Source organism: Mus musculus, chromosome 7, assembly GCF_000001635.26.
Source record: "Mus musculus strain C57BL/6J chromosome 7, GRCm38.p6 C57BL/6J".
In the NCBI taxonomy this organism is placed as follows: Eukaryota; Metazoa; Chordata; class Mammalia; order Rodentia; family Muridae; genus Mus; species Mus musculus.
Genome location: NC_000073.6, coordinates 16,693,531 through 16,764,622, shown reverse-complemented (window position 1 = coordinate 16,764,622; position 71,092 = coordinate 16,693,531). Strand labels below are relative to the sequence as shown.

At 48.1% G+C, this 71,092-nt stretch overlaps 2 protein-coding genes and 2 pseudogenes across 2 annotated transcripts; 2 read left to right on the top strand and 2 right to left on the bottom strand.

The window, feature by feature from the left end:
* Positions 1 to 15,332: 15,332 nt before the first annotated feature.
* On the bottom strand, positions 15,333 to 26,179 carry Ap2s1 (adaptor-related protein complex 2, sigma 1 subunit). Its single transcript, NM_198613.2, has 5 exons — positions 26,085 to 26,179; positions 21,255 to 21,404; positions 17,249 to 17,362; positions 15,875 to 15,934; positions 15,333 to 15,711 (listed from the first exon to the last, which is right to left on the bottom strand). Exons 1-5 carry the CDS (start codon positions 26,085 to 26,087, stop codon positions 15,610 to 15,612), a joined length of 429 nt encoding a protein of 142 aa, NP_941015.2. The 5' UTR covers positions 26,088 to 26,179; the 3' UTR covers positions 15,333 to 15,609.
* Positions 26,180 to 38,512: 12,333 nt separating this feature from the next.
* On the bottom strand, positions 38,513 to 42,694 carry Ceacam9 (carcinoembryonic antigen-related cell adhesion molecule 9). Its single transcript, NM_011927.4, has 3 exons — positions 42,593 to 42,694; positions 40,639 to 40,998; positions 38,513 to 39,424 (listed from the first exon to the last, which is right to left on the bottom strand). Exons 1-3 carry the CDS (start codon positions 42,651 to 42,653, stop codon positions 39,141 to 39,143), a joined length of 705 nt encoding a protein of 234 aa, NP_036057.1. The 5' UTR covers positions 42,654 to 42,694; the 3' UTR covers positions 38,513 to 39,140.
* On the top strand, positions 44,688 to 45,551 carry Gm5586 (predicted gene 5586; annotated as a pseudogene).
* On the top strand, positions 70,236 to 70,822 carry Gm8209 (annotated as a pseudogene).
* The last annotated feature ends 270 nt before the right edge of the window (positions 70,823 to 71,092 follow it).

Here is a 71,092-nt window from a genome sequence, read left to right as displayed (position 1 = left end):
TAAATTGAAATGTGAAGAGGCTGACGCGGGAGGATTTCGTTGCGATTAAGGCCAGCTATGCTATGTAGCAATACTCTGTCGCACTAGCATTTCTGAGAAGCGTTGGCTTCAGTCCTTATAGTACACACTCATTTACACACACAGACACACACACATACATACATTCACACCTGCACACACTCACATATACAAACATGCAAACATACACAGACACTTAAACACAATACATATATACACACATACATACATGCATACATACTCACATAGACACACATGCATGCACGCACACACACAGAGTTGGATTTGTAGATCAGGTGACCAGAAGAATGGGTTCTTCTTTTTATTTTCTTCTCTCTCTATTTTTTTGGAGACAGGGTCTCATGTAGGCTAGGCTGACTTCCTGCCTCCAGAATGCTGGGGTTACAGATGTGTGCCCCAAGACCTGGCTCAGAGCAGTGTTACTCATAAGACAGGAGTTGGGGTGTAAATCTGAGGTTTGCTTTACAAACTACTTAGAAAAAGCTTAATCAAAGGTGTCATATGAACAAAGGCCACAAGGAAGAGAGCCATGGGGTTATCTGGGGTAAGGATGGGCACATGGCCCATGGTCAGGAGCAAAGGCTCTGGACAGGAAAGGCCAGAAGCAGTGCACTGTGGGTGAAGAATCAGGACACAATCCTAGGGCCACTTGATCATTTGATGGGGGCTGAGAATATAGATGGGTGATAAAAAAATAAAAATAAAAATGCTTGCCTGGCTTGCATAAGACCCTGAGTTTAATCCTGAAAACAAAATAAAAACGGTTGGCGTTTGCTTCTTCATCCTGGAGTTCTGTCTGTTGGTGTCTCGGCTTGTGCTGGGTGGATCCATCCTCAGTTCTCTAGAGTGTATTGCTAAACTTTCAGGAATTTCACAAGCTCGTTGGTTTTTTCCCCCCCTTTGTTGTGTTATGTAGCCCTGGCTGCCGACCAGTCTAACTATGAACTTACGGCCATACTCCTGCCTCTGCCAAGTGAGTGCTGAGATTGTAGGTGTGCACCACCACGCTCTCCTTCTCAAGGCAGTGGATAAACAGGGATCATTGCTGTTGTTCCTGTTGCTTTGAGGCAGGTTCTCAGGGGGCCTCAACCTCCCTCTAGTGACTGAGGTTGGCTTTGATCCTGCGATAATTTGGAGTTCATCTCCAAGTGCCAGGATAAAGGTTTAAAAAGCTATCTTAGAGTTTCCACTGCTGTGAAGAGACACTGTGACCAAGGCAACTCCTTTTTTGTTTTTTGTTTGTTTGTTTGTTTGTTTTTTTGCTTTGCAAGACAGGGTTTGTCTGTACAGCCCTGGCTGTCCTGGAACTCACTTTGTAGACCAGGCTGGCCTCAAACTCAGAAATCCACCTGCCTCTGCCTCCCAAGTGCTGGGATTAAAGGCGTGCGCCACCACCACCCAGTGGCAACTCTTATAAAAACAACATTTAACTGGGGCTGGCTTACAGGTTCAGAGGTTCAGCCCATTATCCTCATGGCAGGAAACATGGCAGCGTCTGAGCAGGCATGGTACTGGAGGAGCTGAGAGTTCTACATCTTGTTCCAAAGGCAAATAGAAGACTACTGACTTCCAGGCAGCTAGGAGGAGGGTCTCAAAACCCATGCCCATAGTGACACACTTCCTCCAACAAGGCCACACCTCCTAATAGTGCCACTCCCTGGGCCAAGCATATTCAAACCACCACAACCACTATCCACTACACCTACTTATTGGACCCAAGGCTGTGTGAAGGTGAGGTTAGCTTTCTGTGAAGACTGAGGTCTAAGGACAACTTGTTCAGACTGGTTCTTTCCTTCCACCATGAGGATCAAACAGGTCATCAGCCTTGGGATCTATTGCCTTTACTCAATAAACCACCTTGCCAGCCCATATTGTGTTTAAATCAGGAACTTATGGCACCAAGATTGGCTTTGAACTCCTGATTCTCCTGCTTCAACCTCCCAACTACTGGTATAGCAGACGTATGTATGCCACCATGTCTGACTCAAATGCACCCTTTTTATTTTATTTATTTTAATTTAATTAAAGTTATTTATTTTAGCCAGGTAGTGCTAAGGCATACCTTTAATCCCAGCTCGGGAGTTAGAGGTATGTGGATCTCAGTGAGTTCAAGGCCAGCTTGGTCTACATAGCTAGTTTCAGAACAGCCAGGGCTATACAGAGAAACCCTGTCTTGAAGAAAAAGAAGAGGAAAAAAAAGAAAAGAGGAGGGGAGAGGAGAAGAGAGGAGAGGAGAGGAGAGGAGAGGAGAGGAGAGGAGAGGAGAGGAGAGGAGAGGAGAGAAGAGAAGAGAAGAGAAGAGAAGAGAAGAGAAGAGAAGAGAAGAGAAGAGAAGAGAAGAGAAGAGAAGAGATGGAAGGAAAAGATCCTTATTTTATTTTGTGTGGTGGGTGTTTTGTTAGATCCCCTAGAACTGGAATTACTGATAGACGGTTGTGAGCTGCTGTGTAGGCGCTGGTCCTCTGTAAGAGCAGCAAGTGTTCTTAACTGCTGAGCCATCTCTCCAACCCAGGAATCCACTCTTAAGTAAGAAAACGGTGAGCTTTAGGGCCTGTGAGTGTCCTAAGTAGAACTTTCTCTGCGTGTGCTTACATAATGTCTACTTTGAGAACAAACACAGGCGCTGGGACCCTGGACTAGGCCTGATCCAGGTATGCAGGCTCTGCCCTTCCCTACCGGTGGCCCTCTGAGCTTCCTGCAGGGAGGCCCAGCCTGCTGGGGGTCTCTGATGTGGGCACTTCAGAGCCTCAACCTCTAGCCCACAGCCTATCCAGCTGGAGCCTGGAGTCCTCCCAAGAGAGCCTTTGAGGATGGGATAAAACAGGCTGGGGTACCTCCTGGGAAGAGCCTCAGGGCACGGAAGAAGGGAAAGAGAGAGAGAGGTGGAATTTCACTACCTCTTCCTGTCCGGTGCAGGCCATGTGCCTTCAATGATCAATTCCCATGTGTTCTATTAAAGTGTTCTATAAAAGTACCAGCCTAAGGGGTCCTGTCAGAGAATAGAAGGGGGGGGGGGAGAGAGAGAGAGAGAGAGAGAGAGAGAGAGAGAGAGAGAGAGAGAGAGAGAGAGAGAGAGAGAGAGAGAGTCCTGAAGAAGGAGGGGGCGGCTGGAGCAAAGAATGACCCCGCCTCGAGGGCAGTGGAGGCTGCCAAGCTTCCTCAACTTGTTCCAGAAGGTCCTGTAATGGAATGTTCTCCAAGCAGCCCATAGAAGGCTCTGGGGAGCAAGGGCTGTCCCTCAGGCTGTGCCTCTGGAAACGGCTGAAGTCTCTCAAAAGGGCATACAGATCCCCCTCCATCCCAGAGTAAAAAGATCCCCTAACATTCCAGCCGCCTCCAAGTGTCCTGTGTGGGTGAAAGCTGTGCGTGCCCCAGGGTGTGCGATGGGGGCCCTGGCCCACAGCACCCCTCAGCTTTCCCAGCATGCCCTTCTCCGTGGCTCCTACCCTTCCAACTTTTCCTCCCTGCTCTGTCTAACCTTTCTTCCTCCCGCCTTCCTCCTTCCCCCACTTTCTTTCGCAAAGCTTTTCTGGGGGTAGGGGTGGAAACAGACATGCAGCTGGATCTCTGTTCAGCCAGGTTTGTGCTGAGTTCCAGGAGAGCCAGAAGTACATAATGAGACTTATTTATCAAAAAATTATTGCCGCCCCCCGCCCCCCAACACACACACACAGGATTTCCTGCACACCAAGCAAGTGCTCTACCAACTAAGCTGCATTCCCAGCTCTTTTTTTTTTTTTTTTTTTTTTTTTTTTTTTTTTGGTTTTTTGAGACAGGGTTTCTCTGCGTAGCCCTGGCTGTCCTGGAACTCACTTTGTAGACCAGGCTGGCCTCGAAATTTGTCTGCCTCTGCCTCTCTAGTGCTGAGATTAAAGGCGTGCACCACCACCATCCCCAGCTCTTTTCAGAGAAAACGTCTTGTGGCATCGAGGTTGGCTTCAGATTTGAAACCATTCTCTCACCCCAGAGTCCCAAGGGCTTAGGGTAACCAACACGCACTACCAAGCCCAGATTTCTTCTGCTTTCCAGTCTGCTCCTTGTCCTTCTGTCAACCAGACCTCCCTCCCCAGCTGGGCGTGGTCCTCATCACCTCCCCTCCCCCCGCCCCCTCCGTCCTGAGCCTCTTAGCAAACACTGTTTCCCCTGCCACACCTCCCTCCCCACCTACTGGCCTACCATGATTGCTTCTGCACATTTCACCTCTGTGGCCTGACTTCCGCTCTCCTCAGGCAACTTACCAAGAGAGAAAGCAGAGCTTGCATCCTACTCATCCTACGGGAAGGCTGGAAACAAAAGGGATGGTTGAGAAGACCATCTGTTGTAGGGGTCACTGCCATGATAGGGAAAGAAGCAGCAGAGGAAGGAGGGTCGGAAGTTCAAAGCCAGTCTCAGATGCATTGAATGCTGGAGAGAAACAGAGAGAGAGAGAGAGAGAGAGAGAGAGAGAGAGACAGAGACAGAGACAGAGACAGAGACAGAGACAGAGACAGACAGAGAGAGAGACACAGAGACACAGAGAGAGAGAGAGACAGTAAGAGACAGAGAGAGCGGGAGAGAGAGAGGTGAAAAGGTGGACTAATAGCAATTGATTGGGACCTGTGAAGGACAGAAGGGATAGCAGGGAGCAGGGGTGGGGTTGGAACGTACAGTGAGGGGCAGCGGATGGGGAAAACGGGGCCTCTGACTGTACCGAGCATGCGCAGCAGGTGCTAGAACGAGGCTGTGGAGCCTCCATTCTAAGAGCTTAGTTCCTCTCTGCAATTTTTTTTTTTTAAAGATTTATTTATTTATTATATGTAAGTACACTGTAGCTGTCTTCAGACACTCCAGAAGAGGGAGTCAGATCTTGTTACGGATGGTTGTGAGCCACCATGTGGTTGCTGGGATTTGAACTCCTGACCTTCGGAAGAGCAGTCGGGTGCTCTTACCCACTGAGCCATCTCACCAGCCCCTCTGCAATTTTTTTTTTTTCCAGACAGGGTTTCTCTGTATAGCCCTGGCTTTCCTGGAACTCACTTTGTAGACCAGGCTGGCCTCGAACTCAGAAATCCGCCTGCCTCTGTCTCCCGAGTGCTGGGATTAAAGGCGTGCGCCACCACACCCGGCTTGCACTTCTATTTTTATCTCACATTGCTTTAATGCTGCCCAGTGGGCTTCTGCCTGGTACCGACCAAACACCATGAGGATGTGAGTCGTCATGGCAACCACATGTTTATCACTTTGGTCTGAATGATGAAGCCTGGCATCTATCTCCATAGAAACGGAGAGAGCCACAGGGTAGAAGGAGAGGTCTCTATGCAGATAAGAACTGTTGTCTTCTTCCTTCCTCCCTCCCTCCCTCCCTCCCCTCCCCTCCCCTCTCCCCTCCCCTCCCCTCCCCTCCCCTCCTTCCTTCCTTCCTTCCTTCCTTCCCTCCTTGCTTCCTTCCTTCCTCCTCCTCCTCCTCCTTCTTCTCCTTCTCCCTCTCCCCTCCCTCGCCCTCTCTCTCTCTTTCACATGTGTATGTGGTGCATGTGAATGTTCATGTGTGTATGTGGATATACCCTTATTCACATGTGTGTCCATGCCTTCATGCTGTGGAGGCCAGAGGTTAGCGTTGAATATCTTCCTTCAGAAACTTATTTTTCAATTAAAATTATTTATCAAAAAATAATAAAAATTTATTATGAGTATGTGTGCACATCATGTGTAGTCACAGGACAATTTTGGTTTGGTTTGGTGGTTTTGGTTTTTTTTGGGGGGGTGTTGGTTTTTTTTTTTTTTTTTTTTGGTTTTTTTGAGACAGGGTTTCTCTGTATAGCCCTGGCTGTCCTGGAACTCACTTTGTAGACCAGGCTGACCTCGAACTCAGAAATCCGCCTGCCTCTGCCTCCCAAGTGCTGGGATCAAAGGTGTGCACCACCACCGCCGGGGCTGGAAGGACAATTTTGTAGAATCTCCCTTTCTACCTTTTAATGAATTCTGAGGACCAAGCTTAGGCTGCCAGGTTTATATAGCAAATGCCTGTGCTGGTTAGTTGTTTGTTTGTTTGTTTTGTTTTTCTTTGTTTGTCAACTTGTCACAAGCTGGAGTCATCTGGGAAGAAGAAATCTCAGTTGAAAAATTTCCTTCAATTCAGACTGTGGGACATTTTCTTGACTGATGTGGGAAAGTCTAGCCCACTGGGGATGGTGCCACCCCTGGACAGGTAGTGCTGGGTGCTTTAAGAAAGTAAGCTAAAAGCCCGGCGTGGTGGCGCTCCCCTTTAATCCCAGCACTCGGGAGGCAGAGGCAGGCAGATTTTTGAGTTCGAGGCCAGCCTGGTCTACAGTGAGTTCCAGGACAGCCAGGGCTATACAGAGAAACCCTGTCTCGAAAAAAACCAAAAAAAAAAAAAAAAAAAAAAAAGAAAAAAAGTAAGCTAAAGCCAGACAGAGGTCGCACACGCCTTTAGTCCCACCACTCAGGAGACAAAGGCAGGCAGATCTCTGAGTTTAAGACCTTTCTGGTCTACAGAGTGAGTTCTAGGATGGTCAGGGCTACACAAAGAAACTCTGTCTTGGAAAACCAAAAGAAAGCAAGCAAGCAGCAAGAGAAAGTAGTGAGGAACACCCCAGTAAGCTATACTCCTCCACAGTCTCTGTTTGCATCAGGGCTCCTGCCTTGCCCTCCCTTGATGGTGGATTGTAAGCTATAAAAATAAATCCTTCCTTCTCACAGTGCTTCTGGTCAACGGCAAGGTGCTGGAGGAGCTCCAAAGGCAAACAGGAGAAGACTGGCTCCTAAGTGGTTCAGAGGAAGGTCTCATTGCTCATCCCCACACAACACTCTTCCTCCCCCAAAGCCACACCTACTCCAACAAGGCCAACCTCCTAATAGCTCCAAGCACATTCAAACCACCACAGGGTCTCTCTCTGCTTCTAGGAATTAGCAATTAGATGGCCAGTGAACTCCAGGACATTCACCTGTCTCTGATGTGATGCTCCAATACCACCGTGACTGGGGTTACAGGCATGTATCACCACGCTCTGCTTTAAAAAACTTTTTTTGGGGCTGGAGAGATGGCTCAGCGGTTAAGAACACTGACTGTTTTTTCCAAAGGTCCTGAGTTCAAATCCCAGCAACCACATGGTGGCTCACAACCATCCCTAATGATATCTGATGCCCTCTTCTGAGTGTCTGAAGACAGCTATAGTGTACTTAGATATAATAATAAAGAAACTTTAAAAAATTTTAAAAAAACAAAAAAAACCACTTTTTTTGTACACTTATATTTAATTTAGTGTGTGTATGTAGTGTAAGTGCCTTGGTGTGAGTACCTTGGTGTGAGTGCTGTGGTGTGAGTACCTTAGAGTAAGTGCCTTGGTGTGAGTGCTGTGGTGTGAGTACCTTGGTGTGAGTGCTGTGGTGTGAGTGACTTGGTGTGAGTCCTGTGATGTGAGTAGCTTGGTGTGAGTGCTGTGATGTGAGTACCTTGGTGTGATTGCTGTGATGTGAGTACGTTGGAGTGAGTGCCTTGGTGTGAGTGCCTTGGTGTGAGTGCTGTGGAGTGAGTGCCTTGGTGTGAGTGTCTTGGTGTGAGTGCTATGAAATGAGTACCTTGGTGTGAGTGGTGTGAGTGCCTTGGTGTGAGTGTTGTGGTGTGAATGACTTGGTGTGAGTGCTGTGGAGTGAGTGTCTTGGTGTGAGTGCTGTGGAGTGAGTGCCTTGGTGTGAGTGTCTTGGTGTGAGTGCTATGATGTGAGTACCTTGGTGTGAGTGCCGTGGCCAGGGGATAATTTGAAGGAATTGGTTTTCTTCCTCCACCCATTTACAGGTTCTGGGGATTAAACTCATGTCATTAGGTTTGGGGACAAATGCCTTTACCCAGTGATATCCACTGTTTCCATGGGTGTGAGAGATCTGAACTCCTGTCTTCATGTATGCACAGCAGGTTACTTTGAGGGCACCTTTTTAAAAAAAAAAAAAAACAACTTATTTTTATTTTATCTGTATTGGTTTTTTGCCTGCACATAAGTTTGTGTAATGATATCAGATATTGGAACTACAGACAGTTGTGAGCAACTGCTGAGCCATCGCTCCAGCCTGAGCGTACCTTTTATATAACTTAACTTGGGAAAGCAGAATAACGACTGTAGGAAAAAAAATCAGTTTACAGGACGAGAGGAAGTGAAGGTGAGAAGTCAAGATGCTTACTGGGAGGTTGTCTGGGATCTTTTTCCTTTGGGGGTAGGGGTGCCATTTCATGACAATAGCCCAGGCTACTCCCTTGACCACCACAGCCTGGAGAGGTCACTTTCCCCACAGGGACCTCGAATCTGGTCAAACTGGAATTCATAGCTTCAGCAGAGAAGTAAAATTCAGAGCAAATAACCATGAAGCAGAGATGGTGTTTATGAGAGAGTCGGGCATGCTGGTACACAACCATAGGATATGCTGAAGGAGAGGAGGCAGGGGGATCATGAGTGTGAGACCATCTTGGGAGAGAGTGTTCAGCAGTTAAGAGCAGCATTGCTCTCACAAAAGACCCGAGTTCGGTTCCCAGCATTCAAGTGGCTCACAGTGTCTGTAATTCTAATCCCAGGGCGGCACTGGGCACCCTTTTCTGGCTTCCTTCTCTCAAGTCTGCCAGACCTGGTGGTGTGCTGGCAGCTGTTGGCAGCTGGCTCGGAAGCTCTACGGAGGTGATTGTTTTAGTCGCGCAGGAGATGATGGTGCTGGAGTAGCTGTCAGGGCTGGCCTGTGTTTCCACGGCGGAATCAACAGGATTTCCTGCAGGATGGGATGTGGAATTCGAGTCAGGAATCCCCTTAGAGACTCCAGGCTAAGGGCCAGAGAGGACGGTGGTTCCTCTGTAGTTCCGGAAATCAGGCTCTGGCCGGCCCTAACTCTGCAGCGGGCACAAGGAGCGCCCCACCGGTGATGTATCAATTCTGGGGGGTGTTGTAGCCAATTTGGGGATTGCATCATGGGTGAGAGGCTGACCCTGGTTAACGTTGACACAGCTCCAGCAGGTGTCTGGCCTGAGGCCACCCTTATCTCCAGTCTCACATTCCCCCTCTGGGCTGGGCGGGGTTCTCTGTTCCCTAGGCCCAAAGAAGAGTAATCTCATCCATCTTCGCTTTGAATTCACCTTATCTATCAGTGGGGAAGCTCTCCCTGACATTTCTGATCGGGCCTGCTCCTTTGTTCTAAGGATGGAGACCAGGCATCTACCTTGTAGACAAGTCTTAGCCTCAGCCCTGTTCAGTAGGGTCTAGACAAACATTCAGTGCTCCTCCCTGGAAGGTGGGGGTGGGATACAGTGGTTACTCACCCTGGCTGCTCTTTCAGAGGAATGTTCGAATTCCCAGTTCCTACTGTTCAGTTCTAGGGGCTCCCCAACGCGCCCTCTTCTGACCTCTGTGGACACCAAGCACAGACATACATGCAAACACAACACCCATACACATAAAATACAATAACTAAAACAATTTAAATTAATAATAAGGAATTTTTTTTTTGTTCGTTCATCTGTTTTGAGACAGGGTCTCTCTGTATAGCCCCGGCTGCCTTGGAAGCCACTCTGTAGACCAGGATGGCCTCGAACTCACAGAGCTCTGCCTGCTTCTGCTTCCTGAATGCTGAGATTAAAGGTGTACGCCAACACTGCCCAGCTAAAATTAATTTTTTAATGATTTATTTTTATTGCATGTGCATTGGTGTTTTGCTTGCACGCGTGTCTGTGTGAGGTGTCTGATCCCCTGTAAATGGGGTTACAGACAGGTGTGAGCAATGAGGGTGCTGGGAACTGAGTTACAGACAGGTGTGAGCTGCAATGAGGGTGCTGGGAACTGAGTTACAGACAGGTGTGAGCTGCAATGAGGGTGCTGGGAACTGAGATACAGACAGGTGTGAGCAATGAGGGTGCTGGGAACTGAGTTACAGACAGGTGTGAGCTGCAATGAGGGTGCTGGGAACTGAGATACAGACAGGTGTGAGCAATGAGGGTGCTGGGAACTGAGTTACAGACAGGTGTGAGCTGCAATGAGGGTGCTGGGAACTGAGTTACAGACAGGTGTGAGCTGCAATGAGGGTGCTGGGAACTGAGTTACAGACAGGTGTGAGCTGCAATGAGGGTGCTGGAAATTGAACCCAGGTCCTCTAGAAGGGCAGCCAGTGGTCGTAACTGCTAAGCCATCTCTCTAGTCTCTAAAATAAAATTAAACACACACACACACACACACACACACACACCATGCAGGTTAGATCTGTTTAAGCCTGATGACCTGAATTTGCTCCACGAAGTGTATTTGATCCATAGTGCAAGGCGAGAACTCTGGAAAGTTTACCTTCCCACCTCCACGTGGACGCTTGGGCACTCCCACGTGCACACACATACATTATGCATTACACACAAATGCATATTCACACACAATAATAATAGATAAAAATTAAAATTAAAAAGAGAATCTGTAGCCAGGCGTGGTGGCGCACGCCTTTAATCCCAGCACTCCGGAGGCAGAGGCAGGCGGATTTCTGAGTTCGAAGCTAGCCTGGTCTACAGAATGAGTTCTAGGACAGCTGGGGCCAAACAGAGAAACCCTGTCTCGAAAAAAACAACAAAAACAGAGAGGCTGCAGCTAAATGTGGTGTCGCACACTTTTTAATCGCAGCACTCTGGAGGCAGGGGGATCTCTGTGAGTTCAGGACCAGCCTGGAGGGTTAGGGGGTGGGGGGCGGCATGGGCTCCAGGACAGTCAGGAATATGTAGAGAGTCCCTGTCTCAAAACAAAATAAATCAGGGTTGGAGAGATGGCTCAGTGGTTAAGAGCACTGACTGCTCTTCCAGAGGTCTTGAGTTTAATTCCCAGCAACCACATGGTGGCTCACAAGCACTTCTTCTGATGCATCTGAAGATAGTGACAGTGCACTCATGTACATTTTTTAAAAAAGTTTCATTTTGAATGTGTGTGTGTGTGTGTGTGTGTGTGTGCGCGCGCGCGTTCATGTTCTAGCCTCCTGCAAGGCCATGCAGACATCACGTTCTCTTGGTCACTAAGGCTAAATCTTAACTTCTTGTTGGGCAATCTTATATTTGGCCTTAAAATGACGGTGTCTTTCCTTGAGGCTTAGTTTTCCCATGAGTCTTTGTTTCCTGGGATTTCTGTAACAGTCCCCAGAAAGACGTGGCTTTGACAATAGGAACTTGCGAGACCCCAAATTAATCCCGTGAGACAGATGGGGTGGGCTAAGCTTGAAATCCCGACCTTGGGAAAGCTGAGGCACAGGAATGTAGAATTTGGCAGGAGCCACCACTGCTCGTCTAAAATCTTTGACCTATTTTTATTTCACATGTGATGGTGTATTGCCTGCATGTGTGTCTGTGCGAGGGTGTCTGATCTAGTGCAACTGGAGTCGCAGGTAGTTGTGAGCTGCCGTGTGGGTCCTGGGAACTGAACATGGGCTACGCAGTGAAACTCCATCTCAAAGCCAGCCAGTAAGCCTGGTAGTGCAGGCCTAAAATCTCTGCACTCGAGGGGCTGAGGCATAAGGTTCACAGGTCAGGGCTACAAAGTGAGTTGAAGGCTAGCCTGGATATTTAGTGAGACGTGGCTCTAAAAATAAAAAGAAGGAAAATTAAAGGCTTGGTATATATAAGAGGGTTGGGCGTATAGCATCTGCCTGAAATACCCCAGTAAGCAGCTTGGGGACTCTCTGAGGCTCACTTATTAGAAGGTATTATCAGTGGTAGAGCCTTTACTTAGCCCACAAAGTCTATTCAATCCCTATTCACACACACACACACAACACACACACACACACACACAAGCACACATGCACACACACAACGCACACACGCACGCGCACACACACACACGCACACGCACACACACTCACACGCACACACGCGCACACATGCACACACACAACGCACACACGCACGCACACACACTCACATGCACACACACAACGCACACACGCATGCACACACACATACACATACACACCCCTGTGCATTGAGAAATTACTCCCTTTCTCTCCACACTAATCAGCTTTCCGTGTTAATGGATTTGTCTTCTCTGGAGCAGGAACTAACATAGTATTTTTATTCATATTCTATTTATTATATGGAAACAGGGTCTCGTGTAGCTGAGGACTATGATCTCCTGATCCTCCTGCTTCCACTCACATCTCCCTCCCCTCCGCTCCCACCAGATGCACTGTCCACGCTGTAGTGTGTGTCAGAGCTCCAGTACATTCTAAGGCCAGATGATTTGCATCTGTGTGGAGTGATGCTTTCCTTCACCGATGGGATGGGCTGGCATCCGGGCTGGCTTCTGAGAACACAGCTGCCACGGACACGTGGACACAGGCGTGTGTGGACAGAACGGACACGTGGACAGACACAGGCGTGTGTGGACAGAAGGAAGCTTTATTTCTTTGGAGTATTGCTAGGGACAGCATTGCTGAGTCACGGGACGTGTGTTTGCCTCGGTTAGGAGCTGCTTGGCTCCTCTCCAGCCTGGCTGTTCAATTTTGCACACCCACCTGCCAGGTGGAGATGCTCAGCCTATGTGAGGTCACTGCTGTTGATGTGTGTGTGATATGCATGCATATGTGTGTATTTGCCCATGTGGTCAGAAGTCAGCTTTTAGAAGTCAGATCTCTCCTTCCACCTTGTTGAGGCAGGGTTTGTTTTGTTTCTGCCTTTAAAAAAAAAAAAAAATATATATATATATATATGTATATATATATATATATATATATATATTTTTTTTTTTATTTATATGAGTACACTGTAGCTGTCTTCAGACACACCAGAAGAGGGCATAGGATCCCATTACAGGTGTTTGTGAGCCACCATGTGGTTGCTGGGAATTGAACTCAGGACCTCTGGAAGAGCAGCCAGTGCTCTTAATCTCTGAGTCATTTCTCCAGCCCATTTTGTTTCTGATTATGTACTCTGGGGTAATTGGCCATGAGTTTCCTGGTAGTTCTCCTGTCTCTGGCTCCCACCTTGCGAAGGCCCACTGCATCAGTTTTTTTTTGTTGTTGTTTTTTTTTGTTTTTTGTTTTTGTTTTTTTTTGTTCTAGGGATCCGGCCTCAAGCTTATTTAGAAAGTTCTTTAACTGGCTGGGCCATCTGACCTGGTTTTCGTTTTGTTTCAGTCGCTGGAATAGGTTTATGGTACTCTCATTAGCACTTCTAAAAATGCTTCTATTTCTAGGCAGGATTTCACATAACCCAGGTTGGTCTTGAATCTGCCAAATAGAGTTTGAATTCTTGATCCTCTTGTCTCTACCTCCTCAGTGCTGGGGTTACAGATGTGGGCCAGATGCCTACTTTATGTGGTGCTGGGAATCGAAGCCAGGGCTGTGTGCACGTTAGGCAAGCAGTCTACCAACAGGAACATATCCCCTGTCCACTTTGTCTTTACAGCTACCTCTGCGGTCTCGGTAATGCACAGACACACTGCAGTCACTTAATGTCTACAGAATGTTTGCTCATAGATTAGTTAATGGAATGCTCACACAAACACAGATGAGGAAAAACAGTTATCACCAGCTGAGCAAGTAATCCCAGCATTGGGAAAGCTGAGGCAGGAGCATGGTAATGAGTTCAAGGCAGCTTGAGTTCTGTAGATGAGACAACCTGAGCGATCTTCCTGAAGGCCATGACTGCTCAGGGCCATGCTGGTTTGCATCTGCCTTTTGCAGTGGTTAAGTCTGAGAGAGGCATCATGGCATACAGAGCTGCTCCATGCCTCCCTGTGGTGCCAGTTAGAGGTGGGGACAGTGCCCATCACACTCTGTTCTCAGAGATGAGAAGCATACAGGGCCCTGTTTCTCCTCTGTGCTTTTAAGTACACCTTTTATTTATTTATTGGGTGGGGACAGGGAAGGGCACATGTGCCACAGCTTATGGAAGTCGGAGGACAACTTGCAGGTGTTGGTTCTTTCTACTGTGTGGGTCTGGGGCTTACACTTGGGCCATCAGGATTGGTGGCATCTCACCTGTTCTCTTTCTCCAGTTTTTCCTTCCTCTTCTTTGTATTGAGAATTGAACTCAAGGCCTCACACATACTTGGCAAGCAATCTACCACTGAGCCACACCCCCCAGCCCCTCACTGGGGGATTCTAGGCAGGGGCTCTACCACTGAGCCACACCTCAGCCCCTCACTGGGGGATTCTAGGCAGGGGCTCTACCACTGAGTCACACCCCCAGCCCCTCACTGGGGGATTCTAGGCAGGGGCTCTACCACTGAGCCACACCCCCCAGCCCCTCACTGGGGGATTCTAGGCAGGGGCTCTATCACTGAGCCACGCCCCCAGCCCCTCACTGGGGGATTCTAGGCAGGGGCTCTACCACTGAGCCACACCCCCCACCCCCTCACTGGGGGATTCTAGGCAGGGCCTCTACCACCGAGCAATGTCCCCACCCATTTTTGCCTTTTGTGATTGGGTCTCACTTAGTTGCTTGGACTGGTCTTGACCTCACTCTAGCACAAGCAAGCCTTGAATTTTTGATCCTCCTGCCTCAGTCTCTTAAGTATCTAGCATAGAGTCATGTGCCCCCTAGGCCTAGTTTCAGGGCCTTTTCTGTTGTCACACTGTCATACTCAGTGGGTAGAAGCTGGGGTCTGCCCAGGCTAAGGTTAGGCAACAGCAGGAACCGTCCCAGCCCCCTTGGCTGTTGGTGAGAAACTACACTACCTTCCCAGTGACATGGGATCTTGTAGGTAGATTTGGAAGCACCCTCCAGGTCTCAAAAGCAGCTCCACATGAACCTAATGCAGACATGAGCTTTGGCTAAGTCTTGCCATCTTTCTGGCTTCAGCCGTCTCCTCATAATCTTGTAAGCACAAAGTAATTCCTCAGAAATTGGATGTGGGAACACACTGCAATCCCTGATCTCGGGGGTGGGAGTCAAGACTCCTCTTTAACAATCTAGGGGCTGAGTTGGAACTTGTGGCTCATCCCCTAGATCTCAGCACTTGGGAGGGGGGCAAAACTGCACAGCCAGGCCATCTCTCAAAACCAAACCAGACCCAAGGCTGGCTGTGTGTGTGTTGGCAGCAGACTCTCCGTACTGTTAGGTGCTGTCACTGGGTAGGATTTTAGAGTAAGTGTTTCATGTCTAGAGCTGTCATCCCTCACAGTGTTGGGGCCCTGTGTAGGCAGAAGTCTGTCTAAAGTATGCTCAGGTCTCTCTGCTTTTCTTAGATCAATGTGATATGTTGTTGACTGACTCACTGATGGACCAAGGGCAAGGCTTCCTAAGGGTCGCTGGTTCCCAGGGCAGACAGATGAGGGCTCAGACAGCCAGGCCAGGCAGGACCACAGGTTTATTGGGGGCTACACACACACACACTCACAGCATCACACGACAATGGCACAGTTACTCGGGACATCACGGTGGCCTCTGCCATCCACGGAGGGCCCAGAGGCAGTGGGTTCTGGCCTCCTCCCCTGTGGCCTAGACCCTGCCGGGTCCTTCCTCTGGGCCAGCTGAGGAAGGGAAGGGGCTGCTAGGGTGGGCCTCAGGCCTGGCAGGCAGGGGACGAGCAGGCAGGTTGGTCCAGCAGGCCGGGCTGGGCAGAGCCCCCCTCACTCCAGGGACTGCAGCATCAGCAGCTGCTTCAGCACCTTCGTCTGGCTGGTCTCTCGGATCTCTCCTGCCAGGAACATCTCATCTACCACCGTGTAAACCTGGGCAAGGAAGGAAGGGCAGGTAAAGCTGGAGTGAGGGAAAGGAGCCGAGGGTAGACCCTCAGCAGAGAAACAGCAAGGGGGCAGGCAGGGGCAGGCAGATCTTTGGTGGCTCTGGGCACATCCCTACTGCCACCTCTTGCCCACTTATCCACAAGCCTACCTTGTAGAAGTTGAACACCAGGTCCAGTTCACAGACATTGTGGAAGTATTCATTTAACACCTGAGAGAAGGAGAGGAAGACCAGTGGTAAGAGACAGGTACAGACAAGGCCATCAGTGCTTGAACCCTGTATCCCATGGTGAAAGGAGAAAAGCAGCCCTAAGCCTGTCCTCTGTGCAAGCTGCGGCACATGTGTGCCCGCATGAACACACATGTCACAGACACTAGACACACATGGTAGTGGTAATAATAATAATACTAATAAATAAAATAGGAAAAGAGACAGGCTGGGAGGCCTGGGATGTAGTTCAGTGTCTGTCAAGCATTTACAAAGCCCTGGGTTCCATCTCCAGCACTGCATAGAACCTGCTTAGTGGACCACATCTCTAAGCCTAGCACACGGGAGGTAGGTAGAGGCAGGAATTTAAGGTCACCCCTGGCTATACAGCAAGTTTGAGGCCAGCTGGGGCTCTATGAGACCTGTCTCAAAAAAGGGGGCCGGGGGGAGGGAGGATATGTGCAACTGGGGAGACGGCTCAGTGGTTAAGAACACAGGCTGTCCTTCTAGAGGACACAAATTTAGTTTCCAGCACCCAGATCAGGTGGCTCACAATGGCCTTCAAGTCCAACACCAGGGAGTCTAATGCCCAATGCCTTCTGGGTCCTCAGGTGCCTGCACACACGTCATACTTGCACACACATGCACCCACGCACAGTGGATCTGCACACGTCATACTTGTATACACACACACACACACACACACACACACACAGAGTGGGTGGAGGAAGAGACAGTAAGGCAGTTGTGTTGGCTGTCACTGAGCATGGGGAAAACTGAGCGGGGGAACCTAGATCATGAGTGCCAGGCCATCCTGAGCTACAAGGGAGGACATTGTCTCACACAAACAAGCCAGTTATCAAGAGGACAGATAGACAGAAATAGTGACTGAACCAGTGAGGACACAACCGTTGGATGACAGACAACTGAAAACCTCAATTGTGACACCAAGAGAGGGGTCAGGAAGAGGCTCAGCTGGTGCAAGTGCCCGCTGCCAAGCCTGCTGCCGGAGTTCAAGCCCTGAAACCACAGGCTGGAAGGGCAACACCTGCTCCATGTTATCTTCTGACCTACACACGCGCACGTGCACACATACACGCCATTGTATAGGCACAGTCACACCATGATTAGTCCAAGGTGGAGCCAGGTGGCAGATGGACAGATAGAAGAGGCACTAGGCCGGAACAGATGAGACAGGTGAGGAGGGAGAGGCAGATTAGAGAGACCCGTGCACACAGAGGAAGGCTGGGGGTGGGGGTGGGAGGACAAATGGCCACCCCAGCATTCCAGGGCCTCCTGGGCCGGCACCTGACTCACTTCTACGAAGTTGTGGATGGCCTCGAGATAGGCCAGATTGTTGTCGTTGACATCCACGCAGATGCAGAAGTAGAGGCCAGCGTAGCGTCGGTAGATGATCTTGAAGTTCCGGAACTGTGGGCAGAAAGGAGCCAGGGCTGAGCTTGGCAGAGGGGGCCAGATGCCAGCTGTTCCATTGTGTGTGTGAGCACGGGCTGTTTCTGCCTCGGGGAGGGGAGGGGAGGGGAGGGCAGGGCAGTATTGACAGCCAGCTTTGACACATGGTCCAGCAGAGGGTCACTTGCCCAGGCAGTGGGATGGAAACCCCCAGGCATGATTGGACTTGGGGGTTCAGGATAGGGCCCTAATCCCTTTTCATCCTGAGGGTCAGGGAGGTTTCCCAAAGGAGGGTACTGAGTTGAGAGTTGGAAGACAGTCAGGGGAGTTCCAGGCACAGGGAACAGATTGTAAAGGAGCCAGGGCAGGAACTGTGACTAGGCCTGGCAGCAGTAGGGGGCTGAGGCAGGAGGATCACATCTTTGAAGAAAGTCCAGGCTATGTAGTAGACCGTAACTCAATACAAAACAAAAATAAGTTTTAGCTTGTTTGTTTGTTTTAGCATAGAATCTACTGTGTAGCCCAGGCTGAACTTGTACTGGCTATGTAGGGGAGAATGGCCTTGAACATCTGATTCTCCTGCCTCCACTTCCCAAGTTCTGGAATTACAGACATGCAGCACTGCACTTGGCTCAAAGTCTCAGGAGAGAAAGGCATTTCAGATCAGCCTAGGCAACACAAACAAACAAACAAAACAAAACAAAACAAAACAAAACATGGAAGTTTCTTATTTTGGGGCATTTTGAAATTTTAGAGTTCCAGGAAGCTCAACGGACACATGTAAACATTAGAATAATGCTCACATGGCCCACAGCGAGGCACACCTGTGCTGGGGTAGACTTAATACTGTGTGCATGGACACTGGATGGGCTGGGACGTGGCTCAGAGGTGGAGCCCCTGCCTAGTATGCATGAGGCTCTGTGTTCTGGTCTCAGCACAGTGAACAAACAAGAGGAGGAGTGTACAGTTAACATATGGATGTGCACACTGGGATATGGCTGGTGTTTAGCCAAACCCAAGTTCTCTCTGGGATGTATGTAGAGCACCACCTGGTGGTAACTGCGGTGAATTACATAGTTTGTGAGTCCTGGAATTTTTTTTTCAGCTCAGTTCATTTTTTAAAAAAATATTATTTTGCTTGTTATTTATTTATTATTTGTACAAACAAGGTTTCTCTGTACAACTCTGGTTTGGAACTTTATATATAGCCCATACTAACTTCAAATTTTTCTTGATCTTTCCACATCCACTTCTCAAGTGTGGGGAAAACCGTTACCTCAGAGATAAAGACAGAAGGATAGTCAGGGCTGGAGGTCTCCCAGGACTAGAGGGAGACTGTCTAAACTGGGAGAAAATGGTGGGTGGTGGCAGCACACACTTTTGGGAAGCAGAGGCAGGAAGATCCGAGTTTGAGGCCAGCCTGGTCTACAGAGTGAGTTCCTGAACAGCCAGGGCTACACAGAGAAACCCTGTCTTGAAAAACTACACCCCCACCCCCACCCCATCGCCATTCCCTAAAAAGAAAGGCTCATCCATAAAGTCTCACTCTGCAGCAAAGAGGCAGACATGCAGCCACAGGCTTTAACCCCAGTGCTGGAGGCCCACTGGCCTGTCAGGCTAGAGCACCAGGCCTCAATGAGAGATCTTATCTCAAAACACAAGGTAGACAGCTCCTGAGGAATGACCCTCAAGGCTGACCTGTGGCCTCTGTACTCTGCCCTGCCACACCCATAAACATGCACAGGAATTCAGTGCCTGTGTCACAGGCATACACCGCGGTGGTAGGGTTCCAGGCATACATGGCAGTAGTAGGGTTCCAGGCATGCACTGTGGTGGTAGGGTTACAGGCATGCACTGCGGTAGTAGGGTTCCAGGCATGCACTGCGGTGGTAGGGTTCCAGGCATGCACTGCGGTGGTAGGGTTCCAGGCATGCACTGGGTGGTAGGGTTCCAGGCATGCACTGGGTGGTAGGGTTCCAGGCATGCACTGGGTGGTAGGGTTCCAGGCATGCACTGGGTGGTAGGGTTCCAGGCATGGACTGCAATGTTAGAGTTGCAAGCATGCACTTTTCCTCAAGACAGTATCTATGTAGCCCATCTTGGACATAAACTCACCATGTAACTGAGGAACCCCCCCTCTGCCTCTGCCTCTCAAGTGTTGGATCAGAGGCAGGCACCACCACCCCATGTGATGTGGCTCTGGCTTCCAGCCCTGCACTTCATGCATTCTGGGTAAGCACTTTACCAACTGAGCCATATCCTCAGCCTTCCATGCAACTTTCCTTTTACAGACAGGGTTTCAATGTGCAGCTCTGGCTGGCTAGAAACTCTATGGAGACCAGGCTAGCCTTGAACTCAGACAGCTGCCTGCTTCTACCTCCCGGATGCTGGGACTAAGGGTGTGAGCCATCAGTCCCAGTACTCACTAAGTTTCTTAAAATTATTAGCAATGTCACTATTCATAGCTCAGGACTTAGCATGTGGCTGACTTCAAGTGGCATCTGCTCAATGTTATCTCGGTTCAAGGCAGCACCAGGGACACCATGAGACAGGCTCAGCTTCTCTAACAGGCTTAAAGTGCGATGGGGGTCCTGAGCTGTCCTTAGATGGTAAGGACCTGGGATGGTATGGCGTGCACTTGGTCTGTGCTTCTTCACTGTTCCAGCGAGTTCCTGAGCCTGGGTACCCAGGACATGCTGAAACCCCATTCCATTCCCTTCCCCAGCCTCTCTGTCCCAACACCTCCCTCGTGCTTCTCACCCCCAACCTGCTCTCTTTGTGTGTGTGTGGGGGGGGGCGTATCTTGGAAGAACGAGCCCCCCTCTGTGCTACACTGCTACCACCTTGGGGGGGTCCCCTGCTCCTGCTCTTGCTCCCAAGTGCGGTGGTACAGCTCTGTGACCCCAGCACCAAGGAGGCTGAGGCTGGAGGATTATGAGTTTGAAGCCAGCCTCGAGATGGAATAGACCTGTGTTCCCATGCACTCAGGTGGCTGAGGCAGGAGGATTGCTTCAAGTTCAGAGCAAGCCTGGACTACACGGTGACTTTCAGGCTAGCTTGGACTGCAGAGTGAGACTCCGTCTCAACAAAGGCAAAACCAAGGTAATCCGAACACTTGGGTGACAGAGGCAGGAGAATCAGGGATTCAAAGCTATGCTTAGCGTCAGACAGGCTGAGGCAGGCTGGAGGCACGCAAGGCCCTGTTTCTAAAAATGAACACAGAGAAACAACGAAAAGTCAACACTAAAACTATGGCCAGCAGATGGAGGCAGTTTGCAAGCCTGGCCCTGATGTCCATCCCTGGAGCCCACACAAAGGTGGAAGGAGAAAATGAGTCCACAAAGTTGTCCTCTGACCTCCACACACTTACACACTATGACATGCATGCTCCCACCCCCACCCCCCAACAGTAAATAAGTATAGCCAGACAGATGGGGGATCCTGGAAGCCTGTGCCAACTCATGTCCCCTGCTCTAAACCATTCTGTGGCTCTGGCCACTAAGTGTGTCCAAAGGCCTTAGGACCTCAGTCAGGCTGATTCTCCTTGCCTGCCCCTCCTGGAACTCTCCACCCTGCTTATGCCTCAGGGCCTTTGCACCTGCTCCTCCCTGGAGGCTTGGAACATTCGCTGCTCGGGAAAACATCTCCTCCTACTCCCTCAGCCCTGCAGATCTTGGTTGAAAGTCACCTGAACGAACAGGGTTGTGGGTGTGTTGAGGATTTGAACTCAACTCCCCATGCTTGTGTGTTCTGTACGCAACGAGCCACATCCACAACCCTTGAAAGAGAAAAAGAGCTAAAAGCACGGGGAGTGGATTAATAGAGGAGAGGAGGTCATGGGCAGAGCTGCTGTTAGAGCGGGGAGAGGAGGAGCCAGGGAAGTAGGGGGCAGAAAGAGGGTGTCAGTCACCTCCACAAAGTTGGTGTGCTTGGCATCCCTGACGGTGACCACGGCGTGCACCTCCTCGATCAGCTTCTGCTTCTCGTCGTCATCGAACTGCATGTACCACTTGGCCAGGCGCGTCTTGCCTGCCCGGTTCTGGATAAGGATGAATCGGATCTAGAGCAAGCAGGGGAGGGAATGAGAGATGCGGGGGGACACAGCTCAGGGTGGGCACCACGAGACATTCTATGGGAGATATGTCAGGGCCCAGGCTCTCCCTGTGGCCAGCTCTCTAAGCCTGTCTCCCTCCCTGGGACCCAGCTGCGTCATTCTAAACATGGGCTGTGACCCCACTTCCACTGAGTGACTGACCAAGCCCCAGGCTTTAGTTCATCTTATATCCATCCATCCCTGAAGCCACTTCCTTACCCTCAAATCAAGTTTCCCAAGAATCTCCATCTTATCAGGGATAGGGGATCGGTCACAGTGCTGGGAAAGCACTGAAGGCCTGTGTGAGCCTGGGGGATTCTGGACAAGTGCTCTCATTGAGCCACACCCCACTGGGGGATAACAGGCACTACCATTGGACAACAAGTTATGGCCCTCACTGTTGGATACAGAAGCGCTCAATCCATGTTTCTATTTAGAATTCTTGTGTCCAAGTTCCTAGCACAGTCTTTTTTTTTTTTTTTTTTTTTTGAGACCCTGTCTCCTGCAGCCCAGCAGACCTTGAACTCCTGCTCCTCTTGCTTCCACTTCCCAAATGCTGGAATTTCAGGCTCAGTTCTGTTTGGTTCCTTGTGCTAGTATGTGTACTTGCATGCAGGTGCCCATAGAGACCAGAAGTATCAAACTTCTTGGAGGTAGCATGCCAGGCGGCTGTGAGCCACCCGATGTGGGTGCTGGGAACAAACCTGGGTCCTCTGCAGGAGCATAGGTGCTCTTAACTGCTGAGCCAGCTCTCCAGCCCTTGCTTTTCTGTTGTTTTTTTTTTTAAAAGACAGGGTCTCCCTATACAGCCTAGGTTTGCCAAGAACTTAGGGAAATCCTCCTGCCTTGGCCTCTCAAAGTTCTGAGACTACAAGTGTGGGCCACTATGACTGGTTTTACTGGTGCTTTGTGGAATCCCAACACCTTGGAGGCAGAGGCAGGAGAATTACTGTAAGTATGAGGCAAGCTTGGTTGATATACTGAGTTCCAGACCACCTGAGGCTACATATCAAACCTGGCCTCAAAACAAAACAAGTCAGGCATCACAGACTTCACCCTGTAGCCTACTCACGGCTGTGCCACAGTCGCTGCTCGTTCTAGTATGCCTCCTTCCTCTCCTTTGCCAAGAATGACCTGGGCAAGCCTGGAACTCAGGATCCTCCTGCCTCAGCCTGAAAGCATGGCAATGACAGGCCTATTCCACCCACTCCCTGACTGCAGGCGAAGGCTACTGTACGTAAGGGTCTGGGTTACCTCATTTATTCATTCTTCGGCTGAGGGACAACGGTACAACTTCCACTTCGGGGCTACAGTGAGAAATGGCATACAGGTCTCTATGTGTAGCCTTGTTTTTTGGCAAGCTAATTAGAGCAGATTGCTGGGCTGTACGGAAACTGTCTATCCTCTCCGGGCAGCGTCTGCACTCTCTCTGGCACTTGTTTGCTTGTGTGGAGGTCAGAGGATTTTGAGGGGGGCCATTTGCCCCTTCCCACCTTGGGTGCCTAGTAGTAAACCCAGGTTACTGAGCCTATGTGACAAGGGCTTTTCCCCTCTGAGCCATTTCAACCCATGACGTTTGTTTGTTGCTACAGTGAATTCTGGGCTAGAACCTGGACCTCACACCTTCCAGGCGGGGCAAGTGAGCCTTGACACTTAAATACCCAAGCTGTTTGGGGTCTCAGTGTACTGTACTGTGAGTAGTTGTAACGTGAGCCGCAAACCACAACAGTAAACCACCCACAGTGGGTCTGACTCAGACCACACACTCTGTGTTAGTCCGACTACCTTCTATCTGGCTCAGAAGAAAAGTCATGAGACCCCCAACCTGTCAGAGAGCAATTCTGAAAGATGAGTAAGTCAGGTAGGCTTGGTGGCACAGGCCTGTCATCCCAGCTTTTTGGGAGGCCGAGGCACGAGGATCACAAGTTCAAGGCCCGCCTAGGCAACTTGGTGAGACCCTGCCTGGAAACAGGACGAATGGCAGTGATAGAGCGCCTGCTTAGTGCCCTCCAGGCCTGGGGCCCAGTACAACAGCAAACAAAACAACTGAGTCAAAGCTACAAGCGCTCAGCACAGTCCCCAGTGCCCAATGAGTCCTCAGTAAAATCAGCAATCGCGTGACCTAGACCAATGGTTTTCAACCTTCCTCATGCTGTTGGGGGTGACCCCCAACCATAACATTTTTGTCGCTACTTCTTAACTGTAGGTTTGCAACTGTTATGAACCATAATATAAATATCTGTGTTTTCTGATGGTCTTAGGTGACTCCTGTGAAGGGGGCATTTGACCCCCAAAGGGGACATGACAGTTGAGAACTGCTACCCTAGACGCATTCAATCAAGCGGCAAAGAGCACACACTCCGACCTAGAAAACATCGGAGTACTCTCAGGCAGTGTGGCTTTATGTTGATGGGCCTCTGTGGGCCTCAGCTTCCCCTTCTGTGTAATGGACACAATGGGATTTCCTCCTTCCTTCATTAGACCAGTGAACAGGGTAACACCTATAAGAGGCGCAGCATGCGGCTACTATATACTACACATCCTAAGCCCCAACCTCTAAGTAGCATTATAAAGTGTGTCCTGTCATTTCACTTTCAGAAACTCGTACCCCAGCCACCCAGTGATGCACATCTGTGATTGTAGCTACTAGGAAGGCTAAGATGGGGGGGGGGGGGTGTTAGAGGTTCAAAGGCAGCCTGGGATATCTACAAGATCCTGTCTCAAGGAGAACAAAACAAACAAAACAAAACAAAACTGCTGGTGAGCTGGTTCAGTGGGTACAGGTTGACAAGCCCAAAGACCTGAGTTTGATCCCTGAGATCCACATGGTGGAAGGAGAGGAATGACTGGGCAAGTCACTTCTGACCTCTACATACGTAACGTAAAATGAGAATAAAAAAACAGGAAAGACAGAGATGTAGTTCAGTGGCAGGAGATGTACTAGACTTACAACCATGTACAAGGCCCTGGGTTTCATCCTCAATACAAACAAACAAACAAACAAAAAGGGAGAGAGAGAGAAGAAAGAAGAGAGAGAGCCAACTCGAGAGCGCACAGAACGGGAGGAAGAGAAAGGAGGGAAGGAGAGAGAAAGAAACCACAAGGCTGAAAATTTAGCTGAAGGTAAAATACCCAAGCAGCATGCCCAAGACCCCAGGTTCAATCCTCTACCGGGGTTCAATCCTAGGTACTGAGGGGGGAAACGGAAAGGGGAAAATCAGGGCTCAAGGGTTCCCTGCTGGGAAGCCTAGTTTGAAGCCCTGTCTGTCCAGTCATATATGCTCTTGCCCATTTTACAGATGACAAAGCTAAGACCCATAGTTATCACAACCAGAAAGCAGAGCTAGTTCCTCCAAGTCTTTACCCTGAGCCCTGGATTCTTTACTGGCTTCCATGGTCTTTCCCGAGCCTCATTCTTCCCTCAACCTATCTGCCTTATTCAACCTAAGCAGAAAACCACAAACAGGATGTTACATGCCCCTTCCAAGAACTACTTCTGCTGAGCCAGGGAAACCCAGGAAGGGAAGGGGGTGGGCACAGGAGCAGAAGGGAAGAACAGCTGGAAGCAAGGCTGAGTTAAGCCCTCTGTGTCCTACCCCACTTCAACCAATACTTCTTTCTGTTTCCCTCAATGAGAATCGTTTCACTCCTGGGAACACATCTGAGCAGCCCCTAGTCCCTACATCCATCCCTCTGCTGTACCCTCAGGGAGCCTCCCGACCACCTCCCCACATTGTTCGTTGTAACCTCCATCCCCCTGACCCCAGCACCTTTGGCCCCGACTCCGGGAAGCTTCACCTGTCCTTCATTACAAGCACCCCTTCTCCCTGTCCAAGGCTGGCCTCCCTTTTTACAAAGGTCGCATCGAACCTCCAAGACCTCTACTCACCTCCTGTTCTGACATCCCCCTCCCAAGTCTTCTTCTCCAAGTCCCTATCCAAAGAACTCTTAGTTCCAAAAGGCCCGTCTTGGAGGTGGAGGTTCCCCTAAATCCAGTGCTCAGCCCTTCTCCCAAAGCTCCCCCTCCTCAAATGTGACGCCTCCAAGTCTACTCTGCACCCCGGACCTCTCCTCTGTGGAACATTCTGTTCAGTTGCTCCCCATTTTCTTCTAGAATCCACTTTCTACTGCTACAGCCCTCTCTCCTCTTGCAGCAGCCTAACTCTAATCCTACAGGGGCTAACTTCCGGCCTCCAGGGTCCTCTTCTTCCCCTGGAGAGCATCTACCCTGGCCATATCCAATTTGCCCCAACACTAGCTCTCCTTAAAACCAGCTCCTTCCTTCTCATAAGGAACCCTCTCTACCCTGTCTGTAGAGTCTCTGGTTCTTTTCCATCATCCCTTCCTCATCTCCAATATCTTCTCCCGCCTCTGTGGTTTCAAAATCACCCCCAAATGTCTCCCACCAAGGCAGTCCCTCCCCTGGACACTCCTTCCCCTCCAAATCCTTTGCTTGGAACCACAAGCACACCCCGCAGCGCAGCATCCAGCCCCTGATCCCCATTCCTGACCCCAATCCCGAGAACCCGCGCCCGGCCCGGATCATCCGCAGCAGGAGGAAGCTTGTCACCTCCAAACCGAAACCCCGGGGACCGTACGTGAACCACCCCCCTCTGCCTGTCCCCGGTACGACGCTCCCCCCGTTACCATGGCGACCCCTGTCTGGACCCCAGAGGCCCGGGTCCCGCTGTAACAGGGCGGCTCCGGCTCTGCTTGCAGTTGTGGGGCCCAGGGCTAGAACTGACTTCCGGCAGGAGAACCCGCCTTCCTTCTCGGGCACGGCCCTCTGGGAGTTGTAGTTTAAACGCACGCGTTGGCAAGGGTGGCCCCGGTCTAACGCCTTCCCAGCATGCTCTGCGACTGCCCTTTTTCCTATCAAGAGACCTAGTCGCCAAATGCGAGTACCAAATGCATTGTGGATGAAGGACTCTGAATAAGGACAATTTCCATAGGTTAAAAGTAGACTGAGTGAGCGTTGCATTTCGGGAAATGTGGTTCTAGTGCTCCTCGATCCCAAAGCTACCAGCAAGGACATGCTGGGAATAGTAGTTTTTTCTTTTCAACTTTGCTTTAAATTATAACATATAATGTGCTTTGATAATATTTCCCCATTATTATTAGCTTACTTCTTTCTCCTCCACCAAAACCCTTTCTTCCCCAAAGTGTTCCTTTTTTCATGTATGTTTTTCTTGCGGAGCGTGTGACCCACGGCATTGATCTGGGGTTGCGGATGTGAGCGTTACTTACTTGGGCATGGGCATCTTTTAACAGAATACACTACTGGGAATATGACCCTCGCACCCTCGGCGACTGGTTTTTAATTTTTTGCTTATTTTATGTATTTGAGTTCTCACCTGCATGTAGGTAAGTCTATAGTATGCCTGCAGTGTCCACAGAGGTGGAAGACAGCATAAGAACCTAGGAACTGGAGTTTGGGAGCCGAATCTGCTAGAGTAGCAAAAGCTCTTAAACACTGAGTCTTCTCTCCAGCATCTCAATCCGTGCCCACCTGTGGTGAAATGCTGATGGGCCTGGTCTCCTACAGGCCTTGAGCAGTAACTCCCAGCTGCTGTAAGGTTTGGCATCATCTCTGTCACGTTCAGAAGGCATGTTTCACTCTTCCCTCCAGTGATTTTTTTTTTCCTTTAAACTCGGGTTTTAAAAAAATATTTATTATATGTAAGTACACTGTAGCTGTACTCAGATACTCCAGAAGAGAGCATCAGATTTCGTTACCAATGGTTGTGAGTCACCATGTGGTTGCTGGGATTTGAACTCAGGACCTTTGGAAGAGCAGTTGGTGCTCTTAACCGCTGAGCCATCTCACCAGCCCCTAAGCTCAGGGTTTTATGTATCCCGGACTGGCCTAGGACTAGCCTTGTAGGGGAGGATCAGTTGGAGTCCTGATCCTGCAGCTTCTGCCACCAAAGGGGCTACAGTATAGGCATATGCCACCACACCAGTCTTAGGAAAAGTAGGTTATTTTATTTTATTTTACTTTTGAGACATGGTTTCTTATGTAGTCCTGGCTGTCTTGGAACTCACTCTGTAAACCAGGCTGGACTTGAACTCAGAGATCTGCTTACCTGGACTTAAGGTATGCACCACTGATGCCCAGCAGAAATAGTGTTAAACAAGTCATTACGCTGTGGACCTAAAAATGTAACTAACTGCCTTTCTATGCTTACGCAGTGCTCTATTTAGTTGAGCTTAGGGATGTAGGTTTTCTCATAAATATAACTACATATGTACATAAAATAAAATAAAGATAGGAATTGGGCTAGACACAGTGTCTGTAAATCCATGGAAGTGTACTGGTATGGATTAAGGCTATCCTGTACTATATAGGGACTCTCTGGCTAGCCTCGACTACAGAGTCAGACTTTGTCTCAAAATTCTAAAACCTGAACGAGGCAAATAGGTCAGTGGATAAAGACAACTGCTGCCAAGCCTGACGATGACCTGTGTTCAATCACTAGAACCTGTATGGAGGAAGGAGAGAACTGACTCTCTCCAGTTGCCCTCTCCAGTTGTCCTCTGACGTACACACAAACTCTCTCTCTCTCACGCATACACACACACACACACACACACACACACACACACGCAAACACACACACACATAAACACCACTAACATACATATACAAACACACACAGAAACATAGAGGATAAATTTGAAAGATGTAAAGAGAAAAGTAAGGAGAGAAAGTCCTTGTGTTGTCCTCTGATTTACACACACACACACTCTCTCTCTCTCTCTCTCTCTCTCACATACATACACACATGCACACACTCACACACATGCACACACACATGCACACACACAAACACATACACAACACTAACGTACATTCACAAACACACACAGAAACATAGAGGATAAATTTGAAAGATGTAAAGAGAAAAGTAAGGAGAGAAAGTCCTTGTGTCACACTCACACACACACACACACTCTCTCTCACACACACACACATGCACACACACACTCACACACACACATGCACACACACACACACTCTCTCACACACACATGCACACAAACACATGCACACACACAAACACATATACAACACTAACACACACTAACACACACACAGCACTAACATACACACAGAAGCACAGAGGATAAATTTAAAAGATGTAAAGAGAAAAGCAAGGGGAGAATGTCCTTGTGCGTGTGGGGCTCTTCCTGGAATAAGCCCCAGCACCAATGAGCATGGAAGAGAGCCCTGGTGGACCTAAGCAGGTGAGCTGCAGGAAGGTTTCCCTCCCAGGTCTGGTTGGTATTCTCATTTTATACCCTAAAGCCACAAGGTGGGGCAGTGGAGGGAGAGTTTTAGGGAAGCCTGTGTGGCTTCAGTGGCAGGGCAACCACCCAGGTTGTTTGAGCTGTGTCTCCAGGTTATTCTGTCCCAGGTGGTGAGTGATGTCACACTTACTAATTAAGCAGTACAGACAGCACTTTAAGTGAACCACTGAACAAGCGGATAAACCTAGTAATTGGTCCTGTCTCCTCCCTTTCTCTTCGTCTACATCACTTACGAATATGTCCTGCAGAAAGCGGTTGGTACTCTGGCCTGCCAGCTGCTCTTCTATTGCTTTCCTTCTAGTTTTGATGAAGCTGGACGGGGAGTTTAAGATGCGTGGTCCAGTGGGGCTGGAGAGATGGCTCAGTGGTTAAGAGCACTGACTGCTCTTCCAGAGGTCCTGAGTTCAACTCCCAGCAACCACACGGTGGCTCACAACCATCTGTAATGGAATCCTATGCCCTCTTCTGCTGCGTCTGAAGACAGCTGCAGTATACTCATTAAATAAGTAAATAAATAAAATAAATAAGTAAATATGTTCCTAATAGAAGAGCCAGCACCCTCATCATAAGCAGCCCCATAGCAGAGGCAGCCAGGCTCCCGCCCCCACCATGTTGTCCGTATTTACTCCATGGCTCTCCTGTACTTTTTGCCTCACTTTCCCAGTAACACACCTTTGGCGATTCCTCATACGATTCCTGAGTAATTAGCATAAAACAGCATTCTTTATTTTAAATCGTGGACATGCCTAATCCTCCACGCTTTTGGAGGAACGTTGCAGCCAGTGCATCTGTCTGGTTCTGGAGAGTGACTGTGCTTCCCTGAACAACGGTTCATCTTTATCTGAGTGGGGATCTGGCTGTGCTGAGCGTACTTGTTAGATGCCTATTGCAGAGGCACCTCATGGACCCAGGCAGGGCCATGCCTAGCAGGACTGGTATAAGTACAGGAGTTCTCTTACTTTTTAAATCTAAGGGATGTAAGTATGGCTGGACATCACTTCCTGGGAGCATATCAAAGTCGAGCACTGGTCAGCCTCTGTCTCCTGGGTAGCAGGTGTAAACACCGTAGGAACAGGTTAAGTATGTACCATTAGGAGCTACTGCTCTTTTAATTAGTCTAGTACAGCCCCTTTCATTTCCCACACATTGGCCTACTTCTGTGACCTGAGCAGGTAGCCCAGTTAAACATACCCCTTTTGTGTTATTAGTCAGGCTTTGGTTGATCATTCCTACTGCAGTGTAGGTAACCTGCCTTCACACAAGCACATCCAACAGTCCTGACTGGCTTAGCCAGGGTTTACTGCTGTGCACAGACACCATGACCAAGGCAAGTCTTATAAAAAACAACATTTAATTGGGGCTGGCTTACAGGTTCAGAGGTTCAGTCCATTATCATCAAGGTGGGAGCATGGCAGCATCCAGGCTAAGAGTTCTACGTCTTCATCCGAAGGCTGCTAGTGGAAGACTGACCTCCAGGCAACTGGGGTGAGAGTATTAAGCCTACACCCACAGTGACACACCTATTCCAACCAGGTCACACCTATTCCACCAAGGCCACACCTCCAGATGGTGCCACTCCCTGGTCAAGCATATACAAACCATCACACTGACCTAGAGATAGATCTGTTAGATTAAGAAATTCATAGCTGGCATTTAATAAAGCCAGCATTTTGAGATACGGCTTTCCCACATGGAGGGCTTTTCTATGTTCAGTTCCTGTATTATTCCTCCCAGGTTGCCCCACAAAGGCCCATTAGGGTCTTAATTCCTTGTGCCTCTCTGGTAGCTCCTTTTATGGTGAAGTTTCCACATGGCCAGTATTTAAGGTAACACCAATAGTTTTTTTTTTTTTTTTACTTCTGGCCCCATGTCCTGAGGCTGTCCTGACTGGGGACATCTCCAAAAGGAATCAGTCTGTCTTACCAGTGTGGCTGGTTCCACAGTCACATGATGAGGTCTGAGGTATGATCTGTGGCTGGCCTATGCCCAAGGAAGGGGGCAGTTAGCTCCAGGATGGGCGTCCAGGGATTAGAACTCCCCTGGGATGAGGTTGAGGAACTGGTTCAGACCTGTATCCGCAGGATCAGGAAGGACAGCAGAGAGAATTGGAGAAGCTGAGCTGTTGTCTCTATTCTGAGGTCATTTCCAGGTGGTCAGCGTCAGAAGCTGCTCTGGGCCAGCTTTCACGGTCCACTTCTGGCTCAGGTCCGAAGCAGCCTTGTCCATAGCTCGATTGTAGAGAGAATAACTGTGTCTGAATGGATGTGGCACCTGTCAATAAAAATCTGATGGCTTCTGACTTAGAAAGGAAATAGGAGGTGGGACATCTGGGAAGCAGAAAGGATTCTGGGATAGTGCCAAGTAAGGGAGATTCACCTGGGAAGATGTGACAAGACAGACACCTCATGGTATCTGAGCAGAGGTGACTGGCCACGTGGCAGAATGTAGATTAGAATAAATGGGTTATTTTATGAGGTAGTTAGAGCAGAGCCTAGCTATATGGCCAAGGTATTTGTAAATATACTTTGAATCTGAGTCTTATTTCCTGAGCACAGGACTGGGAGGAAGAACCAGGCCAAACTTCTACACTTGGTACCGTCAAATTTTTGTTCAGTGTCAGCTAAGTCTTTTTTTTTTTTTTTAAGATTTATTTATTTATTATATGTAAGTACACTGTAGTTGTCTTCAGATACACCAGAAGAGGGCATCAGATCTCATTACGGGTGGTTGTGAGCCACCATGTGGTTGCTGGGATTTGAACTTCGGACCTTCGGAAGAGCAGTCGGGTGCTCTTACCCACTGAGCCATCTCACCAGCCCCAGCTAAGTCTTTTAAGAACTACTGGAAGTTGGATGGTGGCGCACGCCTTTAATCCCATCACTCAGAACGCAGAGGCAGGCAGATCTCTGAGTTTGAGGCCAGCCTGGTCTACAGAGTTCCAGGGCATCTGGGCCTAAACAGAGAAGCCCCGTCTCAGCAAAACAAAAACAGAGAACCACTTAGGGCAGGTGTGTCCAGTAGAGGTCCCCTGAGTCCTTTGGAAGCAGTGGATGTGAGTGTCCAAACATGACTTCAAAAGTAAAGTAACTGCATTTATACAGCGTACCCTAAACAGTACAGGTGGTAGAATTTCTGGCCAGGGAAGTCTGTTTCGGGGTAGTGTTTGTCCAGTGCCATTTTAACAGTCTTATTCATGTTCACAACCACACTTAAAGATTGATGGGTGGTAGTGTGTGCACAAGTTCCAGGCTAATTCTTCATGCAGTAGGAAAGGCCCAGCCTGAAAAAGTGCACACCATAAGCCTCAAGTCTTGTTACCTCCTGCTGGGGTCAATGTCAGTAAAGACCACTTCTGGTGTTTAAATGGGTAGGAGTCCAGCTTGTGTGTTAGCATGAGGCTTTGAGTGATTGCTTGGGATCATTCTGAGCACACTGAGAATAGTCTTTGGGAGCTTGCTGGGCCAGCGTTGGCAGCCTTGAGACCACCACATATATATGCAACAATTCTTTTGTTGTTGCTGCTGTTTGCTTTTAAGACACCCCTGGCTGTTCTGAACTATAACTCTCTCTGAGTTGGCCTTCCAAGTGCTGGTGTGACAGGGCCCCAGACCTTAGCACACTGACTCCGTGGTGGAAGTACCAATCAGGTTGTAAAACTCAGCACAGACAGCACCACCTGCCAAAACGAAAACAAAGACCTAATCCATCAAAGTCCATAGTTCTGGGAAAGTCTCTAACTGTACTAACCTTGCCTTTTTAGCTTCTGTTGTTTTGCTTCTGGCTAACTGTTCTTGTTAACTGGAGGATGGCGACCTAGAACAGTTTTTATGCTTAAACGCTCACCCGGAGAACGGTTCAGTGGCTGACTGACTAGTAAACACTTCCTATTGGCTTATAGCCATGTCTGAGCAGTCTTTCCTGGTGAGTACCCCACAACACCAGGGTCAAAGGCATGTGCCACAACAACTGGCTTCTTTCAGTGGTTCTTGGAGGGCAGTGCCCCCCGCACCCCGGAAAGCTTTGTGAGAGTTTGCCAAGTGTGATGGTTTGTATATGCTTGGCCCAGGGAGTGGCACTATTTGGTGTAGCCTTGTGGGCGTAGGTGTGTCACTGTGGGAGTGGGCTGGAAGTGGTCATCTCTGGGATTATTATTTTCCTATCTGTGGTAGTCAGCCAGTCCTCCTGATTTTTAGTAGCCCCTTTATCACTTTTTTAAAGATTTATTTATTTATTTATTTATATGTAAGTACACTGTAGCTGTCTTCAGACACTCCAGAAGAGTGGCATCAGATTTTGTTATGGATGGTTGTGAGCCACCATGTGGTTGCTGGGATTTGAACTCGGGACCTTCGGAAGAGCAGTCGGCACTCTTAACCACTGAGCCATCTCGCCAGCCCTATCAGTTCTTTTTCATTTAAACTTGTGAATTATTTATTTATTGTATGTGTGGGTACGTGAACATGCCACAGTGTCCATGAGTAGGCCAGAAGAAAACCTTCCTCCAGCCTGTTATATGAAATAAATGCAGCGGTGGCAAGGGTCAGGGGGTACCTGGTAAGCCATGCCAAGGCACCCCTGAGAAATCACACCATGAGGCAGACCTGGTGTCAGGGATGGCTATTGTAGGGAAGGGAGGGGAGTGAGGACCTGGAGAAGGGGTAGAGGTAGAGAAGGGGGACAAAGGAGGGCAGAAAGAAAGACAGAGAGGCCAGCTGGGAATGTATGGGGACAGAGAGAGAGAATGGCGGGGGGGGGGGAGAGTAGAGAGAGGGAGAGAGAGAAGAGAAGAGGGACTGGGGTAGTGAGTAGTCCTCTAATACACTGCCAAGTCACCTGCACCTGGTGGTAGCAGCGGCGCAGGTAGTAATGGCGGCAGGTGATGACGTAACTGTTGCTAGGTCCCTGGGAGGAGTCTAGCAGAATTATCTGTAAGCCAACACAGTTGGTCTAGGGAATCAAACTCAGGTCATCAGGCCTGACAATGTGGACTTTACTCACTGAACCATCTCCCTGGCCCATGTCAGTTGTGTTTGTCATTCTTTTGTTTCTGGCCTATTGTGAGGGGAGTTCTGGACGGTAATGGGATAGGACTTTGTTTTTTTTGTTTTTTTTTTTTGTTTTGCTTTTGTTTTTGAGACAGGGTTTCTCTGTATAGCCCTGGATGTTCTGGAACTCACTTTGTAGACCAGGCAGGCCTCGAACTCAGAAATCTGCCTACCTCTGCCTCCCGAGTGCTGGGATTTAAGGCGTGCACCACCACCGCCCAGCTGGGATAGGACTTTGGAGCTGTGTCTTGGACTACCTTGGCTCTTGGTGTGAGTCTGTCAGTGTATCATTTCCATAGCTAGGGGGGCCCACACAGCTCCTAGGAACTGGAGGGTTTGGACTCTGGGTTTAGCTTCTTTGTTCCCTGAGGTAAGCAGCCCCCTTTCTTGATATATTGTTGTTTAGAGTCTCTTATTGTGAGGGGCTATTGTCCTGTCATAGGTTTCAGCTCTGACCAGTAAAAGATTCCACATCTGAACTGGGGAGCTGAACTTTGTTGGGTGTTAGGAGACAATCTCTACTACAACTTCTACACAATCATGGAGGGGCTCTTCCTCCTCTTCTGGCAAGTATGTGGCTGAATAACATAGCTGCCACTTTGGATGAAGGAAAGGCCCGATATTCCCTTAGAGAACACACTGGAATGGGCTTGTATCTGGAATGCATCCCGCAGAGGTTGGCAGGGCTGGGCTGTGGCTGAGGCTGGTGAGCGTTGCGTAGCTCACTACTTTCAGAAGATGGGATGAGATGGTCTTGCAGCCATCTTGGTTCCCTGTGATGCTGACAGTTGGAACAGTAGGGAGGCAGCATCATGTGAAAAGTTCCATCCCCTGGGGATGCCAGTGTGGGTGCTTCCTTGGTGTCTTCAGGCTTAGCAATCTTTGCACAACTGTGTGGGTTTGTATTAGGACTGTGCAGACCTTGTGACAAGAGTTCTGTAACCAGGAGCTGGGGGAGGTTATATGTTCCACTCCTTGTAGTGCATAGAGTGGGGTAGAAGGTGCCTGCTTTGCCAGCCTCCTCACCATGATTTAACCATGCTCGGTCACTGTAGTCTCCCCTCCCCCAGTCTGAAACCTGATTGTTCAGGGGTGGAGCTTCCTGCTCAATCATTCTGCCACTCCCACTGCTGGAGCCTGTCGCTTTCCTGTTCCGAAGCCATCACGTGGTCACCCTGCTACTGGACTCCGAGATTATTTGGTGGGAATCGGGCCCCCTTCCCCTGCTTCATAACTGCGTGTGGAACAGTAAAATTGAGCTTTGATCAGAATGCCTGTCTTAGCTGCATCATTTTCTCTCGTCGCCTAGCCCTTCTTCTCTTCCAGGTTTCCAAAATGCCTGTCCAGGCTAGAACCCAGGCTGTGATCTGCTGGCCAGACACAACAGGTCACCTCTGCTGGTCACCTCCTATTAATGGAATCAGATTCTGTAGCTGCAGGTGTATGGAGAAGGCAAGTGTGCTCACATTCATCCACCATTCATTCATTCATTCATTCATTCGTTCATTCAGAAGTTATAGACTCCCGTTTTAAATTCCCAGTCTGTCTATTTCTCCAGAGATCAGTACCAGTACCTCCTTGGTCCTCATAGGGGCTTTGGATGCAGTCCTCTGGGGTGAAGAGCCAGGCTGCACTGGCTCTTCCTGCCTGTCTCCCCTGGGAGGGGGCGAGTCCTTACCCGATCTGGACTCAGAGACTCTGATCCTGGGTGTCATAGGCATTTTGGCCGCTAGAAAGGGGTCCTGGAATCCCATCGGATATGTGGGTATGCGTTCCTCCTGGCTCCAGAGACCTTTGGTTGTCTGAGAGGCCCTGGAGAGGCAGTCATTCTTGATCAACTGGGGTCATGGTGAAGGACATCCTGTTAGGGCCTCCAGAAATGTTGTGGGAATCTTTCTGGAAAAAGCCACTCCAACACCAACAAGAGTGGATGAGAAGTGGTGTCACTGGTGGACCAAAGCCAGGATGGCTCCTGAAAGGTTTCCACCCCCAGACCATGTTTGTATTCTCATGTTATACTCCAAAGCCACAAGGTGGCGCGAGTGAGGTTTTTACAGAAGCCCCTTGGGAAGTCAGCGGTTGTTAAGGGCACGGATCCTTTGTTTAGACATTCTTTCCAGGTAGCAAGTGAAGTCATGCTTGGTAAACAGACAGTACGGGCAATGACTGTATCAGTCAACGGATCCTTCCTGCCTTATCATACTTCACCTTCACATTTGTGTTTGTCGCTGCATCATTCCCACTGCCTAGAAACTGGAACAAGCCTGGTGTCCCTTAGGGGATGACTGACTATGAAAATGTGATATAAATAGACTGTGAAGAGAGAGGAAAGCCAAATTTAGAGAGACAAACACTGAGTGTTTCCTCTCCTATGCAGAACCTAAATTTAATTTAATTTTTTAAAATTTTTTTTAAAATTTAATTTTTTTATTTTTTAAATTTTGTTTTGAAACATCTTAAAATGTGATTGATTAATTGATTGATTGTGTGTGTGTGTGAGAGAGAGAGAGAGAGAGAGAGAGACTGATTTTTGGCATGGGATCTTGCCATGTTGATACTCACTATGTGACCAGACTAGCCTCTAACTTGCATTGATCCTCCTGCTTCAGCCTCCCAAATGTCAGAATTACAGCCATTCACTGAAACTCCTGGTTTAACATTTTGTTTATAGATACACACGTGCGCGCACACACACACACACACACACATAATCTCCCTGACAAAATAGGTATGGTGGTGAGTGCTTTTAATCCTTGCATGTGGAAAGATTGGGAGTTCAAAGTCATCCTTTGCTACTTATGAAGTTTGAGCTACATGAGACCTCAGATCAAGAACCCAAAAGGAGCCTGGTGGTGGTACATACCTTTAATCCCAGGATTTGGAAGGCAGAAGCAGGCACATCTCTCTGGGTTCAAAGCCAGCTTGTTCTACATAGTGAATTCCAGGATAGCCAAACCAGGCTGGCCTTGAAATCCGCCTGCCTCTGCCTCCCGAGTGCTGGGATTAAAGGCATGTGCCACCACGCCTGGCTGAGAAACCCTGTTTTACAAAACAAACAAACAGGGCTGGTGAGATGGCTCAGTGTGTAAGAACACTGACTGCTCTTCCAAAGGTCCTGAGTTCAAATCCCAGCAACCACATGGTGGCTCACAACCATCCGTAATGAGATCTGATGCTCTCTTCTGGGATGTCTGAAGACAGCTACAGTGTACTTACATATAATAAATAAAATCTTAACAAACAAACAAGAAGAAAGAAGATGACTCAGGGGTTAAAAAAGTCACACTACCTTTGAAAAGGACCCAAGTTCCATGTCCAGTCAGTCTTTGAGGTGGGTGGGGTGGGATCCAACACCTTTAGTCTTTGACATTCACATGCATATATCACATCTGATAAAGACGCTACTCTGTGCTTCCCACATAAGCTGGGCAGTGTCTGTGGTCTCCTGAACTCTGATTGATGCTTCGACAGCTAACATGGCCTTCCCGCTAAGTGTCCAAGTTGATGCATGCCCAGCATCACCACGCACGGACAAACACATGTCCTGAGTTTTCCGGACAGATCGTCCATGGAGCCTGTAAGATTAACCTGACAGGACCTGGTCAGCTAAGGGACACACTGTTGGTAGACTTTGTCTTAACTTTGGATAAGTGTTCTGAGAGAAGCTGGGTGTGGAGAGGATGGGTTCATCTTACAGTGTCCACACTCAAAAGTGGTTGATATGCTTGCATAGCAGAACATCCCCAAGCTCCATTGTACCCTTCTCCCTTGGATGGGGCACAGACCCCACTACAGTTAGTGCTTGCCAGCCTTGTTACACGGTGAGGATGCATGGGGAGATATTGGGTGTACAACCCGGCACACTGGAACCTCCTCTTCAGCAGGGCTGGTGAGTTACTCTTCATGCCTCATGTGGCAGGGAGATGGGTCCTCACCCTCTCAAGCAACAGAGGGGAAGTAGCAATCACTTTCCACTCATTGTGTCCCAAGCTGACATAGTATGGTGCTGTTGACAGGGACAGCTTTACTCAGGCCACCACCTCTTCAGTCCTCTTCCTCTTAGCAAAGCTAAAGGCTGAAAGGACACATCTCATGTCCTTTGGTATCTGTGCGGCTCTATCCTTGTGAGTCCCAGGGAGTTGCAGATAAATTTAAGACTAAAAATCAAATAGGCCGGGACTAGAGAGAAGTCTCAACAGTTAAGCAGATGTCTGGCTGCACTTCCAGAGTACCGGGGTTTAACTTTCAGCACCCTCATCTCAAGGCAGCTGACACCTGTCTGTAACTCCAGCTCCAGAGCTTCTGACACCTTCACACACACACACACAGACACACACAGACACACACACACACACACGCACACACACACAGACACACACACACAGACACACACACACACACAGACACACACACACACAGAGACACACACACACACATGCATGCACACACACACAGACACACACACACAGAGACACACTCACCCCCACCCCACCCCCACACAGACACACAGACAGACACACAGACATACCCACACACACATGCACACCCACACACACCCACACACAGGCACACACACACAGACACCCCCCCACAGACACAGACACACACACACACACACACACACACACAGGCGAAGCACCAATGAACATAAAATAAAAATAAAATTATATAAAAAAAAATCAAATAGACTGTCATCTAGTGGTTGACAGTAGGCAAGAATGTCCTTTAATGTCCTTTAATTTAACCAGGTGGCTTGAGAGAACAGAATCATGATTCGTATGATGCTAACAACAACAACAAAAAAGACAAATGCCATGTACACAGAGGCAGAAGCAGGCTGACAGCTATCAGGGCTGTAGGAAATGGAATACGCTTAGAAATGGTCTGGAGAGGTGTCTGGGCGGCAACGGTGTGAGGCATGACTGGGGCACGTGAGAGGAGAATGTGTCTGTCTCTATGCTAACACTGCACTGTTTTCAACAGGGGACTCAAAACATCCAGAAATTTGGGGACTCCTGGAATCAGCTCTCCATGGATCTGGAGGACTGGCCATATTCAACTCAGAACCTAAGCCCTTAGTTATAATCCCTTTGTAGTTTTGCTTACTGTGTTGATTGGTTTTGAGACTCGGTCTCTCTTTGTAACCCTGGCTGGTTCAAACTCATGATCCTGCTGACTGGAGTTTTACCCTGGGATGGCAGGGCTCCGTCACCACGCTGGCTGCCTGGGATGGCAGGGCTCCGTCACCACGCTGGCTGCCTTGGTTCTTCCCTAGAACTTTTCTTCATTTTTAGCATCATTAACAAAGAATTCCCTGCCCCCGTGACGCACGAAGAGAGAGGCCAGGTCACTCACTAGTCACAGACATTTGGAGCGGGAGACTCATCTTAGAGCTGTAGCCGTTGGAGACCTCGCACTGGTACTCCCCAGCATCCTCCCTCTTGGCTGGGTCTATGGTAAGTCTGCTGTTTTTCTGGGACAGAGTCATCCTGTCATTGAAATACAGGCCCTGGTGATTGAAGAGCCAGCGGATGGAGAGTCCAGGGTCTTCTGAGACACATGTGAGGGTCACAGAACCAGCTTCTGTTACCGCGGTGCTGTCTGCTTGGAGGGTAGGCTGTGCCACGGGCTCTGTGAAGGAACAGAGGAGGGACCGAATGATGGTGGCTCACCCTCAGATCTCAACCAGCCCTCTCAGGTCCACAGACACCTAGAATGGCCTCCAGGGTGGAGAAGTTGGGATCAAGGCTGTAGACAGATATGTACTGCTTCAGATCTGCCACCCATGGTCTATGTGGCCCTAATTTAGCCACTGTGTTTCCTGTGTTTCTGTTTTTATATAATAGAGCACTTGGCTGGGCAGTGGTGGTACATGCCTTTAATCCCAGCACCAGAGGCAGAGGGGATGCAGAGAGACAGAGGCAGGTGGCTCTCTGTGAGTTCCAGGCCAGCCTGGTCTATAGAGTGAGTTTTGGGATAGCTAGGGCTACATAGAGAAACCCTGTCTTGAAAAACCAAACAGTAACAATTGTTATTAATATTATAAAATATATAAAATAATTGTTATGACGATGTGATAATAATAATTGATGTGATGATGACAATGATGATAACACATGATAAATGATCATTACCATGTCTATAAAGTGATCTTAAATGTAAACAAGGACTCTTTACAGATGGGAGCTGCTCAAAATGTCAGAGTCTATTACTCAGCCTATGAGGGAGAGTTGACTGGGCTGGACCCCTGAGGACAAGCAGTTGCCAGGAGGACCTGTATCCTCATGAGACCCTCAGAACAGTTGGCTCACAGCATGGACACCTGTCCATCTGGGCTCTGCATGCTGAGACTCAGGAGAAGGCTGTGCCCAAGTGACCTAGTCTGACAGTGGTCCTCCAGACAGTGCCCAGGCTGGTTCCACCTGCTATGAGACAAATAAGCAATAAAACCTTGATCCCTGTCATCTCTCACAGGACGTGAAGGTCCCCAGGGTTCCCTGGACTAGATGTTCGTGCAGAGATCTGGAGTCAGGACTTCTTTGTGGCCACCTTACTGTGAGGACCCCATGACTTCCTCAACCAGACGTTGCCGGAATCCCGAGGGTTCATGGTGAAGCCCCAACACTCAGACTGTGTTACAGAGTGCGCCCTCTTCTCTGGGGGGTGGAGCCAGGGAAAGAACTCTGACCTATTGTAGGTTTTCCTCCTCGGTGTATGTCCTGCACTAAATGCTCAAATGCCAGCGAGGAGACCAGGAGATGTGTATAGCCGATGCCTGATGGTCCTATAAATAAAAGGAGCACACTCCCCGCCCCCCAGCACCCAGAGGTCACGCAACCACTTACCCTGCACTTCCAGATGCACATGTGTTAATTCGCTTTCCATTTCCGTGTTAAATGTTAGTAAGGTATAGACTCCACTGTCAGCCTTGGTGACGTTTCTGATCAGCAGGGATCCACTGTAGAATACGGTTTTCCTATCACTGTGCTGAGGCATCTTCGAACTTTGGTTCGTGGGTGTTAAGTACCGTGCGACTTCGTAGCTCTTCGTCGAATCTCTCTGTTTGTACCAGTAAAACGCCTGGACGTTCAGTGGCATTTCATGCACAAACAGAACGGAGTTTCCGCCTTCGGCAACCATGGGTGGCACTAATTCAATAGTGAGCTCGGCAGCGGCGGGTGCATTCCAGCAGGTTAAGAGGAAGGCTAGGAGAGAAAATCCTATAAATATCGGGACCTTAGTGTTTGGTGAGATGATCCCCAAGTCCTGAGCAGGTAGGTGTGTTCGTCTCTTAGCCGAGGTGTGGGTTGAGGGTGTGCCTCACTTGCTCGGTGCAGGGGAACTGTGTCATCTATATTCCCCAGTCCCCTAGAGTTGGAGTGCCCTTTGTATGGCTCTCTCTCCTCCCTTGTCTGCGTGGCTCGTGGCTCCCCACTCACTCTGCAAGAATACACTGAGCTTGGGGATGCCTTCCTTGGCCTTCTCCAGAGACGCTGGGTCATCACTACCAAATGCCGTTGTTCTGTTCTCTGTGTTTGCAATCAACCCCTTGCTGTGTTTTCTAAAAGCTCTCATGCCCCGTCTTCCAGTCCATGAGGACAGGGCCTAGGGAAAGGGCTTTGGGAAGGCCATGTGCCTGAGAAAGGCTCAGACTTCTGTGGAAGAATGAATGAATGAATGAATGAATGAATGAATTGCAGGGCTGGGGGTGTCTAGGGGCTTACAGTGTGCATGTGTATGTGTGCGCGTGAGCATGTGTGTGTGTGTGTGTGTGTGTGTGTGTGTGTGTGTGTGTGTAGTTGTCAGCAGGTAGCTAACTCCCTATCTCCCAAGCTGCCCTTCCAGTAGATTCTGGGTTCCCTGAAGCTGTATGAAGAGAGGAACAGCCTGTCCCAGTTCCTAAGACACTGTCCTTCCTAGGTGTTCTGACTCCTGAGAGTGCCAGGCACCTAGGAACATGCAACCTCCATCTTCACAGGTTAAGGCACCCCCTGCTCACCCACTGAAGGCACTAAGGCACCCTTCCTCCGCAGCTTCCCCGCGGATTCCTCACTTCCCCACAGTGAGAATCAATCCTGCTTTCCTGCTTTCCCCTTCCCAACCACACACACCCATCCTCTCTCACACTGCATAAATCCTGCAGCCTCACAGAGAGCCTTGTCTGAGTCCTGGATTGCAGCTCACTTCTCTCTTCCCATCAAGAGAATCTCTCCAGGGCCACCTCCTCTTTTGTCCCAACATTTCCTCTGTGCCCTGCTGCCAGCTCTTCCTCCTCAGAGGGAGGAGACTGCCATGTCCTCTGTAGAGTCCCAGGCCCTTCTCCACCCTCTCTCCACCCCCATTGCCTGTCTTTTCTGTGTCAAAAGCCCCAGCACAGCCCTGTCCCCTGCACTCCCTCCCAAGCACACCTCACAGCTCAGCATCAAGGCCCTGACCCCCATTCCAGAGCCCTTGATGGGTACAAACACTGGAGCCTGGATCTGACCCAGGGCATTTGTGGTCCTCTGTGTGCTGTGCCCTGGGAAATCTCTGGTGGGGAGCAAACCCCCATTATGATGGCCACTCCTGTGAGGACTCCAAGAGTCAGGGCACAGCCATGTGTCCTGTTGGCACTGGTAACTTTAAATAAAGAGGGATCTGGCTTTTCCTCCCCTCTGAGCACTCCTTGCTCCCTGAGAGCATCCACCTGAGCAGCCTGGGTCCCTCCGTGTCCTCCCCTCTCAACCTGAAGCAGAGGGTCCTCCCAGAGTCCCTTCCTGTCAGAGCATCCTCCCCACACCACTCCAGGGCTGGCCTCACCTGTGAGCAGGAGCCCTTTGCAGAGAAACAGAGAAGGGGACTCCATGGTCTCTGCTCCCATGTGTGCTGTCCTGGTGTCTGCCCTGTGGATCCTTCCCTCTTATTTCTCCTGTCCTTACCCCAGGGGCATCTCCCAGAGTCTCATGGGCTGTGTGCAGGGAATCTGCCCAAGGCTATGATCTGTGATCTGCGTCAACTCTTCTTGCTGGAGGTCTGTCCCTTCTTCTTTTCCCTCCCCCACCCCAACTGTCTCTAAACCCATTCATTCTTTAAGGTTTTTTTTTTTTTTTTTTTTTTTGTAATAATGCATTCAGAAATTCTTATGTTATAAATAATGGTCGAAGACCTTCCAATATTAAGAAAAGTCATGAATGGATTTCATCTTCTTCTGCCTCCCTCCCAAACTCAATTTTAGTCCCAGCATTTTTACTTTATTGGGTCTCCATAGCCTGAATGGCTGCCATTTGCCCTATTTCTGAAGTTCTGCATTTCTCTCCCCCTTTTGCACCTGGGAACAACCACTCGATCAGGAAGTGAGTCCTGACCACCTGGGCCCCTCAGACAACTCTCCTCCTCCAAAACTGCTTACCCATTCCTCCCACTGCCTGTGACACGGGAGAGGGCAACTGTCCCAGCTCCCCAGCATTCTCTGCAAAATCATTGAGGTTTTATTTATTTTTAATTTTTACAGCTCATGCATCTCTCTGATTGACATCCAGATCTCAAGCTCTACCCAGTCCCTAGGGCTCTGGTTCATGTGACTTCTAGTTGTGCAGGTCTCCAGGGTCACACTGGGGAATCTTGGTGGAGGCTCAAGCTGGCAGCCCCTGCTTCTTCTTAGGTGATAATTGGTCAGCTGTTCGTTCATTTGTCCTGGTGCAGGTGACAGGGGAGGTGTAAGGTAGGGAGGGAATGAAAGATGGCTGCCCCAAAGAAGCCCGCTTCCAGGATTTGACTTTCTTTTTTTCTTTTCTTTTTAAAATTTGTTTTATTTCTTTTATTCATATGAGTACACTGTTGCTGTCTTCAGCCACACCAGAAGAGGGCATCAGATCCCATGACAGATAGCTGTGAGCCACCCTGTGGTTGCTGGGAATTGAACTCAGGACCTCTGGTAGAGCAGTCGTTTCTCTTAACCACTGAGCCATCTCTCCAGATGGATTTGGCTTTCTTGGCTACTATTCGCCTTCTTAAGCACCGGGAAGGCCCTGTCTAGTTACCTGCTCCCACAAAGGAACCCCAGTTCCTGAGCCCCTCCCTTGTGCACCCATCTAGATTAGACACACTGGAGGTGAGCTTGGGAGTCCTGGCCTTGCACTCAGGTCACACAAGAGAAAAATTCATTAAGCAACAGGAAAGAGTCACTGTACCCAGAAGGGGTCATCTGACTCAGCCCGATGGACATCGGATACTAGACTAAGCAAGGACAGCAGTTAGTAAGTAGAGAAAAATGTTTCTCTTTTGACCACCATGAAACTGATTCCCAAGTCTCCCATTGCTCTAACACTGAATTAATTATTCAGTCACATTTATTATTTTGTGTTTACTTTTAATTGAACCTAGTAAGCCTAAAACTCATTATACATTCCCAACACACGAATTCTCCTGCCTCAGTCTAAGTGCTGAGGCTACACACATACAACAGTAAGGTGCCACTTAATAGTTGTGTAACCTTGTCTTATAAAACCTCTAGGGGCTGGTGAGATGGCTCAGTGGGTAAGAGCACCCGACTGCTCTTCCGAAGGTCCAGAGTTCAAATCCCAGCAACCACATGGTGGCTCACAACCATCTGTAACAAGATCTGACTCCCTCTTCTGGTGTGTCTGAAGACAGCTACAGTGTACTTACATATAATAATAAATAAATCTTAAAAAAAAAAAAAAAAAAAAAACCTCTAAGGTCTCTGGAAGGACTATTTATCTAATGATGTCTAATACGTTTTTAAAACATAAAAAGAAGCCAGCGGTGGTGGTACATGTATTTGATCACAGTACTCAAGAAGCAGAGACAGGCAGATCTAGTGAGTTCGAGGCCAGCCTAGTCTACACAAAGCAATTGTGGGATAGCCAGGGCTACAAAAAGAAACCCTACCTTACCCTTTTGGCTCTCCGGTCGGCACCATGGCAGTCGGCAAGAACAAGTGCCTGAAGAAAGGTGGCAAGAAGGGAGCTAAGAAGAAAGTGGTCGATCCATTTTCTAAGAAAGACTGGTACGATGTGAAAGCTCCAGCCATGTTCAATATTAGGAACATCGGGAAGACACTAGTCACGAGGACTCAAGGAACCAAAATTGCCTCTGATGGCCTCAAGGGTCGTGTGTTTGAAGTGAGCCTTGCCGATCTACAGAATGATGAAGTTGCGTTTAGAAAATTCAAGCTAATCACTGAGGACGTTCAGGGCAAAAACTGTCTGACTAACTTCCATGGTATGGATCTTACCCGGGACAAAATGTGCTCCATGGTCAAGAAGTGGCAGACCATGATCGAAGCTCACGTCGATGTCAAGACGACCGATGGGTATTTGCTCCGACTTTTCTGTGTTGGCTTCACTAAGAAACGCAACAACCAGATAAGAAAGACATCCTATGCGCAGCACCAGCAAGTCTGCCAGATCCGGAAGAAGATGATGGAAATCATGACCTGAGAGGTGCAGACCAATGACTTGAAGGAAGTAGTTAATAAACTGATTCCAGACAGCATTGGGAAAGACATAGAAAAGGCTTGCCAGTCCATTTATCCCCTTCATGACGTCTTTGTTAGAAAAGTAAAAATGCTGAAGAAACCCAAGTTTGAATTGGGCAAGCTCATGGAGCTGCATGGGGAAGGCGGCAGCTCTGACAAAGCAGCTGGAGACGAGACAGGTGCTAAGGTTGAGCGAGCTGACGGATATGAACCGCCAGTCCAAGAATCAGTGTAAAATCCAGATTTTTAATAGTGACAAATAAAAAGTCCTATTTGTGAAAAAAAAAGAAACCCTACCTTAGAAAACAAACTATATATTATATTTTATGTGTTATATTATAATGTGTATAAGAATATATATTGTACTCGGAAGTATTCTGAAGCTCTTAAGAAGTTTTTAAATTTTATTTTATTTTATTTATTGATTTTTTAAGACTGGGTTTTTCTGTGTAGCCCTGGCTGTCCTAGAACTCACTCTGTAGACCAGACTACCCTTGAACCCACAGAGATCCCCCTGCCTCTGCTTCCTCAGTGCTGGGAATAATGGTGTGTGCTACCACTGTCAGTCCTGACTACAATATTTCTCCTTTGTTTGTGTGTGCTGAGACACGCTCTCCGGTTGCCCATTTGGGCTGGTATCATATGCAGCTGAGGATGGGTGGCTCTCGTGCCTCCAGCTCCCCAGGGCTAGGAAGACAGGGACGTGCAGCACTTCTGGATGATGCTGTTCTGGAGTCTGACCCTGGGCGTGCTAGGCAAGCACTCTGCCTGTTACACAGCATCCTTAGCCCAGTGTAGACTTTCATTAGAGACCGAGGCCCAAGCCAGCATTACAGGGGACTCAAGGTCTCACTGAAACCTTCTTCAGGAAGATGGACATGCATCCTATTTCCAGGATTCCGGTCACTTCTTCCTGTAGACATGGAATGTCATGCACAGCTGACACAACTGCTCTTGGGCGCCTGAACAGAACTCTGATCAGTGACACCAGTGACCTTAGATAAGTTCTGTTACACAGTCACCACACACTTAGTTGCTTCCTAGCCCTGGGAGACAACTGTCACCTCCCTGCTGGGTATGGATTCAATTTTCAGGACACCTGGATGATCAGCTGGGTTTCAGTGTCAGAAACATCACATAGAGAGGCCAGGGGTCCCTCTGGTATTGACAGACCCAAGCTAGGACTCAACAGAGGCCATTGCTGGGGAGAGCTGCAGTTCTTTGAGGGCACAGTGCACCTCCCAGCCTTGCTGCTCACACTGTGGTGTGGAGGACTGAACCATAAGGAGAAGGGGACAGGGATGGGAGGTGGAATGGACACGGGAGGGACAGAGCAGTGTCTTAGCCACAGATCATGCGATTCTGAAGGGAGCTGCTGCCTGGGAGGAGGCTGAGCTCAGAGGAAGACTGCAGAGCTGAGAGCACAGCATGGAGCACGGGAGCAGGGCTGAACCTGAAGCTGCTCTCCACACAGGGAGGACTGAGGAGGCAGCAGAGGCCTGAAAATCCCCCTCCCTCCTTCCCCTTCTCCCTCCCTTCCTCTCTTCCAACAAATGTCACCCTGATAACAAGGGCTTCTCCTCTCAGTATCATAAATAAGAAAGCCATCAGTGTGGGTGTGGGACCGCTGAACCCATCAGTAGGCAGGGAGACAATCGGGTGAGGTCAGAATGAAGTTCAGTTCAGCCAGAATTAGACAGACGCTGCTGGGACAAACTTCTGGAGCCTGACACTAGGTGGTTTTAGCTATATTTAAGCAGCACATCATGATTTGGGGGGAAAGTTTCCTGATGATAACTAACTCAGTCCCAAGGGTACAGCAAAGCTCAAGGCATGGTGACATTGAGACTCTCTGCAGAGTCCATACAGCTTCTTCCATGAACATGGGTTCTGGTGACTTACAGACAGTGCTCAAGATGAGGGTCTGTGGAGAATGGCTGAGGTAATCATAACGCCTGACCCTGAGATAACACAGCGATCACTTAGGCTGATGTAGAATATGAGTGACTACTGCCATGAGGATGCTCGCTCGTATAGACTTAGAAGCAAGGCTCAAGATGCAGGGGGAAGTCAGGGATACACACACATAGTACTCTGGGAGACTCAATGCAGCTGGCCTTACAGAGAGCTAAAGACCAGCAGGTTGTAAACTACACCCTTTCCCTGCGTTCCTGGAGGAAGACAGGCAAACACCTCCTTCCATTGAAGAGACAAGCCTGGGTGTTTAACTTTCCTGGCTTCTCCAAGGCTTACCTGTGTGCACAGGGACCTCTTACCCTCTACAGGTGGGAGATCCACATGCACAGGAAGCGGAAATAATTCCCTCAGCAGGGTTTGTTCAGATAGAGGGTCTGAGGTCAGGGTGGGGCCTGGAGTGGAGGAAGAGGATTATTCAGAAACAACAGGAAGTGGCAGAGTCTAGACGTGCCAGGGGCTCGGGGGAAGGAGAGGCCTTTGCTTAAACCCCGGAGAAGAGCCTCACCATGATGAAAATGAAGGGGGTGGGGGAGTGATGGAGGAGTGGGGGTGGGGGGAGGAAGGGATGGAGGAGAGGCCACAGAACCTCTTCAGACAGCAGCCTTCATCTCAGGACCAAATCCCTAAGCACGCTCTCTCTGAGAGCCCTGGCCCAATTCCCAGGACAAAGGGAAGTCCTATTGCTTCTGTTCTGTTAGCGTGGTGGGAAGTTTCACACCTCATGATTTAGTTCAGCATGGCATAAGTTACAAGGAGCGAGCACTAAAGAACAAGATTCTGAAGACAGAGCTGTCAAGCTCAATTTGCTCTCCCCCAGCAGCTGCAGGGAGCATACATAAGTAGCTTGAGGCTCTAGATCTGGCTTAAAGGTGCAGGCCTGTGGTCAGATGGACGGGTGGGGAAGGAGCCATCCTCTGACCCTGGGGGAGAAAAGGGAGCGGGAGGCTTCCCGGGGTCTCCAAAGGAGACCAAGGACCTGAAAGGAGACCCAGGACATGGGGACAGAGGCTCAGCAGCAGGCAGTCCTCACTGAAGAGGAAGTAGTAAAGGGGGAGGGGGCGTGGGGAGGAAAAACTAGGTTGTTCCCAAAACTTTTGGCCACTTTATTCTGATGACTGATGTTTCCAACTATGACAGTGACTGTCCAAGAAACAACAAAGAGGGGTGGGGCAGAGAAATAATCGGAGGATGGTACAACTTGGTTCAGAGTCTGAGGACCTGAGTTCAATCCTCAGATTCCACATTGTAAGAAAGATCTGAGTATTGCAAGTTGGCCTCTGCCTTCCACATCAGTGTTAGAGAACACACACACACACACACACACACACACACACACACACACACACACACAGAGTTAAATCAAACCATGTTTTATAAGGGTCATTACTTAAAACCCGAGGATTTGTGACTGCACCCAGGACATGTAGGGCCCTGGGACACTTGTTGATTGATTGATTGATATCTGAGCCTTTTCCAGGTACTGTGCCTTCCACAAAGATTAGACCAGTTTCTATCCTGATGAAGCCCCAGGTCTAACAAGCTGTAACACCATCAAGGACATTTAGAAGTGAAGCCAGGGGTTTATTGGAACCACAGGAGAGCAGAGATTAAAAGAGAGAAAGTCAAGGGCCAGGGTCTGGAGAGGAAGAGCCAGGGAAGGCTGCACCCCCTCCAAGGACTGTGAGAGTCAGCATGGATCTCAGAGCAGTGAGTGGTGAGTCACACAGAGTCCCAAGGAGAGAGCTCATGTGGGGGAAGTGACAGATTCAGGGGCAACCAGAGAATGGAGGCCATGTTGCCTCCTTCATCTGTTGGAGTCCGTCAAAAGACCCCACTCACAAAGACCACAGAGACCACCATCATTGAAAACTGCAAGAGGATTTTTATTGATCCAAATGCATTGGGGACCCCCCTCTCAGCATGCAGGGCAGAGGAGAGACCCAGAAAAAACAAAGAACACACCTTTTTTTTTTTTTTTTTACCTTGTAAGGGGCAGATCCAGGCAACAGGGCTAGCTGGCTTATTCTCATTGGTGTAGCGAGTAACTTTTTCAGGCATTGGCTGGTTTGCATAGTGACTACCTTTGGCCTAGTGGCTCACTTTGCCTGCCCTTATGGTTGGTTATTATGATTTGGTCAGCAAAGCAGCAGTACATTTTGAACTATGGGTCAGATATTAATGTCACAGCTATTAACATCACAGCTATGGACAAGGTCAGGGCGGTTTGTGTTTTGGTTTTGTTTGTTTGTTTGTTTTTGTTTTTGTTTTTGTTTTTGTTTTTGTTTTTGTTTTCAGAATTCAGTGTGGGGAAAGGGAGGGTAATTTCTCTGGGAACTGCTAATCTTGTTATGGTTATTTTTCTGAGAACAGCTCATTTTGTTTTGGCAGCTGTAGACTCAGTCATTTTCACCACTATGTTTCTGAAAGTCCCCTCAGAGGGGAAGGGGCTGGGTGGTCTTGAACTCATTTTGGATTCTACAATCTAGTAAGCTGAACCAGCACTCCGAGGCAAGTTCAGTGCACACCTGTTCAGGACGTAGGCCCCTACACTCCCACCCAAGACAGAGGTTTGGTCTGTGGTTGTGTATTGTAACGCTAAATACTGGCCCCAGTATCTGACTGCCCTCAGGAGGAGATCCTCAGCGATCCTCTGGCACACCAAGTGATACTGTGTAACCTTGCTTCTTAATTTGAAACTATTGTTTGAACAAAGAGGCCTACAGCCTGTAGCAGGGCAGAAGAGAGGTAGGTGGGGTTTTGGTCCCCAGTCTTGGGGTCTGAGGCAGAGACCATGAGGAAGGGAGGAGGGAGGAGAAGGAGGAGGAGGAAGTTGCCATGGGGTAGTTAGATTGTGAGCACATGGCCAAGAGAGCGGGCCTGTTGGAGGAGTGGCCCAGGCAGAACGTGGCAAGTGATATCTCTCGGTTACTGACAGGACATTAGACCAACTAACATAGAGAGTTGATACCTGCCTAGCTCTAGTGTTCTTTTGTTTTGTTTTGTTTTGTTTCGTTTTTGTTTTTGTTTTTCAGGACAGGGTTTCTCTGTGTAGCTCTGGCTGTCCTGGAGCTCACTTTGTAGACTAGGCTGGCTTCAAACTCAGAAATCCACCTGCCTCTGCCTCCCAAGTGCTGGGATTAAAGGCGTGCGCCACCACTGCTCACCGCATCAGCCATGAAAATGCATAATGTGTACTAGCCATTGATTTCCATAGACTGGAGCCTAAACACAGAGGTAGAGAGACAATATACTCAGGAGGATCCCTGCCATTATAGAACATCACCCCAAACACACTGGATTCAACACTCTATGAAGACCAGGTGCATATGTTTAAAACAAACTGATACATATATGTTCACTCATGTACACAGAGATCTCTGGGCACTGGGTGGGTTAATTCTAATTTACACACTCAGTACAGTCGGGCCTGATTTGTGTTTGTCTCCTTTTGTATTGTGTCCCCATATGGGTGTTTGAGCATTTAGTGCAGGACACACATGGCAGAGACAAACTGCAGTGGATTTCAACTCTTCATCGGACTCCACCCTGGGAGTCCGGGAGGAGGGGCTGTGGTAGGTAACTCAACCCAAGGACACCAGCCTGAGCCGAAATTCTCCGGGCTTCACCAGGAACATGGCCCGGAGAGAGTCTGTGGGTGTCAGGCAGAGCCTGGCCGAGGAAACCATGATCTCCTCACGGAGAGGTGAGCACCAGGAAGCTCTGGCCGCCCAGCTTGTACCAGGCTGAACCCCAGGTGACTCTGGGAAGATCGTTTCCAGTGTTGGAGACTGAATTCCTGTTATAGCAGAGGGAACAAATCTTTATTTGATACCCATGCCTTGTAGCATGTGGGCCCAGCCATGTAGTACCATGACAATTATGTTTAGGCTAAGTCACCCAGCTTCTCCTTCTTGGTCTTGGGGTGGGAGTGGGGCAGGCATAGTGGACAAGTGCCCACCCAGGCAATAAGCCAACTGTCCTCCTGGGTTGTGAGAGACCACAGGAAAGTCAGGGTTCCCAAGGACACAGGTCCTCCTGGCAAGTGCTTGGCGAACAGTAACAGATTGCTGTTTTGGACAGAGCCCTGGACATACCCTGCAGTTCTCCATATCTATCACCAGGGGGCGGCATCCGGGGACACACACACACACACACACACACACTCACACACACACTCACACACACACACACACACACACACACACACACACACACCACTCAGAATGTATTTTTCTGGGGTCAGACACTTTAGTCTCTGTCCTAGCAGAGCTGCAGTTTTGTCCTACAAGCCTGCTCTAACCTCCCAGCGCTTCCTATGTCTGAGCACACCGCAATGTCAGGGGACTGTGAGCCTTCCTCCTGGCATCTCTCATGGGAAAAGTCATTGTGACTATAGGGGAATTACAAAGGGCATCCCAGACTAGCCAATGTTAGCCACTGAAAGCGCTATCCCAGAATGATGTAGCCACCACTCTTCTCTTCAGGACTCAGGTCACATCCTCCCACATACCCAGAAAAATCCGGACACAACTGCTCTGGGGCCTTTCTTTTGGACTGGAATTCTAAATGGTCGCACTGGTGGAAATGGATTGGTCCTCTTCCCCAACACGATTCTACTAATTCCTGAACAACCTTCACAGACATCTTTGTCACATTCTTGTGGGTGGGTCTGCTTCCGCCCTGCCGCAGGGCATGGCCGCTGGGGAGGCAGAGCACGGAGTTTGTGCTTGTCCCACACTGCTGCCAGGGCAGGTGTTGGACCGTAGGGAAGCCCAGAACACCGCTCCGAGGCCGGAAAGTGCAGTCTGAGATGTGGGAAGAAGCCGGAGCTGGTTCGGGGATCCTGGACCTTTGATGAGGCCAGGGCCATAGGGCTCTTGAACATCCAGGCGCGGCTGGGAGTTGCGGAAGAGCCTAGAACTGAGTGGAGGGGTCCGAGGACTGGGGACAGCGTTTAGCCCGGGGCTGGGGAAAGGAAGCCCCGGCTTGTCCCAGCAGTGATTGTTCTTAGCTTGGTGAAGGCAGGCTGGGCTATAAGGAATCAAACAGGTTCAGAGAGGTTTGAAAATGGACATTGATAATGGTGATACAACATGCCATTCACCTGTACACCTCAAAATGGACCAAGTGATAAATGTGTGTGATTGTTCATCTGCCCTTCCCTTCTTCCCTTCCCTTCCGTTCCCTTCCCTTCCCTTCCGTTCCCTTCCGTTCCCTTCCTTCCCTCTTCTTCCTCTTCCTCTTCCTCTTCCTATTTCTCCTCCTCCTCCTCCTCCTCCTCCTCCTCCTCCTCCTCCTTCTTCTCTCTCTCTCTCTCTCTCTCTCTCTCTCTCTCTCTCTCTCTCTCTCTCTCTCTCTCTCTCTCTCTTTCTCTTTCGACAGGGTCTGGTTGACCTGGAACTCACTACGTAGATCAGGCTAGGGTCAAACTTACAGTGATCCACCTGCTTCCTTCTGCCTTCCACGCGCTGAGATTAAAGGCAGGCTCTGCCAGGATTGACTAAAATAATAAACAATAAATCATAAATCACACACATATTTATCAACACACCAAAATGCTGAGGTTTGGTTTGTTGCTATGTATGATAATGCTAAATTCTTTATCCCAAGGTCTACTTGCCTCAAGAGGAGTGAATTCTCACGTATGCCAGCTTTTGTTGTGCAAACCTTGCCTCTTAATTTAAAACTATTTGTTGAATAAAGATGCCTACAGGGCTGGTGAGATGGCTAAGCGGTTAAGAGCACTGACTGTTCTTCCGAAGGTCCTGAGTTCAAATCCCAGCAACCACATGGTGGCTCACAACCACCCGTAATGGGATCTGATGCCCTCTGCTGGTGTGTCTAAGGACAGCTATAGTATATTTACATATAACAATAAATAAACCTCATATACATAATAAATAAATAAGTCTTTTAATAAAAAAATGCCTACAGCCTGTAGCAGGGCAGAAGAGAGATAGGCAGGGCTTCAGTTTCCAGGGTTGGGGTCTGAGGCAGAGACACTGAGGGGAGAGGAGGAGAAAGGAAGAAGGCACCATGGGGTAGGTGAATTGTCAGAGCATGGCCATGAGGGCAAGCCAGTTGGAGTAGGAGCGACCCACACACAACACAGCAAGTGACATCTTGGGATTATTAACAGAGAAGTAGACAAAATCTCACAGAGGGTTGATATCTGCCCAGAGTGCTTTAAGGCTTATTATAAATATAAAGATTTTGTGTCTTTTTTAGAAAGGTTTAATTTATTGTTATATGTAAGTACACTGTAGCTGTCTTCAGACACACCAGAGGTGGGCATCAGATCTCATTACAGATGGTTGTGAGCCACCATGTGGTTGCTGGGATTTGAACTCAGGACCTTCAGAAGAATAGTTAGTGCTCTTAATTGCTGAGCCATCTCACCAGCTCCCAAGGTTTTGGGTCTTTTATTTGGAAACTAAACGATGTAAGGTGGAGTAGGAAGCCACAAATAATATTTACTGAAATACCAGAATATTGTTCATTTATTTTTACGTTTACGGGTGTTTTGCCTCCTGCATGTCTGTGTTCTGTGTGCATGTAGTGCCGGTGGAAGCCAGAAGAGGGCATCAGATTCCCTGGAAGTCACAGACTCCAGTTGCAAGCTGCCATGTGGAGGCTGAAAATTGAACCTGGATCCTCTGGAAGAGCAGCCAGTGTTCTTAACCACCGAGCCATCTCTCCAGCCCCCAAACTATTGTTAATAAAGAGGGAGAAAGGGCTGGAGAGATGGCTCAGCAGTTAAGAGCACTGGCTGCTCTTCCGAAGGTCCTGAGTTCAAATTCCAGCAACCACATGGTGGCTCACAACCATCTGTAATGAAATCTGACACCCTCTTCTGGGGTGTCTGAAGACAGTGTCAGTGTATTTACATATAATAAATAAATAAATCTTAAAAAAAAGAAAAAAAGAAAGAGAGAGAGAGAGAGAGAATCCTGAGCAAGATCATACTATAATTGTTAGTTTATAGAATTATTCAGTGTAACAAACTTAGTCCAGTTGGGCTTTAATGTGCCAGTAATTTACAACCACGGATTAAACAAACTGTAGGTCAAACCATCAAGAAACAAGTTGTGTCCTGAGTGAAATGTGGACAGTCCCTTCTCCCGTCACTGTTCCTCACTTCTCAACATGACTGCTGTGTAGCCAGCATTGGTGCTATGTCCCCAAAATGACTTAGTTCATGAGGGGTTGTGTATCTCTATGTGTATCTCTATGCAAACATTACACCCATTTTAACCAGAAACTCAGGGCATCCAGAAGTTTGGGGACTCGTGAAGTCAGTTGCCCATGGACTGTGAAGGTTGACTATATTTGATTCAGAACCTAAGCTCTTAACCTATTAATTAATCTAACCTAATTATCTAATTAAGTCATTTGTTCATTAATCTGACTCTATCGATGCGGTCTTTTTGGAGGTGGGAAGCAGAGTCTCCTTTGTAGCTCCAGCTGCCCAGTACTCCTGACTCAGGCTTTATCCTGGGGTCGCGTCTTGGACTTACAGGCTTGTGCCACCACGGTGGCTGTCTTAGCATGGTCACTGGTGATGTTCTCCCCAGAATCTTGTCTCCATTTTTTGCATCATTGACAAAGAAATCCCCCACTGTGGCACATGAAGAGAGGCAGGTCACTCACTGGTCACAGACATTTGGACTGGGAGACCTGGCCCAGCCTTATCCACTAGAAATGTGCGAGTTATGAAGCCGGCACAGCTGCTAGACACAGTTCCAACAGAGCTGAGCAGATTGGTGCAATTGCTGTCCTTTATCTCTATCTTTTGGGTTTTGGTCTCTGCGTGTTGCATTCTTAGGGACTTCCTGCACTGTGATTCAATTTCCCGAGAAAAATTACCCCTGAGTCTTTTTTAGGAAAATCTTAAATTTAGCTTTATCTTTCCACTCTTTGGAAGTCTTCCTTACCCCACCCCCCACCCCCCGAGATCATTAAGTACAGATAAACACATCGCCAGATGAGGCAATCTTTATTCCAGAACCTTCTTGGAGTATCTGCTCTTGCGCTAACTCAGTGTAGTTGATGTCTGATGCAGGGCAGACAGAGACAATTGACAAACCCTGACTGGACAGGAGAATGGGTTACGGATTCAAGGCTTCTTTTAATTGTAGGTTTAGAGCTCTGTCAAATGTAGTTTAAAGATAGGGTATACACAGTATAGCCCTAGAGGACTGAAATCAGTAAGTAACAATAGATTGATGAAAATAAACGTTTCCTACTTTCTAGCATGGATGATGAAACATAGTAAAAGAAGTTAGGTGTTAGTATTTGCTCTTCATAAAAAGATGGGTTCATATGTTTTCTGTTTGTCTGAAGTGCTTCAAAACTACAGCCTAGCCGGGCGGTGGTGGCGCACGCCTTTAATCCCAGCACTCCGGAGGCAGAGGCAGGCAGATTTCTGAGTTTGAGGCCAGCCTGGTCTACAGAGTGAGTTTCAGGATAGCCAGGGCTATACAGAGAAACCCTGTCTCAAAAAACCAAAACCAAAACAAACAAACAAACAAACAAAAAAACCCTACAGCCTAAAATCAGCCTGTCATATAATAATAAATGAGCTTGCTTTGGAGGAGATATTTTTAGGCTCTTTAAATTAAAGTTATAGGGCTGATTTAAAAAAAAAATCTGTTCTGTTTGTATTTTCTAACTGGGACTAAACTTGTATCCCTGAACATGTAATGAAAAATCAAACACTTCATGGATACTCATTAGTCTGTCTTTGTTCTGAGAACCCTGTATAAATAAAGAAGCACCCGGGTGCTAGGCAGTCGGAGCTGCGAAGCGGTTTGTTTTCTGGTCAGTCAGCAGCTAGATTCCCCTGAACACCATCGCCTGCCTCACTCACCCCTCCCCGACTCCTTATCTCCTCTGTTCTGAGGTGAGGCGGGGGAGGGGGGTGCCCTGGCAGTAATGACTCTTGTTGGGAAAGAGCCCTCCACCCCCAAACCCCACAGAGCTGTACCGGTTGGAGACCTCCCCAGCATCCTCCCTCCTGGTCCGACCTCTCCTGAGTCTGCTGCTTTTCTGGGACAGTCATCCTCTCATTGAGATACAGGCCCTGGTGATTACAGAGCCTGCAGATGAAGAGTCCAGGGTTTTCTGAGAGGCAGGTGGGGACTAGGGAATACTCTGGGTTAATAGGGCAGTGTTGGCTGGGACGGAGGGCTATGACACAATCTCCATGAAGAGACAGAAATGGAGACTAAGTTAAAGAAGTTCATCAGATCTCAACCAACTGCAACCGATCTGCTCCCCATGACCGGCGTGGCCCTGATTCAGCCACTGCGTTTTTTGTGTGTGTTTCCCTGTAATAGAATATGTGGTAAACGGTCACTGTAGGAGAAGCTTAAACATGATCAGTAACCAATCTCCTGCAAATCAGCTGTGTGTTACCATTTGGCTACACCATAGAATTTCCTGGATCAGACCCCCTGACGGCAAGCAATTAGGAGGACTGTCTGCTTCCTTTGTTCCTGGCCTTAGGGACCCTGGCTTTTCTGACATCACCTAAGCCCATCAGAATAAGTGGCTAGTGGCCTAGCACCTGTCTAACTATATCATCTACACTCAGTCTGTGGAAGGAGATGCCTAAGCGGCCTAGCTCACACCTGTCGGTCTGGGAACTCAGACACGGAAGAAAGCCGTGTTCCCTGTCAGCTCTAACAGGAGGTCGAAATCTAGCCTGGAAGGAGAACGTCTCAGGGCTACTTGGAGGGGATTCTGGGACAGAGGTCTGAGTCTCTGGCTTCCTGGTGCTCACCTCGATTTGAGGATTCCATGGCTTCCTGAGTCAGACCCTGCCTGACACCCAAAGACTTTCTCAGAGCCATGTTCGTGGTCCGAAGCTGACATCCTTGGGCTGAGCTTACCTAGCACAGACCCTCCTCTCTCTGCCTGTGAAATGAGATGTAAGATTCTGTTGTATCTTGCACTAAATGCTCAAACCCAGATTGGAGACACGAAGGGGAGATAGGCACAGTATAGGCCTGACAGTCCTGTATAGAATGGAATGAAGCCCACCAGTACCCAAAGGTCACTGTATATGTGGAGATTCACATATGTTCTTCAGTTGTAAGGTTTGTACGGTGTAGCGGGTATAGGGTGACAACATGCAGGTGTGCCTCTGCGTGAAGTTCCACAGCAGCTGCAACCCATTGGGGTATACAGTCACTCTGCTGTTGTATCAGGACCCTACACAGGTGAATTAAAGGCTAATTGTAGGCTTTACAGACAATTCCACTAGGCTCCGCCCAACAGCTACCTAGCAGCAGCTCACATCATCGCCCACCCCCTCCCAGCCAGGTGCAGCAGCAGCTAGAAGAGGACTGATCACTACTCCAGCCCCTCTCCTCTTCTTTCTCCCTCCCTTCCTTCCTACCCCCTCCCCCGACATGTTCCTGGCAGGCATCTCTTTTTCTCTTCCTCTCTTTCTCTCTTTCTCTCTTTCTCTCTTTCTCTCTTTCTCTCTTTCTCTCTTTCTCTCTTTCTCTCTTCCTCTCTTTCTCTCTTCCTCTCTTTCTCTCTTCCTCTCTTTCTCTCTTCCTCTCTTTCTCTCTTTCTGTTCTTGTCTCCCACATCACTTTCCCTGCCTCTACCCTTTCCAGGTCCCCGCTCCCTTCCCCCTCAATAAATCTTTATACTAGGTCTGTACAGCCGCCACTGCTGCTGCTGCTGCCGCCACCACCACCTTATATCTCATAACACTAACACATACCGTGCATTGGAATTTCCTGTATGTGCCAGTAAAACACTTGAACATTGTTTGGCAGATTATTCGAAAGCAGGAGGACATGTCCCCTTATAGCAACCGTGGGAAGCTCTACTTCAGTAGTGAGTGACTCGACAGTGGTAGGAGGCTGGCAGCTGGTTAAAAGTGACTCGAGGACAGAAGGGAGAAAGCTCTACCAGCATTCAGCCCTTTCTTTGTCTTTAGTGGGAAGATGTGTCCTGAGTCCTTAGCGAGGCACTATGCTGAGCTATGAGATATCCTGAGCTATGTTCCTCACTGTGTTCGTCCCTCAGCCTAGCTGGGTGGGTAAGGGGATAGAGTAGGGGGTTAGTCTGGTGCTGCTTGTATCAAGTGCCAAATTCTGTACCCCCAAGGTCTAGTTGCTCCAAGACAAGTAGATCCTCACATATACCAGCCTTTGTTGTCTAAACCTTGCTTCCTAATTTAAAACCATTGGTTAAATAACAATGATGACAGTCAATTACCGGGGTCGAATAGAGAGAGGTGGAGTTTGAGTTACCAGGCAGGGGGTCGCAGGTAGGGATTATAGATCCTTAGCACATGGCCTTGAGGGCTGGTCGGATGCAGCAGGAACAGTCCAAAGGAAATAGAGCAAGGAGCTGCAAGTTCCTGTCTAATGTAGCAGTGTTTCTGTGGGATGTGTTCTGAGTGCCTCTGCTGGGTGCTGTGAGGGGAGCTCAGGCAAGCTCAGAACTCCAGACGTGGTTGTCATAACCTATGATGACATGCACGTGAACTTCACTCCGGAAGAATGCGCTTGCTCGGTCCCTCTCAGAAGAGTCTCTACAAAGGTGTGATGCTGGAGACCCACAGGAATCTCACTGCTCTAGGCTACATTTGAGAAGACCATACTATTGAAGAACATTTTCAAAATTCTAGAAGATATGGAAGGTGATTTTCATATGCAATCTGATAAGAATATACCTCTTTTAAAAAATTTATTAGATATCTTCTTCATTTACATTTCAAATGCTATCCCAAAAGTCCCCTATACCCTCCCCTGCCCTGCTCCCCTACCCACTCACTCCCACTTCTTGGCCCTGGCGTTCACCTGTCCTGGGGCATATAAAGTTTGCAAGACCAAGGGGCCTCTCTTCCCAATGATGGCCGACTAGGACATCTTCTGCAACATATGCAACTAGAGACACGAGCTCTGGGGATACTGACTAGTTCATATTGTTGTTCCAAATATAGGGTTGCAGACCCCTTCAGCTCCTTGGTTGCTTTCTCTAGCTCTTCCATTGGGGGCCCTGTGTTCCATCCTATAGATGACTGTGAGCATCCACTTCTGTATTTGCCAGGCACTGGCATAGCCTCATATGAGACAGCTATATCAGGGTCCTTTCAGCAAAAACTTGCTGGCATATGCAATAGTGTCTGCGTTTGGTGGCTGATTATGGGATGGACCCCCCTGTGGGGTAGTCTCTGGATAGTCCATCCTTTTCTCTAAGCTCCAAACTTTGTCTCTGTAACTCCTTCCATGGGTATTTTATTCTTTATTCTAGGGAGGAATGAAGTATCCACGCGTTGGTCTTCCTTCTTGATTTTATTGTGTATTGCAAATTGTATCTTGGGTATTCTAGGTTTCTGGGCTAATATCCACTTATCAGTGAGTGCATATCAAGTGACTTCTTTTGTGATTGGGTTACCTCATTCAGGATGATATCCTCCAGATCCATCCATTTGCCTAAGAATTTTATAAATTCATTGCTTTTAATAGCGGAGTAGTACTCCATTGTGTAAATGTGCGACATTTTCTGTATCCATTCCTCTGTTGAGGGACATCTGGATTCTTTCCAGCTTCTGGTTATTATAAATAGGCCTGTGATGAACATAGTGGAGCATGTGTCCTTATTACCAGTTGGAACATCTTCTGGGTATATGCCCAGGAGAGGTATTGCTGGATGTTCCGGTAATACTATGTCCAGTTTTCTGAGGAACCACCAGACTGATTTCCAGAGTGGTTGTACAAGCTTGCAACCCCACCAGCAATGGAGGAGTGTTCCTCTTTCTCCACATCCTCGCCAGCATCTGCTGTCACCTAAATTTTTGATCTTAGCCATTCTGACTGGTGTGAGATGGAATCTCAGGGTTGTTTCGATTTGCATTTCTCTGATGATTAAGGATGTTGAACATTTTTTCAAGTGCTTCTCAGCCCTTCGGTATTTCTCAGGTGAGAATTCTTTGTTTAGCTCTGTACCCCATTTTAAATGGGTTATTTGAATTTCTGGAGTTCAGCTTCTTGAGCTCTTTGTATATATTGGATATTAGTCCCTTATCAGATTTAGGATTGGTAAAAATTCTTTCCCAATCTGTTGGTGGCCTCTTTGTCTTATTGACAGTGTCTTTTGCCCTACAGAAGCTTTGCAGTTTTATGAGGTCCCATTTGTCGATTCTTGATCTTACAGCACAGGCCATTGCTGTTCTATTCAGGAATTTTTCCCTGTACCCATATCTTCGAGGCTTTTCCCCACTTTCTCCTCTATAAATTTCAGTGTCTCTGGTTTTATGTGGAGGTCTTTGATCCACTTAGACTTGGGCTTTGTACAAGAATGGATCAATTCGCATTCTTCTATGTGATAACCACCAGTTGTGCCAGCACCATTTGTTGAAAATGCTGTCTTTTTTCCCACTGTATGGTTTTAGCTCCCTTGTCAAAGATCAAGTAACCATAGGTGTGTGGGTTCATTTCTGGGTCTTCAATTCTATTCCATTGATCTACTTCTCTGTCACTATACCAGTACCATGCAGTTTTTATCACAATTGCTCTGTAGTACAGCTTGAGGTCAGGCATGGTGAATCACCCAGAGGTTCTTTTATTGTTGAGAATAGTTTTTGCTATCCTAGGTTTTTTGTTATTCCAGATGAATTTACAAATTTCCCTTTCTAACTCAGTGAAGAATTGAGTTGGAGTTTTGATGGGGATTGCATTGAATCTATAGGTTGCTTTCGGCAGGATAGCCATTTTGACTATATTAATCCTGCCAATCCATGAGAATGGGAGATCTTTCCATCTTCTGAGATCTTCTTCAGTTTCTTTCTTCAGAGACTTGAAGTTCTTGTCATACAAATCTTTCTCTTCCTTACTTAGAGTCACACTAAGGCATTTTATATTTTTTGTGACTATTGTGAAAGGTGCTGTTTCCCTAATTTCTTTCTCAGTCTGTTTATCCTTTGTGTAGAGAAAGGCAATTGACTTGTTTGAGTTAATTTTATATCCAGCTACTTCACCGAAGCTGTTTATCAGGTTTAGGAGTTCTCAGGTGGAACTTTTGGGGTCACTCGTATATACTATCATATCATCTGCAAATAGTGATATTTTGACTTCTTCCTTTCCAGTTTGTATCCCCTTGATCTCCTTTTGTTGTCGAATTGCTCTGGCTAGGACCTAAGAATATACCTCTTAAGGAAGTTTAATATGTGTTGCAAGTTTTAAAGAAAAGGGATAGGGTAAAATAACGGCTTCTTTATGTTATGCATGATAATCATTTCTCACAAAACTTTAAAAAAGAGAGAAATAGAGCAAATAATATTTCAGGGTTATTGAGAGGAAAGTGGGCAAGCTATCATTGAGGGTTGCTGTGTGCCAGGCTCTAGTGTTTTAAGGCTTATTATAATTCTAAAGGGTTTGTGTCTTTTATTTGGGAACTAAATGATCTAAGGTAGGGTAGAAACCCCCAAATAATATTTACCACAGCAATGTTTGTCCCTCAGCCTATCTGGATAGGTACGGGTAAGCCATGCCTTCTTCCCTCTACCATGCTCAGTGGTGATGGAAAGCGAGATGACCTCCATGTCCTGGGTGCCCCAGGGTGGGTCATTTCCTCTGTGTGGAGCTCTCTCCTCAGGTGTCACCATGGTTCATCCCCTCCCACTCTCCCCAATCTCTGTGCACACACATAGTGTTTGAGGGGAGTGACCGCATCTTCTAGTCCCTGGGTCTTCATGTTCTCAGTTTATTTATTTATTTGGTACATATGTTGCATGCATGTATATCTGTGCGCTGCATGCATGCCTGAATGCCTGTGGCGGTCAGAAGAGAATGTTGTGTCCCTTGGAATGTGAGTTACAGATGTTTGTGAGCTACCATGTTCATGCTGGGAGTTGAACCTGGATCCTCTTAACCTCTGGACCATCTCTCAAAACCTTCAGCTCTTTTCTTACTCTGATTTCTTTGTGCTGCTGGTCAGCCTCTGGCTGCACTGTCTAGCTGTGCTCACCAGCTGTCTTCCAGACCCAGGGCTGAGAACAGTTTGAGAGACAGGAGCTGGTCTGACTCTTTCAGAAGCTTCACCACTGTCTGAAAAGGACCCAGATGCCTGCTCATGAAGGAATGGATACGTGAATAAATGAGTGAACAAAACATGCGTGAATGAGTGTGCCAGCCTCCTAGGTGCCTAAGGTTTATTTAAGAGCTTTTTAGGTTTGAAGCTAATGAAGCGTGCTTCATACTCTAGGTTGATTTAAGCTTTTTCTAGATTTACTTATGATACACACACACACACACACACACACACTGTGTATGTATATCTGTGGTGGCTTTGTTGAGTGTGTGTGTTGCACATGTGTGTGGTGGCTGGGCTGAATGAATGTGTGGTAGCTGAGTTGAGTGTGTGTGTGTGTCTATGTCTTTGTCTCTCTATGTGTATGTGTCTGTGTGGCGGCTGGATTGAGGGTGTGTGTGTATGGTGGCTAGATTGAGTGTGTGTGTGTGTGTGTGTGGTGGCTGGGTTGAGTGTGTGTGTGTATGTCTTTCTCTCTCTCTCTCTCTCTGTGTGTGTGTATGTGTGTGGGTGGTGGCTGGTTTGGATATGTGTGTGTGATAGCTGGGTTGAGTGTGTGTGTGTGTGTGTGTGTGTGTGTGTGTGTGCATGTATGTATGGTGGCTGAGTTGGGTGTGTGTGTATGTTGTGGCTGGTCTGTGAGTGTGTGCATGGGTGAGTGCTGGCCTACACCCTTTTGTGTGTTTGAGTGGGTGCATCTTGCCTCAGCAGCTACCTGAAGGTCAGAGGACAACTTGAAGGAGTAGGTGCTCTCCTCGTACCCCGTGCTCGGGGTCTGAGAGTTGAAAGAAGGTTCTCTAGATTGCCAGCAAGTATTGCTCTTTTTACAGTCACCCTGTGACTGTGAAAACATCAGTCTGCAAAATGTGGCAGCCATTGTAAGGGTGATGGAAAGCAATATGCCTCTGTCCCCTCAATGCCCCTGAGTGTCACTGAATGGGGAACAATGGGTCTTTCCTGCCCCCTCACCGTAATTCATGAATATGGAGCGCTCCCTCTGCTGAGTGTCTGCTCTTCTCAGTCTCCTCCTGTTTCATCTTTCTTAGGAGACTCCACCCAGTGTTGTGGCTCAGCTCCTTCACCTTCTATCACGGAGTGGTGTAGGTGTATATTTTTTCAGAACCTAGTTTGATAAGCATCCTTAAATGCTTTAACCTCCCTTTTAGTCCACTACCCACCAGAGGTAGTGGAAAGGCAAGGCAAAGGGGGATGTAGACCTGCTTAGAAATAGTTTTTTGGGGGTGATTCCGATGTTTGTTGTCAGGATAGCAGCAGTTTAGCTCACATAAATCAGCAGTGGTAGCTTGACCCAGAAGAAACCGAGAGGCTCTTCTAATGGGCTTGAGTCTAAGGCAACAGCAAGAAGCTGGAACACCACCAGAAGTTCTTTGATGCATTTCTCTATGAAGTCACAACAAACAAATCAGCAGCGTGGCGAGATGAACCACACATCAGCGAAGTCCAGTAGAGTGGAAGGCAAACCAACACCACACAATGTCGTCACTGTGTGCTGGGCTGTATTTATATCCTTTCCAAACATCACGTGCTCTCTCAAGTGTCTGCTCTAGCCAACCATCACATGTCCTTTTTCCAGGCAGCTTCCAGAAAAACACCACATGTCTGCTTTAGCAAAACATCCTCTCATAAGACAGTTTCCAGAAAAACATCACATGACAGAGTCTCCAAAGAAACCAGAAGTTTCCACTTCAGAGTGGTCTCCTCTCCTGTAAGCAGGTGTGCCTTGTGCGTGAAGGTTCAGAGGGGGCCTCCGTGGCCATTCCTGCCCTCATCCTTCCTCTGCAGAGATGACTTTGGACCCAGTTCTCATGTCAACTCTGTGAACCCCCTCTTCTGTCCGCTCAGCCTCCTCCTGAGCAGGAGCCTCTCTAGGCTGTAGGTGGGTCTGTGTCCATCAGACTTCTCTGTCCCCTCAGCTTTTCTCTCATTATGTTTCAATCCTCCACACCATGCAGTGAGCAACAAGGCTGATAAACAACTCCATTCCCCGAGAGGACAGCAGTGTACCCCAAGACTCCCCGCTACTGTGTCCTGGCCTTGGGTCTGACAGGCCTTGTTCTCTCTCTATGTCCCGATGACACAGAGAGTCATGTAGGTACTCAGTCTGCCCTGTGTTCTCAGAGCTCTGGAAGGGTAGGATTCATTCCTAGCAAGAAGGTGGCTGTTGTCTGTGAAGGCTAAAAAGGGACCCACCGGGTGATGCTGGGGACAGGGATGGAGCCGTCACTACTTGTGTCACCATTCAGGGCCTTAATTCAGGACATTAGACCTAGAAGTGGTGTGTGAAGAATTTCACATTTGGATTTTCGGGAGGTGACCTGTGTGTCCTAGATAGAGGACTATGGCACATACCCCCTATGAAGGGTTTCAGATTCTTTGAATCCCCGAGTTTGCTGAGCTGGGCCTGGACCATCAGTTAAAATGTACATAGAGCAAGTGATATGGCTGGGTTGGAAGAGCTCGTGTCTAGCATCTCCTGGGTTCCATTCTCAGCACTACATCAACCACAGTGCTGGCACGTGCCAGTAATTCCAGCACTAGGGGGGGTAGAGGCAGGAGGATCAGAAGTTCAAGGACATTTTCCGTTTTTTAGTTGACTGTTTGATTGGTGTTTTGGGACAGAGTTTCTCTGTTCATCCCTGGATGTCCTGGGACTCACTCTGTAGACCAGGCTAGCTTCAAGCTCAGAGATCCACCTGCCTCTGCCTCCTGAGTGCTGGCACTAAAGGCGTGTGCCACCACCGATGGGCTCAAGGTCATCTTCAGATACACTGCAAGTACCTGGTAGAGTGGGCTTTTAAACAACTTGTTGAGTTTTTCATTTCTAGAGTTGTAACCTTCTATATTTAAATTTTTACACACAGCTCCTTTTATCCCTCTTCCATAAGGATGAAAATATGGAAGCATAGAGTATTGAAAACAATGAACTAAGATTTCTATAGTTGGGGGCTGGAGAGATGGCTCATCGCTTAAGAACTCTGGCTACTCTTCTGGAGGTCCTGAGTTCATTTCCTGGTGGCAACCACATGGTGGCTCACAACAAAGGGATCTGATGCCCTCTTCTGGCACACAAGTGTACATGCAGGTAGAGCACTCACTCACTCAAGAGGAGGGTGTGGCTGTTTGACTCCAAGCCTAATGGTTCTCACAGTAACGATGTCAGCCCATCTGAAGTCTTCCTCCACATGTGGCATTCTTCCAAAATGTACTTGATTATTTCATTCACTCTTTAAAACAATGCCATGGGCTGGTGAGATGGCTCAGTGGGTAAGAGCACTGACTGCTCTTCCAAGGGTCATGAGTTCAAATCCCAGCCACCATATGGTGGCTCACAACCACCCATAATGAGATCTGATGCCCTCTTCTGGTGCGTCTGAAGTCAGGTACAGTGTACTTATATATAATAATAACAAATAAATCTTTGGGCCAGAGCAAGCAGGGAGCGAGCAGAGTTGACCGGAGGGAGCAGGTTGACCAGAGTGAGCAGGGTTGACCACAGAGAGCAGAGGTCCTAGAAATTCAATTCCCAGCAACCGCATGAAGGCTCACAACCACCTGTACAACGACAGTGTACTCACATAAAATAAATAAATCTAAAAAAACCCACAATGCCATGAAGTACTGCTTTATAAGATTTATATTTACTATTTTATTTGGTTTTGTTTGTTTGTTTTGCTTTTTTGTTTTTTGAGACAGGGTTTCTCTGTTCAGCCCTGGCTATCCTGGAACTTACTCTGTGGACCAGGCTGGTCTCGAACTCACAGAGAACTGTCTGCCTCTGTATCTCAAGTGCTGGGACTAAAGGCATGCATCACCAGGGCTTGGCTATTTTATTATTATTATTTTATTTTTTAGTTGTATGTGAGTGTGTTCTTTGTGGGTATGCACACGTGAGTGCAGGTGTCCACAGAAGTCTGAGGCGACAGAGTCCCTGGGACTGGATTCACACAGGTCTATACACTGCCTGTCATAGGCAATGGAATGTGAACTCCATTCCTGTATAAGAGCAGATGTGCTTTTAACAGCTGAACCATCGCTCCTGCCCAGAAGAAGATATACTTATAGCCACGTTTGGTTAGGAATCTGGGTGTTAAAGAAGGTAAAAATTGCCGGGCAGTGGTGGCGCACGCCTTTAATCCCAGCACTTGGGAGGCAGAGGCAGGCGGATTTCTGAGTTCGAGGCCAGCCTGGTCTACAAAGTGAGTTCCAGGACAGCCAGAGCTACACAGAGAAACCCTGTCTCTAAAAACAAAAACAAAAACAAAAACAAACAAACAAAAAATCACCAACGATATCGAGAAACTCTAATTATATTAAGTTTATAAGTTAAAGAGCAATATTACTAACAATGGAAGTGAAATTTGAGACCTTACTGTCCATTCTTCAGAATACTAAGAATTCAATTTCTATGTGCACACTGGAGTGACTTCGGTAAAACAGATTCCTACATGCCCAGAACTGACAGAGATAGTAGTATTGGGGTTCAGGGTTAGCTACCCAAACCATTCTGATATCAGTCTTAGTCAGATATCGATGTTTATTGAACACACACTCAAAGACTGATTAATCAAGGACGCAGCCAGGAGCTGGAAACCAAGCATCCACGACAGGGGTGGTGTCAGGGTCAGCTTTTATATGGGAAAACCCAGGAACGGTGCATTTGCAGTCTTTGCAACATTTAGACTATGTAGACAAAACAGTGCTTTGTAACCTTTAGGGTGATTGGCTGGATGTAGAGGCAGGGAGGAGAGGGAATCTCCAGAGTCCAAAAGGCCCCGTTACAAAGTATAACATGACCTCATAGTTAGGGCAGAAACAGTAGGTCAGGTTAAAGTCATGAGCTACAAGATGAAGGTTGAGGCAACGAGGCAGATCTATTGTCAGGTTTTAACATTTAACATTGGCACAAAAAGACACAAAACTGATGCAGTACATAACACATAACTGAATCAATCAAGACATCTGACAAAAGTGAACCGTCTTTTAATGATGATCACAGACAAACTATGGATAGACGCCGACGCCAGCGCAGTTGGAGAACTCATGGAAACACACATGGAAAGGCACAGCCAAATCAGCACTCAGGTTTAGTAGCAAGGTTTGGAAATGGACAATGGTGATGGTCACACAATAACATGACTGTACTTCACGCCCCAACTTCACAATGGTTAATGTGAGAAATGATATGTTTCTATTGTGGGACTGAAATGGCCCAGAGTTACCTAGGAAGGGTCGAGGAAGCTCCAGTCCCGGATACCTCCCCCTCCTGATTGGGCGCCATAAAGTCCCCTCTCCCCCATTAACCCTAGCTGGAATGTATTACTGATAGTTCTCAGTCTTCACTCCTTGTTTGACCTTATAAGGTTCCCCACTCCACCTTATAGCCCTTGAGTATGTAGATGGAGCATCTTTCAACATCCCTGCCTTAGCCGTGGTACATGGCTCCACAAGCCTTGCCTCAGAGACCCCGGCCACCTCCGGAGGGGGCATAAATGCCCCTTTCCTAACCAATCCCCATATATGCACCGACCCAGACTGACTAAGCTTCCTTCCATTCAGGCTAGCCCAGGGCGCAATGGGCCTACCTACCCCGAGGGGAGAAGCAGACATAAGACGCCATAGGGTGTTCTAAAATATTGGACACCAGCCAAACAACCAAACAACCAACTAACCCAGTTAATTGCCAGGTGATAGTGACTCACACCTTTAATCCCAGCACGAGAGGCAGAGGCAGTTGAATCTCTGTGAGTTCCAGATCAGCCAGAGCTACACAGAGAAATGCTGTCTCAAGAAACAACAACAACAAAACAAAATCTGGGATTGGGTGAAATGGCTCAGCTGTTAAGAGCACTGCCTGCTCTTCCAGAGGTTCTGAGTTCAATTCCCAGCAACCACATGATGGCTCACAACCATCTGTAATGGGATCTGATGCCCTCTTCTGGTGTGTCTGAAGACAGCAACAGTGTACTCACATACATAAAATAAATAAATCTTAAGCAAATGAAAAGTAACAACAAAAAAAACTCAGTTATTTAGTGCAAGCTGACACAGTAAAAGCTGGTCTTAGAAGAGAAATTCAACCCAGCAGGGCTTTTGTGTGCCATAGATTTTTCCATCTGTGGATAAAACAAGCTTCAGACCAGACTGCTCAGAATATATTATGTGTTATGAAATATATTTTGGAAGGGGGGGTGGTACCTGGCTGGCCCATGCCCAGGCAACCCCCGAGAAATCACACCATGCAACAGACCTGGTATAAAGGAAGGTTTTTTTTTTTTTTTTTTTTTTTTTTTTTTTGGGAAGGGAAGGGAGGAGTGAGGGCCTGGAGAACGGATGGGGCAGACAGATGGAAGCAGAGACATGAGAGCAGAGAAGGGGGACAGAGAAGGACAGAAAGGGGTAAAGAGAGAGTGGCTGGGAACATGTGGGAACAGGGAGAGAGAAAAAGAAAGTACTGGGATGGCGAGCAATCCTTTTAAAAGCCACTGTCACCTGGTAATGGCAGGTAATGGGGGCAGATGATGATGTAAGCCATTGTTACGTCCCTGGGAAGAGCATACTAGAATCGTCTGTAAGCTAACATTTTGGCCCAGTGAAACATGTCCACTTCAATGGCCTATCATTCCAGCTTCTCATGGGCGACTGGCGTTCAGGTAGCAAAAACAATTCAACTTGTGAGAGGATATGTTCAGCTATACAAAACAATTCACCGTTTTTTGTTTATTTGTTTTTAAGTAGAGTCTCAATCTGTAGCCCTGACCGACCTGGGATTCACAGAGATCCATATGCCTCTGTACCCAAGTGCAGGGAAGAAAGGATGTGCACCACCATGTCCAGCTCACAGAAAGTTGAGGGTCTCAGAAATCAGTTCCCGTGAATTCTGAGAGTTCAATATGTTTGATTCAGGTCCTATGTGCTCTTAACTACGTCAAAATTCTGTTTACTATATTGATGACCTTTTTAAAAATATTATTTTATTTTATTTATTACTTTTAGTTAATGCGTTTGCATGTTCTGCTAGCATGTATTTTACTGTGTGTGTCTAGCTCCAGAAGAGGCCAAAAGAGGGCGCTGGACCCCCAGGAACTGGAATTAAGAGCTGTGATGAACCACCATGTAGGTGGAAGAACAGCAGGTATGCTTTTTGTTTTGTTTTGTGTTGTTTTGTTTTGAGACAGTATTTCTTTGTGTAAGAGCCCTAGCTGTCCTGGAACTCTCTGGACCAGGCTAGTCTCAAATTCACAGAGACCCATCTGCCTCTACCTCCCAAGTGCTTGGACTAAAGGTGTGCACCACCACTCCTGGCTCCTTGTTTTGTTCTTTTAAGACAGAGTGTCACTGTGCAACCTGGCTTGTCCTGTCCTCAGCTTTTTCTTGCTTCAGGTTTTCTGCTGGGTCAATAGGCATTTATGAAAACTGGCTGTCTGGCTTTGTGTCTTAGTTGTTCATTTTCTCACAGTAATTTTTCTCCACTTTGCATACAACTCTCTCTCTCTCTCTCTCCCTCTCTCTCTCTCTCTCTCTCTCTCACACACACACACACACACACACACACACACAATGCAGGGGGTGGCTTACTAATCACAGGTAGGAGGACTAGGAGACTCTTTTTGGAACTAAAGTGATGGGACTTCCCACTGATTCTCCCCCATGACACTGTCTATACTGGAGCCTTAGGGTTCTATTGCTGTGAACAGATACCATGACCAAGGCAACTCTTATAAAGGAAAACATTTAGTTGGTACTGGCTTACAGGCTCAGAGATTCAGTCCATTGTCATCACAGCGACGTGTAGACAGACATAGTGCTGGAGGAGGAGCTGAGAGTTTTCTACATCTTGATCTGAAGAATTGTGGATCCGTGGAATTGTGTCACTTCCTCCAACAAGACCACACCCACTCTGTAAATGGCCACAGGTGACCTGTAAGGATGGTTCCCTACTCTCTTGACCCAGAAAACCCCACAAAATCATGCAAACCAAGAGGTTCAAACCTTCATGTTCACTTTAAGAACACGTGGGAAACTACCCAGGCCATCAAGGGTTTGCATATCCACAAAGCCACCAAGTATCTGAAGGATGTCACTTTAAAGAAGCAATGTGTGCCATTCTGGCGGTATAATGGTAGAGTTGGTAGATGCACCCAGGCCAAACAATGGGGCTGGATACAGGGACAGTGGTCATAAAAGAGTGCTGAATTTTTGCTGCACGTGCTTAAAAATGCAGAAAAATGCTGAACTTAAGGGTTTAGATGTGGATTCTCTAGTCATTGAACACATTCAGGTGAACAAGGCAGCTAAGATGCGCCGACGAACCTACAGAGCTCATGGCCGGATTAACCCATATATGAGCCCCCCCTGCCACATTGAGATGATCCTCACTGAGAAGGAACAGATTGTTCCAAAGCCAGAAGAGGAGGCTGCACAGAAGAAAAAGATATCCCAGAAGAAACTGAAGAAACAAAAACTCATGGCCCGGGGATAAATTCAGCATAAAATAAATGCAGATAAAGTTTAAAAAAAAAAAGAACACACCTACTCCAACACTCCAACAAGGCTACACTCCCTAATAGAGCTACTTCCTGTAGGCCATTGGGGGCCATTTTATTTAAACTACCACACTGAGCCTGTTTTTGGTTTTGTTTGTTTGTTTTGTGTGAGGCACTGTCATCCTTTCATTGATAGCCAGACTGTAGTTATTGCTGATACATTGCATGGAGATTCCAGTGTCAAATGACATTCACATCAGAGTCACAGAGCCTTGTTCATGG

Bases quoted from the DNA above. Each gene is read 5' to 3' on its own strand.
- Ceacam9 (NM_011927.4), bottom strand. From the start codon at position 42,653: ATGGGAGCAGAGACCATGGAGTCCCCTTCTCTGTTTCTCTGCAAAGGG. The intron at 40,999-42,592 runs GTGAGGCCAGCC...TTTCTCTCCTAG, and splicing joins CAAAGGGCTCCTGCTCACAG to CCTTCCTCTTAACCTGCTGG. The intron at 39,425-40,638 runs GTAAGTGGTTGC...GTTCCTTCACAG, and splicing joins TGTGCATCTGGAAGTGCAGG to AGCCCGTGGCACAGCCTACC.
- Ap2s1 (NM_198613.2), bottom strand. The intron at 17,363-21,254 runs GTGACTGACACC...TTCTGCCCACAG, and splicing joins AGCACACCAACTTTGTGGAG to TTCCGGAACTTCAAGATCAT. The intron at 15,935-17,248 runs GTGAGTCAGGTG...TCCTTCTCTCAG, and splicing joins CCATCCACAACTTCGTAGAA to GTGTTAAATGAATACTTCCA.